This window comes from Podarcis raffonei, chromosome 13, assembly GCF_027172205.1.
Source record: "Podarcis raffonei isolate rPodRaf1 chromosome 13, rPodRaf1.pri, whole genome shotgun sequence".
NCBI classification, from domain to species: Eukaryota; Metazoa; Chordata; class Lepidosauria; order Squamata; family Lacertidae; genus Podarcis; species Podarcis raffonei.
The window spans coordinates 39,867,484-39,928,431 of NC_070614.1; the positions used below are offsets into that span (position 1 = coordinate 39,867,484).

Sequence of the window (60,948 nt, forward strand, 5' to 3'; positions counted from 1 at the left end):
AGTTCCTTACCAGAGAAGAATGACAAATTAAACTGTTGGACTATGCCGAAATGGCAAAACTGACCAGAAAGCTCAGGAACCAAGAAGAACAAAACTTGAACAAAGAATGGGGGGGAAATATAATTTATCTTGGAGAACACTGTAAGCAAATGAAAACTTTAGCAAGATTGCAATAACACTTGTAATGTAGCAAGTACTATGGAGAAAATGGAGTTACATAAAATATGGACTGCTGAAAAATATGCAGTTGAAAAGATTAACAATAGGACCCATAGAGGGGAAAGTGGGAAGTCCAGAGATTCGGAGGAATGTTTAGATGTGGATGGTTGTGTTGTTAAAATTTTATTACTTGTAAAATCAAATATTTTTTTAAAAAAACCCAAATACCATTGATGGAAGAATTCACCCTTATGCCGGCAGAGACCAACCTAAAGGGGGGACAGACCACATCTGCACAGCCTGGCAGCACCTCTCTCACCTGGGACCTTCTGCTTGCAAGGCATGGGCTCTGCCACCGAGCTCTTGGCCTTCCCACCTTCCCACCTTAGCTGGAGAGTTCCTGTTAGTCAGGGAAGAGTCCAGCCACAGGGACCCTGTGGTCCTGGGGGTGTTGCTGGCTTTCAGCTCCAAGGATAGTGGGGGCTGATAGGAGATGGAGTCCAGGCAGGGCCAGATGTAGGTTTGATGAGGCCCTAAGCTACTGAAGGTAATGGGGCCCTTTGTATGTCCAGCTGTCCTTGGTCAACAACAAATTGTCACTGTTTTTTGTGTTGAATATATGCTATATGGTAATTTATGGATCTAATGGGTATCTAACCAGTGATATTTTAGGGAGCAAGCTAGCAGGCGGGGACCATTACTTACACCAGGGGTCAGCAAACTTTTTCAGCAGGGGGCCGGTCCACTGTCCCTCAGACCTTGTGGGGGGCCGGACTGTATTTTGGAGGGAAAAAATGCCCCACAAATAACCCAGAGATGCATTTTACATAACAGCACATATTCTACTCATGTAAAAACACACTGATTCCCGGACCGTCCGCAGGCCATTTGAGATGGCGATTGGGCCGTATCCGGCCCCCGGGTCTTAGTTTGCCTACCCATGACTTACACCATAGGAGCCTACACAACACAAAACACTATTGCTGTATGTAGGTTTTATTTTATTTGTTCTTTGTCTTATATTTTGGAAATGTACATCCAGGTGTTTTTTTCCATTAAATTTTTTTGGGGACCCCAAGAGAGTGGGGCCCTAAGCTATAGCTTGTTTAGCTTATACATAAATCCGGCACTGAGTCCAGGAACACCTGGAAGCTAATTTCCCCCATCTTTGGAGTAGTCAGTACCGGTGCTGGTAAACATGCCCTCAGGCTAGCATCCTATGAAGGCATAACCTGGGGAGAGCTGTGGTTATTTAGCAGCAGCAGAGCAAAAGTTTTAATTCACATACCCCACCTCTACATTTTAAATGGCTCTTGGGCTTTCATCCAATTACGCTCTGGCTGTTCATATGCACTAAGTGAAGGGTATACCAAGTACTGGACTTGCCTGCTGGTTGTAGCCGCTCTTTGGCAGGCAGACATCCCCACCCCCACCTTGTCCTCTTTCACTGGGGAATTCCTGGATTGCACAACCATCTCGCCAGAGTCTCCTGCCTATTGAAATCCAGGGCATTTCTGCACTGTGGAAGTGAGATGTTATATGGCAACCTAAAATGTACACTTTTAGGACACCTAAAGCATAGATGTGTCTTTCCTGGGGGGCTGTTGGAGAAACTGTGCATGGCAAAGTCAGGATTTAAAACATGAGTTGGTGGGGGCACCTTTGGCACTAGTGGAACAGCCAGGAAAACGGCTTCCACTTTATTTTTAACAAAGAAATTTGCTTAATGTAAAACACATGTACCAGTTATTTCCTTTGGAATGCGGAGAGGCAAATATGCATCTCTGAACCCAGAAATGTGAGAGTTTCAAAGTTACATACATACTCTCCAACTTTGGTATTTTTAATTTTGAGAAAGTGACACCAACGTGTGATGAAGAAAGGAGAACTTTTGAGTGTTGAAAGCCAGGATGTTCTAACCAAGTGGATTCTTTTTCCCGATTTCCAGAGAATTTAGGAAGGCTGGAAACCACACACATACACACCCCGAACCTGCTCAGAGTTCCCAGAATCCAGCAGAGGAAAGTCTGAATGAATGAAGACGAGGGTGCCTCTTAAGCATGTACAGAATGTCTTTTCATCGCCACTCAGTAACCACAAGGCTCCTCTAGGGTGGCTTCTCTTAAATATCTCCTTCAATTTGTTTCCACTTGCGTTGGGGTAAAAACAAGAAGCAGCAGTCGTGCTTCTAACGAGAGTGGTTCCATTCGTTTAGCGACTGACTAAACCTCTCAGACCAGACAGTCCCGGAGACGGAGTTTTCCAAAGAACTCAGAAGCCCCAGTTATTTCCTTTAACCCAATACTATCCCCTCCCAACCTCCTTCCCCCTGCCGTTTCCTACAGGAGCTCTTTGTATTCATTCATTCTCTATGCACCGCTCCCCCCCTTTTTAAAAGTAACCTTATTAAAACAAACAACCGCCTAGAGCAGCGGTCATTTCAGAGCAGCTTTCGGCTTCTGACATATCCCCTTTGATCTAACGTCTATTTATTAGAAATATTTTTATACCGCCCTTCGATCATATTCCCCGGGCGGTTTCCAAAAGGAATAAAGCAAAGTGTACCTATTGAAAGAAAACCCCTAAGCATAATAAACTTAAAAGCCACAAAATCAAGGAGCAGCATGAAACAGGCTGTAGGGTTTGTTTTTGTGGGTTAAAGGAAAAACCAAAAACCTCAGCGGGACCCCCCTTCTGGGGAACCCAGGCGTCCCAGGGGAACCCAGGTCTCCCGCCTCCCAGTCCCCGGTTAAATCCAGGCGACTCGTTGCCCTGCCCAGAAAATCCACAATTTCTCGCTCTGAGCTTTTCCTGCTTTAACTTGCTAGACAGCCCCCCCCCCGCCTCCCTCGCCCCCTTCCCAGATCAAAGGATGGAACCCAGGAGTCCTGGCTCCTTGCCCGCCAATCCTGGCCTTCCGGATCTGCGTGGGCGTCTCTATAGTGAGCCGAGGAAAGTCTTTGGAGCTGAGTCACAGACAGACCAGCGGTTCAGTCGCTCCTTTTCCTCATCCTCGGAGGCAGGGAGAGCGGTCGAGAGATGCTGCTGCCTTTGGGAGCCGTCCTGGTGGGGCTTTTCCCCTTCCTGTGCCGGATAGCCTCGGGAGAGCCGGTTCCAGGTAAAGGGGTCTCCGGAAGCGGCGGGGTGGGATGGTTTGGAGTGGGGTCGTCTCACCCAGCCGCCTTCACAGCTATAAAGCCAAGGAGGTGAAACTTCTTCTCCCGGGCATGGAGATGGGGAGGCTGCACCGGTTGAACTTCCTCTGCCGCCTGCTAGTCCATCGAGCTTACTACTGTCTACACTGACAGTGTAGCGGCTCTCCGGCGTCCCAGCCCTACCTGAGAATACTGGATCTTTGACGACGGGGTGGGCTAGGGATGGGGGCTGTTGGGCTCCCCCCCCCCCGAGAACGCGAAATGGCAAAGCAGCCCAGGTTAGCAGATACGAAGCGGGCCAAGCGAGTATGTCAGCTTTCGAATCACACAGAACTCCGTTCAACAGCCCTGTGTCTAGACGTAGCGGCGTTGCCATCCCTTCCTCTGCGTGGGTGTAAAGCTGTCGCCCTCTCTTGTGCTGCTCTAACAGTTGCTCCCCAGGCAGAATTTCAACAGGTGCAACCTTATAAACCATTCGCGTCTGAGAGAGGGCTCGACCTGTTGAATGTTTGCCTGTAGCGGAGCTGCTAACGACACATAGCTGCGGGGACAGGGAAAGTGACGAGTCCAATGTTTGGAACGGATCCCCCCAGCCCGGCTTAATCCACAGCAGAGGCGATGGGGAGAGGGGGCGGGGTTTCGCCTAGGAAAGAGAAGGCCGTCTGCCCATGCCCAGAGGCGCTTTCGACACTCACGATTTCCGCGAGTTAATGACGCGGAGCCCCGCCCCCCGCGAAAATAAGATCAATGGCAGAAGCGAGTCTGGCCCGCGTTGGAATTTCCATGAGTTCGGTGCCACGCCCCCTCGGCCAGCGCCGCCTCCCCATTGGCTGCCTTGCGGGTGAAAGTTTCTTTTTGCCCGCGAGTCACAAGTGAGAAAACTGGGACAGGAGAGCAGGATCCGGGCAGCGGACAATTGGGGGCCTGGGGGGTGGGGAGAGAGAAATCTGACGTCCGCTGCATCAGGCGACCCACATGGTGACTCACCCACCGGCTCCGCCCCACCGTCTCTTTCGTTCCACTTCTGGGCCCGGCGCCATCTGTTTGCTCGCTTGCACGGGGCATATTTTATCAATGAAGTCACTTGAAAGGGGGGAGGGGGTCCTTGTCCTCCCCCGCGCCACAACTTCGCCACGTGATGCTCTCAGTCTTGACCCCCCGATGCTCTCCTGCTGCTGCTCGGGGCTGGTTCAGGTTTCGGGGCGAAACACGACACCCCTTTCCCTACTGACGTTACCCCTCTGGAAATAGACCCTCATGTCATGGGAGGGAGGGAGGGACAGGAGAGCCTCGTGTATGGATCTTTTTCTTCTTTTTCATTCAGCTGTTAAGCGTCTTCATGTTCTGACTTGTCGCTTGGTTGCTTTCATTCATTCAGCTTCTTCCTAATCGTCTTTCTCTCCCTGCCACCCCGGCTCGTTTTACAGCGCGCTCCTCCTAAGCCGCGATTTGCTCTGGAGTCCAGAGGCTGCAATGAGCCCAGCGGGCCTGGCTTCCAAAGAAGCCTGCTTGAGAATCCCAGCCCCCCCCCCAAAGCCCTTCATTTCTCCCTGGTTTGTGAGAGCCAGCCAACACGGATGTCACATCCACACAATCCATTTAAAGCACATTCATACCACTTTAACTCTCAGGGCCTCCCCCCACGGAACATAGAGCCAACTCCTAGGGGCTGAGGCCCTTTCGCCCCCCCCTAAAATATTTAAGGGGGCCATTCCCCCCCCCCCAGAAAGTTGATGGGCATTTCCATTCAAATGGTGTGTGTGTCGCATCATGTGATCAGTTATGTGGGGCAGGGCTTACCTGCCCCCTCCCCCCCATATTTTATTCAAGTTGGCACCTTTGCTGGGAACCATAGCTAAGGCTGTTTGGAATTGTAGCTCTCTGTATGTGGGTAAACTACAGTTCCCAGGATTCTTGTGCTGGGGGAGTCAAGACTCTTACAGTGGTATATACCTGGATGTGACTTACCAAAACACCTGTATGTACTAGCAACATTCATGTTTTTCAAGTTTGATGTTTCATTATGTTTTTATATATGATGTAAGCAACCCAGAGTGGCTGGGAAACCCAGCCATAATAATATAATATAATAATAATAATAGCCATAACAACAACAACAACCTTTCAACAACAACAACAACCTTTTCCTCTAAGTAGCTCAAGGTGGTGTATGTAACTCTCCCCATTTTATCCTCACAACAACCCTGTGAGAAAGTTTAGGCTGATACAGATGTCAGTGCCTCCACAGCCAAGAGACTCCTGCCTAAATCTTCCTTTTCTCCCCCCCCCCCCAGCTTCCGTGTGCCCAGGAGGCCAGTCTTGGAGCCCCGACCTGGAGAAATGCATGGACTGCTCTGTCTGCCAGCGTCAAAACAAGAATGACTTTTGCACCACATGTGAGTGGCTGACACCAACCCTTACCCACCATGCACTGGGGCAGGAACCTTGGGTTGCTCCAGCTGCGTTGACTTCTTATATCGACAAGCCATTTGTGAGAGTAGAACTGGGATTTTTTTGGGGGGTGGGATTGAGGGCAGGAAACCAGGAATGGTAGCTTTCCACCTGCAAGGGTGCACTGAACCCCTCTCTATTTCATGCCCCTCCTTCCATTGCCTTCACAACAGCCCTTTAAGCCAGGCTATAAGATAGTGATGGGCCTGGGTGTCACCCCTCCACCCGGCAAGCTTTATGGCTGAATGGAGATTCGAACCCAGGTCCTAATCTAACATTCTCTACTCACTACACCGCACTGACACTGAAGGCTGCAGGACTCTGTGCATGGTGGGTACAGAAAAGCTGGCATGAATCCAGGGAGAGGAGGACCAAATATCAAATGTACATAGAAAGAGATCTTCATCGAATTAAACAGAATTTGAAAAACATTATTTTTTCCCGTTTGGGGTTTTGTTTTGCTTCTCTTCTCCCTGCACCTCCCGCTCCTCCTAGCTGGCATAAGTGTGTGCTGAAATCTGGTCCCCAAAAAGCCTGTGGCTTGAAAAGAAAAAGATCAGCGACATCCCCCAGCCTGAATTCGAAGCTGAGATTTGCAACTTTTTATTTTTGGCACCATTTCGTTCCTCTTGCAGCCGTGGGTCAACCGACTGGCCTTGTGGGAAATGGTTCAGCAGGAAGGAAAAGGGGATGTTGTTGAAGACAAGTCTGGTTCAGATTGTTAAGAGACTCTCGTCTGAGGGGAGCCCCAGGAGGAAGTGCTGGGATCAGAAGCGGATCATGCTTTTGGGAAGCTCGGCTGAGTTTAACCCTTCCCTCTCTCTTCTCTCTGGCAGGCGGAGACCCTCAACTCCCAGACAACTTCAACATGTGGCTTATGGTGGGAGCATCTCTGGGCGCCTTAACTCTGGCGGTTTTGATAGGCGGCATCATAATCTACGCCCGCTGCCGACGGCGGGAGAAATTCACCAGTAAGTCGCTTCTTTCCCGTTATCTAACCCTAAACTGGAGTCTTTCCTGGGAGCATCTCAACAGCAGAGCCCTCCCTCCCCCCCCCCCACTTATTGCTAAACTTTGCCTTCTCTATTTCCAGCACCAATTGAAGAGACTGGAGGCCATTCAGCTCAGGAATCGCTGATACACTGAAGGTAAGAACGGATACTTCCAATCTGTAACCACAGCTCCATCCTACCCCGCTCGCTTCTGCCAGTTGATTAACTTAGCATCTTTCACTTAAAAAACAGAGCCAAGTTTATAGTCCTCAAGAGCTGTAGGGGGAAAGCTGGGTAATGTCTCCAGGCTTTTCCTCTTCCTCCATTCCCATAATCCCAAAACTGGGTTTGAGAAAATGACAACGTGCATTTGCAGGAGTATTTATTAAATTAGCAGGACTGATGGTTGCAGATAGGGTTTTCTTTAACAAGGCATAGACTCAGTTTTGGGGATCACAGAATCGTAGAGTTGGAAGAGATTCTGATGGTGATCTAGTTCAACGCTCTGCCATGCAGGAATCTGAACTGAAGCATCTATGACAGGTGGCCACCCAGCCTCTCAGCGTCCAGCTCTCCTGGGTGGTTGTTTCTCAAATCTCAACCCTTGGGGGGGTGTCTTTTTATTTGAGAAGTAAATAAATCCTGCCCTTTCTCAGGGCAGCGTAAATGGAACTCTCTGCTCTCTAACCCTCACAACAGCTCTGGGAAATAGGATATCCTGAAAGATGGTGTCTGGCCCAAAATCACCCAGTATGCTTTGGACCTGTGTCACTCTTAAGCCCACCTTCCCCAACCTGGATATGATGGGAGTCTTCTAGCCAGGATGGCTGAGCGGCCTAAGGCACTAGGTTCAAGTTGCAGCCTCTCGCCTGGAGGCACGGGTTTGAATCCTGCTTCTAACAATATGTATTTTTACATGGAAGCAGCACTCTGTCTACATCCCACTTTGTCTCCATGCCTTTGACATTCCTTTTTTTACATTCATTCTTTTCTCTCCCGCCCCACAGATCATCTTGGTCGACATTTCAAGCGCAAGAGAAGAGATCAATCCAGCCTCTTCATTACCTCTGACTTTTCCTGAAGAATCCGGACAGGACGTTTTCCTTTGACCCTGCGGGGGCCTTACACTTTTGCACACATGCCAACTCACTCACTCACTCACACTTGGGGGGGGGGCGCAACGTGGTGTGTGGGGAGGTCTTCCACCTTCTTAACCTTCTGTACATTTCGGGAAAGGAAAAGAAAAGTATTTGTTTTCCCCCTTTGGAACAGCACATCCATCTCCCTCTAAATTTTTCAGTGTTAGGGGAGGAGCAAAATGGGTGGGTGGGGGAAAATGTCTCTCTTTTTCCCTCCGCTGCCCCACGATCTTAATGCCCCATATTGGGGAGATGAAATTTCATGCTGGGGAGTCAGCTGCAGAGAGAGCTTTTCAGCTGCCAAGTCTTCCCAGCTAGGTCACTTTTTGCTAGGAAGGTCACGGCATCGCCTGTGCCGTTTCCCGCTGCGGAGCATCTTAGGGCTAACAATGAATGTGATTCTTAGATTATCTGTATATAGAGAAGTCTTATTTGGGTGCTAAGGCTCTCCAGGAGAGCAGCAGGGACTGTCTTTTCAACTGAGCCTCTTGCGCAGTGGCTGGGCCACGACGCAAGGAGCCACAAGACCCCCCACTACCCTCAGTTCTTCCTGTTTCTCCTCTGCCCTTGGTGCTCAAGCAGAGAGACACTGCTATTTATATCTCTAACGTTTAATTTTATGGGTGTGATTTTCAGGCACAGGGGAGGGGGTGGGGAACAGCATGTCGTTTCATGAACCAGAGTTTGTGGATTTAAATAAAAAATAGAATTAATTATCGATGAAACGAGGGGTGCTTTATTTCGGTTACGAAAGCGTGGCAGCAAGACTGAATACTCGACAGCGTTTTACGTGGGCAACTCCCCATTTACACTGTGTCACCCCAAACCCGGAAGTGGCACTTAAGGGAGCAAACCAAAATGGTGCAGAAACAGCGTCTAGCAATCCCACAAGCCTTTGCAAGTCTAATCCCAAGAGTGTTGCTGGATTCTTAAAGGGTTTCCAGAGGTTTAGAGGGTGTTTGCAGGCTTTTTCAATGGTATCCGCCATATACACGATTGCACTTAAACGTGTGATGCCTTGGAACGTAACCCCTGCGTAAATGGGAAGCTGTCTGAATTATTATTGTTTTTTGAATTCTCAGAGCATTATGTATATAATGAATGAGGAATCCTTACAGCAGAAGTGGGCGGTCTATGGCTCTCCACCTCCCATCAGTCCCAGCCAGTGAGGCCAATGAGTCAGGAATGACAAGAGATGTCATCTAGGAACACCTAGAGGGCCATTGGGTTCCCTGTCCCTTGCCGTATGACAGCACCGTCAGGAGGACTCTGCAGGCAGGGGGGCTGCAGGTCTGACTTGCCTGAATTGCCCCCATTCCTTGGACTAGGAGGGGAACCAGAAGGCAGCACAGCTCAACTGGCAAAGCCAGTTTTTGGGTCCTGAAGCTTGAGCTGCTATGGGGGCCCCTTCGCAACCAACAACGAGGTCTGAGTAACCCGTGTTACCTTCTTCAAGGGAGTTCCATGACAGATCACCACTACTGACTTCCAAACTTTGGGGTTGTTGAAATAGAGACAACAACAAAAACAATCTGTTTGAGTCGTGCGACTCAAATTGGGTCTACTAGACATCATTTTATGTCACTTTTGGGGTTCCCTCTGGGATTAGGGACCCTGAATCTTTAGCTTCATAAAAAAAAGGGAAAATACTTGCCCAGTAATGATGTATGGAAGTGAGAGCTGGACCATCAAGAAGGCTGATCGCCGAAGAATTGATGCTTTTGAATTATGGTGCTGGAGGAGACTCTTGAGAGTCCCATGGACTGCAAGAAGATCAAACCCATCCATTCTTAAGGAAATCAGCCCTGAGTGCTCACTGGAAGGACAGATCCTGAAGCTGAGGCTCCAGTACTTTGGCCACCTCATGAGAAGAGAAGACTCCCTGGAAAAGACCCTGATGTTGGGAAAGATGGAGGGCGCAAGGAGAAGGGGACAACAGAGGACGAGATGGTTGGACAGTGTTCTCGAAGCTACCAGCATGAGTTTGACCAAACTGCGGGAGGCAGTGGAAGACAGGAGTGCCTGGCGTGCTCTGGCCCATGCAGTCACGAAGAGTCGGACACGACTAAACGACTAAACAACAACAACATTCTCAAGAACTCATTTTCCCCAAAGAGTCCCTTCTTCCCTGTCATTCCCTGGCTGCCTCAAGCTGAGCTCTGGCCCTTTTCAAGCCTTGAGTGGTCCCAGATACTCAGTGCAGAATCAAATCACTTGAAATGACTGAAGCTTCCTTCCCTTTGGATGGGGAGGGAGGGCATGCTTGGGAATGCAGCTGTTTGGGTGGTTTCCTGTCTTCCTGTACATCCAGAGCTTAGCCTGAAGGCACTTTGATATAGCTCTCTCCTTAGGAACGGAGCAGGCCTCAACTTGGCCGCTGCTCAGATGGGAGACGGTGTGAGCTGCTGTCGGCACTTTGAAAGGCTGGGGCTGGATGTTGTAATTGCCTTTAATTAGCTTCCTCCGCAGACAAAGCACAGCGTCTAATGGATGACTACCTGCACTCATGGAAATTGTGCTTGCACCCCATTACCTTTCTGGGGCATATCTCACCCAGTGGTTTCTTACATGTGGCTGGGCCCCCTCCCAGCCCCCAGCTCTCATCACAGGACCTCTTCCAGGTTTCCCATCCCCCCTTGTGTACCTGGAAGGCTACAGTCTCCCAAGTGTACCTGCCTGTTCTTTTCAAAGGTCAACAGAGGCCTGCTCTGGGTAGCTGCACCTTTAAATGTCAGGCAGGTAATGGCAGCCAGCAGGGCCATGGTAGTGGTGGCACCTCATCTTTGGTGGCGCTTTCTTGCCCAGTAACATTGGCTCAGCAGCATCCGCAAGATTAGTGTTTGCACACCAGACAGCAACTTGTTCTGATTCCCTGAGCAGTGGTGTCTTTGCTCCAGTTGCTTCTTATTACAGCTTCTCCAATTATTACTATTATTATGAGGGTCTGTACACATGGTGGCTATCATACATACAAACCCTGCTTGCATATATAGGACTGCAGCCTCAGTTTAATTGTCTCCCGATGCTCATGTCTCAACTTGGTTGGTTAGAGTGTAGTGTTGATAACGCCAAGCTTGCAGGTTCGATCTCCGTATGGGACAGCTACATTGCAGGGGGTTGGACTAGATGACCCTCGGGGTCCCTTCCAACCATACAATTCTATTATTCTTATTTTTTTTACCACGCTGTGTCTCCTAATGCTCTGCTTTCACTTGTTCTTCCTTTATTCTGATGTTGGGATCACTTGGAAGACGGCCAAGTTGCGGCAGGGGGAGGCTGTGTAGATAAGGAAATGCTTATTAACCAAGCCACATAACCATTAAATGCTTCTGCAATCTCCCGTCTCTCCCCCGGCTCTTCTCTTCTTTAATTTTATTCTTCACTTCCCGATTTCTGTCCTTTAAAAGCCTTTGGCTGGGTCCTCCCCTCCTCCCCCATAATTTCCTTTCTCCTCTCCCCCCCCCTCTCCCTGTGACTCACCCTCTCCCTCCCTCTCTTTTCCTTGCACTTGCCCTTATGGCCTTGCTGGCTGCACATTCCTGTCCCCTTAGTTCATACCAGCCTGTCCGCTGACACCACCCAGTGAGTCATCTGAAGGTGGTGGGGCAGCTTGAGCCAGAGAGGGAGGGAGAACATGACTTGGGAGGGGGGCAGAGAAAGCTCTCAACACCTGAGCCTCCCTCCGACTGCAGAGATCAGTCCAAAGTCTGCTACAAAAACCCCTTCCATCAGTCTAGTTCCCCCCACACACAGAGATGTTTTCTGTGAAGCAGATCAAACCAACTCTATTTAAACTCTTAAGGTGTGTGAGATTTTTAAAAATAAAATAAAAATGAGGTGATGTTGATCCACTGAGAGAACGTCTGTTCTGTATTGTAAGAGAGCTTAATATAGCTCAGGGATCGACAAGTGTAACTTCATAGCAGCGGAGCTCAGAACTTCAGCAGCAAAGAACTTGAAGAGGCAAGAACAATTTAAAAAAGCAAAATCTTAAGAGTGTCTTAAAAAAGAAAATGAAGCTACAACTGGCCCCAGCTAGCCCTGGTCTCTCTGGGAATAAGAGGGGGGGGGACGTTGGTCACCGGTTACTTTAAAGCATCATGGGGTTCAAACACCTGAAATAGATGAAACTCATTTTTGTGGACCGGATAAAAAATATTGCTTAATTCTCAGCTCTTGGCCTGCTTATTGAGCATACATGATCCTAAGTTGTCTACAGGTTGGTGAGGCTATATTAGCGATTTTCATCCTGATTTGTTTTTGGGGAGGTTAAATGTCATTATCCCACATTTTCCAGTCTCTTTCCCCATGACTTTCCTTATTGCAAACTGTCAGGTCATTGCTGGGCAAAAACTCTCCATTGTAATGGTGCAACCTGAATTTGCCAGTGTGTGGTTGAATCTCACCCCAAAATAGCAGCAGTCTGAAAGTGCCCTTAGTAATGTGGGTAAAAGACCACTTTGATCGGGTTGAATTGTGGGGAATTTAAGAAGACAGGTAAAGGTAACAGACCCCTGGATGGTTAAGTCCAGTCAAAGGTGACCATGGGGTTGCTTTCAGGCAAGGGAGCCGGCGTTTGTCCACAGACAGCATGTGGCCGGGACACCATGATGGAAACCAGAGTGCATGGAAACACCATTTACCTTCCCGCCACAGTGGTACCTATTTATCTACTCACATTGGCATGCTTTTGAACTGCTAGGTTGGCAGGAGCTGGGACCGAGCGACGGGAGCTCACCTCGCAATGGGGATTCGAACTGCCGACCTTCCAATAGGCAAGCCCAAGAGGCTCAGTGGTTTAGACCACAGCTCCACCTGTGTCCCCACTGATGGATACAGAGTGGTTGAACAATCACTCTGTCTTTGTGGGGAACTTTAGGAATTGTAGCTCTGTGAGGGGAATACTGGTCTCCTCAAATCTCTCAGCACCCCTAACAAACTACAGTTGCCAGAATGGTTTAATGAGTGTTGAAAGTGGTATCTCAGTGTTTTAAATGTATGGGTGAATGCGGCCAAAGAGAGATGGTTCAGCATTCTCCAACATACAGTGGTACCTCGGGTTAAGTACTTAATTCGTTCTGGAGGTCCGTTCTTAACCTGAAACTGTTCTTAACCTGAAGCACTACTTTAGCTAATGGGGCCTCCAGTTGCCACTGCGCCGCCGGAGCACGATTTCTGTTCTCATCCTGAAGCAAAGTTCTTAACCCGAGGTACTATTTCTGGGTTAGCAGAGTCTGTAACCTGAAGCGTATGTACCACTGTACAGTCATACCTCGGGTTACAGATGCTTCAGGTTGCATTTTTTCGGGTTACAGATGCGCCAAAACCCGGAAGTACCAAAACGGGTTGCTTCCAGGTTTCAGCGGTCGTGAATGTGCAGAAGCGCTAAATCATGCTTTGCACATGCGCCGAAGCACCGAATCACAACCATCGCGTACGCAGACGCGGCGCTGCGGGTTGTGAACGCGCCCCCCCCACGGATCACGTTCGCAATCCGAGTGTCCACTGTACATCCAACTCCCAAAATTTCTGGGTTGAAGTGTCAAGTGTTCTGCTGCCCTCTGCCTGGGAAGTAAACCCTTTTCATGCATTATTTTGATTGAGGCAAAAATGTGGGGGCCAATCACCCCACGAGTGACATCCCTATCCAAATAGGGACAGATAGCTCCCAGTATTCAAGAAGATACTGTCCAACATCTAACCCCACTGTGTTTACAGATACGGGGATAATTCCCATGACTGGCTGATTACTAAAGGCGCTTCCAGACTGTCGCTATTTCTGGATGAGATTCAATCACATACCAAAAATTCAGGACAGGAGAGGGTTGTGAAATACCAAACACAAGTCTAACATGCAGCAACCATTGCAAGGAAGCATATACTATGCTAAAACACGGAAAGACACCACTACTACGAATAGGATTAATCAGGAAAACCTGGGAGCAATTGGAGAAAATAAAATTAACCATTGCGATGCACCTCTATAAAATTATCAGAGAAGAAATGTTGAAACAGGTGCCTGCAGTAAATTGCACTGAAAAATAACTGGGCATAATAGACACAGGGTTAAATCAAATACTGTCATTAAGAGTTTGCGTGTGGCAGGGCAAAGAAGATGAGTTTTTTAGAAGTGGTTTATGCATATTTACACATGTGCCTATGGTGGGAAAGTTTTGTATCTGTGTTTTGTCACATCGATAAAAGTTAAATAAATAAATAAAAATCAGGTTGATTTGGGGGCCTTGCATAACAAACCTGCTTCCCTCCCCGCCAAATTTGACTTTTAGTGGTAAAGAAATTGTTGGGGAAATGGACTGGAAATTGTGGGGGGAATTTGCTCCCAGCCTCTCTCCCAATAAATCAGAAGGAATTCTCAACAAACAGCCGGTGCGATCTAGTCTCTGTGCAAACAGCTCAGGATAAACACTCAATAAACAGACTGTCTGGAACAGGTTGAATCATCATAACTGTGAACTTACTCATCACCTTAAGCCAGCTGTCTTCCGCCTTTGCACCTCTTACCTCAACCAGCAAAATGGTACTCCACTTTTAAAAAAAGTATTTATTTCCATTTTAACTGTTTTTTTCTTCTCTCCCATTCCTTCTCTGCCCACCCCCCAAGTGGTGCAGTTGGTGCAACCCATCACTTAAAGATCAAGAAACCATCCTGTTACAGTGGTAGATACGCTTCAGGTTACATATGCTTCAGATTACAGACTCCGCTAACCCAGAAATAGTACCTCAGGTTAAGAACTTTGCTTCAGGATGAGAACAGAAATCATGCTCCGGCGGCGCAGCATCAGCAGGAGGCCCCATTAGCTAAAGTGGTGCTTCAGGTTAAGAACAATTGCAGGTTAAGAACGGACCTCCGGAACGAATTAAGTACTTAACCTGAGGTACCACTGTATTCGTACTAGAGGATGAGTCAAAGCATAAAGTTTGCAAACTTTTCCCAACCTTGTTTGCCTGGAGTCAGCTCCTACTTGCCAGCGACAAGTGGCCATTCTCAAGCCTGGATGAGTCTTTGGTCAACCTGCCCATGGTCCCTAACCATTGGCCATGCTTTCCCAGGCTGATGAGTCCAAACATCAGGATGGTACTAGAATGGAGGAAACCTAGCCTTGATTATTCATGTGCTGACCTTCCAGATTTTGTTGAACTCCAGCTCCCATTAGCCTCAGCTCATGTGATCAGTGGTGAGGGATGATGGGAGTTGTAGTCCATCAAACATCTAAATGGCCACTGTATTTGAGGAGAATGGTTTTGTCTCTGGCCACTTCCTGCCCTGCTAGATGTGTGTGCATGCATCTGTCTGTCTGTCCGTCTCTCTAATAGGATATATAATCTGTAGAAAGTGGGTTAAAAAAACCCAAAAACTTATAAGGAAGCATCAACAAAAGAAAAGCCCCCCCCCCCTTGAAATGAGACTATCCCTTCTGCCAGTTTAATGGTGAATTTTGGACACTGTGAAGAGGTAAAAGATTTGGATTATTATAAAAGATACAGGAGGAAATGATTAACAATAGGACCTACAAAGGGGAGGAGGGAAGTCCAGGAGGTTCTTTGGAATCTTGTTTCTATGTTGTATATTGGATATGTGACTACAAATTTTTAATCTGAAAAACCAAATAATTATATATATATATATGAGAGACTATCCCTTCTGCCGCCTCAGAACTCTGATCCCCTCATTCTGCTGGGGAAGCCCAGTCAGATGGGTGGGGTATAAATAATAATAAATAATAATAATAATAATAATAATAATAATAATAATAATTGTTATTATTATTTAGACCAAGGCTTAATATGGACTTAATAAGGTGGCAACAGAAAGTAAGACCCCGCTGATCATTACAATGGGCCTCACTTACGAATAAACACACACACACTCAGGGACTGTTGTGTAAGGGTTGCTATCCTCAAAGAACCATAGAACTGTAGAGTTGGAAGGGACTCCCTGGGGGTCATCTAGTCCAACCCCCTGCGATGCAGGAATCTCAACTAAAGCATCCGTGGCACATGGCCAAGCAGCCTCTGCTTAAAAACCTCCAAGGAAGGAGAAGAAACACGTGCATCAAATATGGGGAATCCTCTTCTTCTTCTTTCTTTTTTGCTACTTTTTTAAAGGACCATAATTTTAAATTGCATTTAAAAATCGGGAGAGGCAACCGCGAGAAGATTAAAGAGATGGAAATTGCAGAAGAGGAGGAGAAAGCTCAGACGGGGTAAACTCATGGGGAAGGAATGTGTGGGGCTGTGTGTGTGTGCGCTGGGAGATGGAGCTAGCCAGCCGGAACAACAGAATGAATCACAGATTGAAAGGAGGAGAGTCGGCAGGGAGTTGGACAGAACAAATGACTCTCCCTCCCTCTCTCTCACACACACAGAGGGAACCCAGGAGATCGGGCTGGGAGTCCACGTGTCCTGGTGTGCGTCCCTCCCTGCCTAGCCTATCGCCCCTTTTTGGGGAGGGGGGGCTGGTCCACTTTCCCCTCCCAGGCTGTCTCAGGAGTGCTCGTGGTCCCCTTCTCACTCAAGCCGGTCCCCGCGGTGCCACTTGCTAGTCAAAATAATTAATTTCAGACATTCCAGAGGAACTCGAGCCAAAAAGAAAGAAAAGGGAGCGAGGCTCCTTTGAAGAGGCGGATGAGTCAGGCAGTCCAGTTCCGGAGCGGAAGCAGGGTGGGGAGGTGGGCTTTTAATCCTGCAACGCTCCTGTGGCCTTAACTGTTGCCCTGCAGGCAGAAATTCAACAGGTGAAGCTTCCCCGCCCTTACAGCTAGTGCTAAGCTTGGTTCGGCAGTGCATTCGCCAACAAGCAAGCCTGTGTGTGTCTCTCAATTTCACCACGCCCCTGCCAGAAGCAACAAGGTAAAAGAAAAAAGGTAAAGGACCCCTGGATGGTTAAGTCCAGTCAAAGGCGACTCTGGGGTTGCGACGCTCATCTCGCTTTTCAGGCCAAGGGAGCCGGCGTTTGTCCACAGACAGCTTTCTGGGTCATGTGGCCAGCAGGACTAAACCGCTTCTGGCGCAACAGAACACCATGATGGAAGCCAGAGCGCATGAAAACACCGTTTACCTTCCCGCCGCAGTGGTACCTATTTATCTACTTGCACTGGCGTGCTTTCAAACTGCTAGGTTGGCAGAAACTGGGACAGAACAACAGGAGCTCACTATCGCGGGGATTTGAACTGCCGACCTTCTGATCGGCAAGCCCAAGAGGCTCGTGGTTTTAGACCACAGCGCCACCCGCATCCCTTTTTACCTTTACCTAGCAACAAAGACCTACATTGCAGGGCTGTTGTGAGAATCTGCTTGATGATATGACAAGCAGCGCCTAAAGGAAAAAACTAATAACAAGTGTTTCGTTGCTCTGATTTCATTTCTTGGAAGTTCAGAAAGCTACAAAGATTGCCCCTTTTATTTCCTGGCAGGGCACTTGCACCCTCAGGGAACTGCCTGAAAAAGGGAAATATTCAGCTAGTTAAGAGTTTCTTAGATCTGTGTCTCCATGCCAAGAGGAAAATATGCACATTTTGTTTTGCGTTTTGCCTGCTGCACAAAGGCTGGAGGCATGGGAGCCCCAGCAGAAAAAGTGGTGGCAACGATACTTTTCAGCAACTCCACTTTCACAAAAAAATAACCACACTTTTAAAAGCGCAGTTCTCTTTCAAGGGTAAAGAGGCAAAGGGAGAAGCCACAGAAAGATTGGTCTATTTTAAAAGAACACAGACTGCTACTCCCCAATGGCTTTCCCCCATAATTTAATTGCATTTTTGTAAACATGCCGCAGACCGCCTGGATGAAGCTAGGTTTGGGAATCCTTATACCACACACTGGTCAAAACCACCTGCTGGGGATGGGAGAGGTCAGGATCCGACCTACTGACCAGATTTTGTTTCATAACTATCTCTCTATGGTGCAGACTCTATGATTTCCCAGGGGACCTCTGTTCAAAGCCAAAACACTCTATGATTCCCCTCTCCCTGTCCTCCAGCGACGTCACAAAACATGCTTCTCTGTGTGGTTTAAAATGAGGAAATGCACATAAATAGTGTTCATGAGGTTGGCATTTTTTTTTCTTACAGACAACAGCTACAGACCAAGTCACTTTTCCTTCTGGCAAGATGCCAGTATTGGTGCATAAGAGGCAGAAATTCAACCGGTGAAATTATTTCCTTTACAACCTCTGGGAATGATTCTCCTGGGGCGAAGCAGCTCATGTTGACAACCCACGTGGTGCAGCCCAGATGACACCACATGTCGGACCCGAGTTCAGATTCTTGTTCCCGGACCAGCTCTAGATTTGAGGAGTCCCTGGGCAAAGCATCCTCTGGTGGTCCACCTCCTCTGTCGGTGGGGCCTAGCGGACTCATACATTTAGAGCTAATTTAAGGCACATTTCCTCCACCTCTTCCCAAAGAATTCTGGGAAATGTAATTAGCAACAGTTCCCAGCGCCCTTTGTAAACTACAGTTCCCAGGGTTCTTTGTGCTTTAACTTTATGGTGTGTTTCCACAGCCTCAGGCTGCCCCACCTCGCAGGCTCCTTGTGAGGATAAAAGAGCCTTGAGTTTTTTAAAGGAATGACAGGATAAAAATACTGCCAAATGTTGTTGTTTAGCCGTTTAGTCGTGTCCAACTCTTCGTGACCCCATGGACCAGAGCACGCCAGGCACTCCTGTCTTCCACTGCCTCCCGCAGTTTGGTCAAACTCATGCTGGCAGCTTCGAGAACACTGTCCAACCATCTCGTCCTCTGTCGTCCCCTTCTCCTTGTGCCCTCATCAGGGTCTTTTCCAGGGAGTCTTCTCTTCTCATGAGGTGGCCAAAGTATTGGAGCCTCAGCTTCAGGATCTGTCCTTCCAGTGAGCACTCAGGGCTGATTTCCTTCAGAGTGGAGAGGTTTGATCTTCTTGCAGTCCATGGGACTCTCAAGAGTCTCCTCCAGCACCACAATTCAAAAGCATCAATTCTTCAGCGATCAACCTTCTTTATGGTCCAGCTTTCACTTCCATACATCACTACTGGGAAAACCATAGCTTTTACTATACGGACCTTTGTTGGCAAGGTGATGTCTCTACTTTTTAAGATGCTGTCTAGGTTTGTCATTGATTTTGCCAAATATTACCTGTTAAAGTTCCAGTCTGGAGGGAATTGTGATCATTTCTACAACAGAAGATGGCTTATCTGTAAATCAACCCAGGTGATGTAAATCAGCTTGGGGGTTGTGGTGGTGGTAAAGTCACCATAAGGTCGTTTCAAGTTCTTAAAAGGCTGCTATTCAGATATTATGTCTGTGAAGTAGCTAATATAACTAATATAGACACAGGTTCTGCCACCCAGGTTATATGGCAGCTCTGCAGTGTCTGCTGCCACCTTGTGGCATTTCTGCGCCTCTGCAGAAAAGTGTCACTGAGATCTGTGTTGGGTTTAATGCTGTATATGCTGTCTTCTAGGGAGGGATGGTTACTAGACTGCAAATTCCACCTGCCAGAAGAGAGGCTAAGGTGCTGCTTCAGCTTCTCACAGGGCAAACCTGGGTGCAGCATGACCCCTCCCAGATGGGCAGATCAGGGAGACCTTTAATCTAATCATCCCTGATCCACACTCATTGGAGTCACTAAGTTTTTATAACTGAAAAACCACTGCCACTCAAATATTGTTAATTGATGTATCTAAGAAATGCTGTATGGCTTTCAAAAAACATCCCCTTCTGCATTCCCCCACCTCCTTTATTTTCTCTCCCCCCCCCCCTTTTAGGTTTTATTTTCTTGTTAATACTTAAATATCTATAGTATTATAATATCTCAATCAGAAATGTTTCGTAATTGTTTCTGAATTATCTAGATAAAAATGTATAAGTGTTATGCATTGTTATATATTGTTAAAAACTGAATTTTATAATATATTTTTTAAAGGACCAAATATTGCCATATTTGCTAAGTAGTAGAAAGGCTCTGGCTGTGAATGTTGATGTAAATGTACATGTGTCAGTTTATATGTAGAGATGCAAATTCAAGCCAACTCCCAGGCAGGGACTCCGACTTGACGCTGCTTACTCAGAGCTATGGGGTGCCAGCAGGAACATCTAGATCTCTGGATCTCGTAAACTGTGTGTGAATTGGGGGCGTTGCTCCACCCACAATTGATTGGCAAGAACAGCTGGTTGCATATATATTAAACCTCAAACAAACAAGCACCTGGGCAGCTGAGTCTTGCCTCTGCTGTGCTTTGCGGCAGGCCAAGCCTCCATGTAGGCAAGATTATTTAAGAAGAATAAAAAGTTCAAAAACAGGAAGAGGAAGGGCCTGGAGTCTCTAGCCCAAACATCCTGGAGTTTAGGGTGCTTGGTTCACCCCTTAACAATACACAGGCTGCTCTCAGCTGGTTGAGTTCTAGGACCTTTCCTGGGGTTTTCCTGGGTCCAGGATTGCCAAATTCCCTCCCCTTTTTATACCGACTTTGTTCAAACATGAAGCAACAAACTCTGTAATCATGAGCACTAAAGTGCAGCCCGCCAGGCTGCAGAATCGGGACCAGGAGCTGGGCTAGTTGCCAATCAAAGGCTGCCTTAGTTTCTTTCCCTTTTTAAAAACAGATTCTGTTTCTATATTTTTAACAGCAACCAGACCAGGGGCGTAGGGAGGGGGGGCGGGTCGCCCCAGGTGCCATCATGGAGGGGAGGGGTGACAAATTATCAAGAAACAATTACGGCCCTACTAGGGCGGTTCATAAAAAAACGTTTTTTAAAAAAATGCCTGCTCCGAAGGTCTTATCTTACTACACTAGGGATTATATACCTATAAATGAAATTTCATCATATTGGTTAATACTTTGACCCTCCTCCATGAAAATAGCTGTTTACTTGGCCGTTTTCCTATGTCGTGAAGGCTGAAATTTCAATTCAGTGGAGTAGGGTTAAGATATTAACTGATATGCATGAAATTTCAGATATACTATATAACCCCTAGTTTAGTAAGATAAGACCTTTGGAGCAGGCATTTTTTTAAAAAAAACTTTTTTATGAACCACCCTACTGCCCTACCCTCCACTGGGCTTCCCGGGTCCTGGAAAGTTGGCCTATGTGAAGAAAATGAGACTAGGCCAAGTAGATTAGGCCTTGTCTTGCCTTCGCCCTGCCCCCTGCATGCAGCAAATTTTTCTTGATTTTACTGCTATGGTGTTTTGTTGTTGTTGTTGTTGTTTTTTTGGTAAACCACTTTGCAGGTTTTTTAGAATAAATTTTATTAAATAAATAAACAATAAATAAAATAAAATAACACAAGCCCAAACACAATCCATCCTGTAGATTTAAGTATCTGTCTATAATCGCCTACTTGTTACCAGAAGCCCAGAATCCACATTCCTTTGTAAGAAAATATGAAATAACGTAAAACCATTTCTGCAGGCAAAAAATATTTTTTAAAAATCAATGTGTGTGGGGGGGGGGGGTGACAAGAAATTTTCCGTACCAGGTACCACCTGACCTTCCTACGCCTCTGAACCAGACCCAGAGACATTTCACGGATGAAGACTGTGCTTGTTTTGTCTTTATAGATTTGGAGGAGAGATGCCAGATGTTGGTGCCAGTTTTCAAATCCTCGCCCCCTGGCTCTCTGGAAAAGGACCTGTTCAGTAGTTAAGAAGGGCTTAAGTGCATTTTTGCATGCCCTGAAAAACTTCCAGCAGCTGGTTTTGTGCTGCCCCAAACTGCTGTTAAAAGCACACGAACAGGCCAGACCATTTTGTTTTTCTTGGTAACCTTAGATTCGGCAAATTTCATTGCAAATTATTCCTTCTGTTTCCAAAGTTCAGAGATGAGTGCCATTATTTATGTTGCCTTTACAGTATTGCTATTTAAGTTGCATGCATGGAAATCTTAAGCCTATTTTCTAATATGCCACGGCAATAGATTTTGTTTTTAACCCTAGTCAGCAAAGAAATGTCTATATCTTTATTTGTTGCAAGAGTTTTTAAAAATAATGTTGAAGCCTTTGATTACATTTCTGTTCTGATTTCTGGAATCCACCTTCGCTCTCTGAACATCGAACAGGTAGGAGGAAATATTAGATCACAATAGAGGAACTGTTTGGTAGCCCAGGTGCCTACAAGCAGGTAAAACGAAACTCCCTGAGTAAGATAACTTGGTGCCAAACCAATAGGAACCACTTTTCTCAAAGAGAAGGTTGTATTTTCTGCAAGAGTGGCAGGTTTCAAGAACTTGTAATGCCTTCTTGGCATTAATGTAGCAGAGGCACAAGGAGGGGTCCACCTGAACAAGGTAATTTGCTGGAGTTTTGCTGGAGAAACGAGTATTGCTGTAAGTAGGCTCACCAAAGCGACAAATTGCAAGGCTGAAGTTATACATAATGCAGCATCTCTCAATATTTTTCGAGGGAAAAAATATGGGATAAATAAATATCTCTTTTTTAATGGCTACGGAAGCAAGGGGGAGGAAGCAAGGGTGTTTAAAAAAACAACAGTAACAGCGAAAGTCAATACAGCTCTACTCAAAAATAAGCCCCATTAACATCAGTGGGACTTGCTCCCAGGTAAGGATTGCAGCCTAAAGAACCTAGGTGCTTTTTTTAAAAAAGTGTGTTTTAATACATTGTCGTTAACATGGCGTTTTATTCTTTAGCTTCAGATGATTTTTTTTTCTTTGAAAACTCTTCTGACATTTGCATCTAAAATAGAAGTTAGATACACCCAAGGCTGTATTCAGAGCTTAGTCATCCAAAAGCAGAGAATTTGATTCTAAAAGAATAGTGTGGCTTGAGAACATTAAGAAGAAAAAAAAACACCTTGGAGGATCGTATTTGCTATTTTCAATACTATTCTTGGAGTGAATGATTCCCTCTTTCAATGGCTTCCACTTCACCCCCTCCCCTAAAATAAAAAATCTGGATTTGACTTGCATAAATTTTATATTCCCTGCCACAGATTCTCACAGGCTCCTATTGCCATGAGAAGAGGTGACAGCCCAGTCATTTTGCTATCTGATTAAGAAATTGATAAGCCCATGTGAGCTGTAACCTTGTCTCTTGTAAACCTCCAGACCTTCCCCTTTTCAGCTTCCAAGATGCCAGTATTCATTATCCTGAGCCTCCTCCTCCGTGATGTTGTATCTGGTAGTCCAGGTAAGGTCACAAAAGGGGCTAGCTGTTACTGCATTTTGCATCTGGAGAATTAAAAGAAATGTTGTGATAATTTGCAAGGAGGAGCAGCAGAGAGAGAGAGAGAGAGAGAGAGAGAGAGAGAGAGAGAGAGAGAGAGAGAGAGAGAGAGAGAGAGAGTTGGCTGCAAGGGAATATGCATTGGAAGGCTGCACTAAGCTGTGTATATGCCTTTAAATCTCATTTGAAGCCCATTCTTTCCCTCAAAGAATTCTGGGCCCTGTAGTTCATCCCTCACAGCAATGCAATTCCAAGCAACCCTTAACAAACTACAGGACCCAGAATTCTTTGAGGGAAGGAATGGGCTTCCAAGGGATAGCATGCACACAGCTTAAAAGAAGCAACAGCCGGTGCCGCTAGGCTGGAAAAGATTCAGAAAACGGCAAGCAAAATGATCCAGGGGATGAAGTGAAAGGTTGTAACTTCTGGAACTTTTGAGTTTAGAGAAAAGGGTCAATAATGGATTAAATCAACCTGCCTTTTAATTTGTTAACCTGTTGCTCACCCCCCTTTGTGGATCCAGCCCAGGCAAGTTCCTCGTCTTACTCCGGAGAATATGGCGGCAGCAGTGGGGAACATTTTGACCAGTCCAGGAATCAGCTGGATGGTCCCATAACAGCTCTGAGAATACAGGCAAACAACAAGTATATACTGAGGTTTGTATGTCTTTTGGGGTGCTACCTGCGTGTGGCAGATTCAGCAAGGTTAGCAGAGGGGGTCGTCAGTGACTGGGGAGCCACAATGTCACTGAAAACAGTGGCGCACGTTTCTTAGTAGATAGCATCAGGGCTCATCTGTATACAGTGGTACTTCGGGTTACAGACGCTTCAGGTTACAGACTCCACTAACCCAGAAATAGTACCTCGGGTTAAGAACTTTGCTTCAGGATGAGAACAGAAATTGCACGGCAGCAGCGGGAGGCCCCATTAGCTAAAGTGGTACCTCAGGTTAAGAACAGTTTCAGGTTAAGAACAGACCTCCAGAATGAAGTACTTAACCCGAGGTACCACTGTATACAGCAAATAATGAATGAATGAATGAATGAATGAATGAATGAATGAATGGCTGGATAAGGGTGGATAAACCCACATGTGGATAAACCCACAGGATATACAACAGCTTTTGGCAAATATTTATATCTGACCCAGGCTCAGTTCTTTGGGTTGTTGGTTGGTGATAGGGCAAAGGCTTTACAGGAAGAGGAGTAGTTCTTGTCACTAGATTTGGGTTGGGCAGAGGACCCAAGCCACAAAGAACAGGAATGGGGAATTTGATCCAGCCAAGTTTTACAGGGAGGTGGGGGCTACCGACTTGTCAATCGCTTGATATCACAATGATGTCAGGGGACCTGTTTCAACTCACCTGGAAGATCAGTTGATTATCAGGATTCTCATAGCTCCCTGAAGCGCAGGGGGTACTGCATCTGGCCAGTGGGCGGGACACTTATCTCCTCTACCTCCTTGTGGGGGGCCACTGAGCTGTCAATCACCTGGCATCAGATCACAGTGACATCAGGTGACCCATTCACCTGGTTGTCAGGATTCAAAGTGCCACACACAGACTTATGCAAGCCCCAGGCTCTCATCTAGTGGAACTGGGCCCAGAAATTCCTGTGCGATTTCCCTGCTGACTTAGAACTGATGATGTACAAATTGCCTGATATGGTGGTGAAACCTGGGTGGTAATTAAAAGTGGTTGTCCTTTGGTTTCTGAGATGCAGCTGTTAAAAACTGTCCCTCAGAAGGTGGCAGCCTTCACTGACCACAATCCATCCCTTGTCACTGCAGCATCCAGGTTCGCTACGGCGGCCTGTGGTCCAGGATTGAAGGGAACCCCTCGGGGAGCCAATCTGTGATGCCGCTGTTTCCTGGAGAAGGCATCGTGCAAGTCTTGGGCCGCTTCGGAAGCTTTGTGGAGTATATTGCCTTCCGCACCAACCTCGGCCGTGTCTTTGACTACGGGGCTGGCTCCAGTTTGGGGGTCGCCTTCGACGCTGAGCCTTTGTTCCCAAACACCGTCCTGCGCTACATCAGCGGCCGCTCAGGGCCTTTGGTCAGCGCTGTCGGGTTCCACTGGGACAAAGAAGAAGGAATTGGAGGGTGGGATCAATCCACTGGCTCTCCACACACCAAGAATAACAGCCCATAGGACAGAACTCTGATCCATCTGCCTTCAACATCTCCTTGGGTATCAATAAAAGCAGCCAAGGGATTATGGGAGAAGGTAAAGCTGGAAGTCAAGAGAATTGGAAGTGAAGTGGCAGGGAGTTTCATGCTATATCCTATCTATATAAATGCATAGAACACATCAACCAAAAAGGAAGAAGGAAAAAGAGGCACCACAATACATATGGTATTTCTCCCTTCTTATAACAGGACTATATTATTCAACATTAGTATCCTATCCATTATGGAGCATATTGTGGTAAATAACGGTCCCTGTTTTTCATCTCATCCCATTGTGTCCATGCATTGATAGCGGTTGCCAGTCATGTTCCTTATCAGCTACATACACAATAAAACATTGCCAACGCTTGTAGAACGTGTCCTTTGTTTTAACGGTTTTACTTAAAGTCTGGATTTGCTAGGATGGTTCATGTTTCGTATTACACCGGTCCTGAAAGATCTCCATTGGCTCCCGGTACGTTTCCAACCACAATCTCAAGTGTTGGTGTTGAACTTTGAAGCCCTAAACAGCCCTGTATACCTGAAGGAGCATCTCCAAGCTCATGCGGGGGGGGGGGAGGTAACTGAACATGATTGACAGGGAAGACCAGAGCCCAGGTGGGATGAGGGCAAGGGGCAAAAAAAGTGTCTCACTTGCCAGCCAGCCACGGGTGGGTTTCTCCTCCCATTTTGTGAGGGGGTGTAGTGCTCCATGCCTGCAGCAGGAACATCCCCTGCCCCCCACTTCCAGATCTTTGACATCAGCTGGGAGGGCGTCCCACAGGGCAGGAGCAACTACAGTGAAGGTCCTCTGCCTGGTTCCCTGCGACTTCACATCTTGCCATGAGGGAACCACCAGAAGGCCGTCAGTGGGCGATGGGGGATGGGCAGAATGATGATGGAGCTGTTGTGTGCCACACAACCTGCCCTCTGCCCCCTAAGCTGAGCCTGCTGCCCTCAGGCATGCTGTCCCCTTGCCAGTCTGGAATGGGCCAGGGAAAGGGAAGAGGGAAAGAATCAACTCATCTGTCACCTCAGGCAGCAAAATGGGTAGAAAATCCACTGGCATGGTGCCTGGTTCCTATGTTAGAGAATTGCTTCCAGCCAGGAAATTCTGGTGTGGCTTCTAACTCTTCCCACTTGTCATTTCCCCTCCCAGGAAGGAAAATGAGTGGGAGCGCCCAGCACAGTTTATGGCTTGGCTCGGCTAATAATATCTGCATAAAATGTTTATCAGGGGAAGACGAGGAGGAGGAGGGGAGATCTCTGTTCACTTTCACTTTGCAGGAAAGTTTAAAAGCTGGTTTTTGCGTCCCACCCTCTTCCCATCTCTGACGCAGCCAGGAGCAAAAGTCTCTGTGAATGAACAGACCTCGGCAGGAAGGGAAAGTGAAAGCTGAGAGGGGAGGGGAGGCAGGCGATACAACAGGAGGAGGAGGATTTCAGAGTGATCCACCATGGCAATGAGCGGGGAGGGGGATCCTCCCGGGGAACGAGAGGCGATCCTGCAGCAGTTCTACGCCGACAGGGTCTTACTGTCCGGGGACAAAGGCTGGAGGGTCGGGAAGAATTTCTTCGTGGTAAAAAGCACGGTGGAGAAGATGGTGAAATGGGCCTATGAATCCAGCACCGGGCTCTACCCCAACGACCCCATCCCGGTCGGCAGCCACAGGGAAGGGCTGCACCTTCAAGTGGAAGGGAGTTCCAACGGTTTCGACTTCCTCATCCCCGCGAGGTATAACCCCAAGCTGGCGCTCGCAAGTGGGGGCATCGCCAAGGAGCCTGGCAGCTATGAAAAGAAGCTGCCCACCTACATATTCCGCGAGCAAGGGCTGCCCGTGTTTCGCTGGGGCACCAAAGTCCTTGTGGACCTCGAGGCTTTCGGGGAGCTGTACGTGGAAGTCCACTGCCACCGGCAAGCGGAGCGCCTGGCGGATGAGGACGACGAGGAAGACCTGGATTTCTTAGATGAGTGCAAGGTAGATTTCGACAGAGTGGCATCATCACCATTGTCATTTTGATGATGATGATTCTACTTCAAAAAAGTCTTTAAAGCAGTTTAGGACGTTATAAAAGTATCACACATAAGTACAAAAAAAAGTGAACTAAAAATAAGCATTTTGAAGTGGTACAAAACAATTAAGTAAAATCCTCCTGAATATCAATATGAACTAGAACTACTATCATACATTATCATTAACTTGGTGGAACTTCTGAGACCTGAATGTTCAGAGCACATTTTAAGTCAGTTTTCTGATTTGATTGTTTAACTTGATTTATTTGTATTGTGCCTTTTATACTGTGAAACCACCTAAAGACGGGCAGAACAATCCAAGCTATGGGAAGCTGGTAAAATTCCCACTGTCTTAAATGATGCCAGCTTAAGTTAGGCTGGTGTAGTCTGAGGTTGTGCTTTATGCTGGCGTGAGCACAGCCAGGGAGTGTGGGTTTTACACTGGTGTAGCCCCCAGCTCAGCTAAGACCCGCTAAATCCACACCTCCTGGTGGATCTGGGGTTACCTTTTTCCAACCCAAGGGGATGCAAAATCCAGTGACCCGCTTTGTTTTCTCTTTGTCCAGGAGAGCCTCAGCCACCACCACCTGGACCCTGTCCAAATCTTGGAGGACTTTCACCGACATATAGAAATCGCTTTGGACCCAGGTACAGCCATGTCAGTGCAGGTGGCGTGCTAACATTTCCTTTGGTCTGAGGGTTGCTTGAGAGAGGGACAAATTGAACTCCTAAACTTGTAGTCAGTCTCACACACACACCCTCCCCCCGTTATAGCATGCTATTCTGTAAACCTCACAATCCGATTCCTCAGATACCTGGACTTACAGGTGCTTTTCCTCTAAGGAGACCTGGCAGCCATCCTAAAGAAATTCAGGTTGCCGCCTTTGTTCTGAACAGGTACCCTATATTTATGCAACAGGAGGAAATTCAACAGGCTTAATATCACATCACCACGCTGAGAAAAGCTGCACCTGTTATAATGAATTTCCACTTGTCATGTAATTAAAAGCAGAACAATCCTTTTTAGGAAACATTGGAGTAGGGGTTTGGGAGCCTGAATGTCAGGCCATTCGCAATTCTCCATTAACTTATTTTCTCGAACTTTTCTTTCCTGCCTTCCCAGAGTGCACCCATCCCCGGCAAAATGGTAAGTCCAAAAACATGTAGAAATTATTTTCCCATTGGGAGAAGCCATTTGCAAGGGGGGGGGGGTTGGATTTGGCCTACGGTTGCTTATTTCCAAATATATAATTGAACTTAGCAGCATTCCTTGAATTTCCCCCTTGACCATTAGATCCTGTTTTCCGGCAAAAACTCTTCCGCTCCCGCGTACCCAAGATAGACAACTGGATGAGACGTGAGTCTATTTTTTGAGATGTATGTTTATTGCAGATTCCCTCAAATGTAAAAATATCAGAGTGAGTTCTGTCCTTGCCAACACTTTCCTTCAATAATTAACCAGTCAGATATGAATAGATTTTAAAATTGCATTGGAAGAGCTCTGTGGACAGAGTATGACCTCTTCTGGAGTGGAGGCAGGTAACCACATCACAGACCTGCCACCTATCCTTCTGTATAAGGGACAGACTTTATACTTAAATACAGTGGTGCCCCGCAAGACGAATGCCTCGCAAGACGGAAAACCCACCAGACGAAAGGGTTTTCAGTTTTGGAGGTGCTTCGCAAAACAAATTTCCTATAGGCTTGCTTCGCAAGACAAAAATGTCTTGCGAGTTCCTGCGGGGTTCCCCCCCCCCTTTTCCCCAAGCCGCTTATCAGCTGATCCGCTAAGCCGCTTATCAGCTGATCCGCTAAGCCGCTAATAGCGCTAAGCCGCCAATGGGCTTGTTTTGCAAGACGAAAAAACCGCAAGACGAAGAGACTCACGGAACGGATTCTTTTCGTCTTGCGAGGCACCACTGTAAAAATATTTCTGATCACCTAGCCTTTTAGATTCTTGGGAGAGTAACAGGACTGGCTTGCTATTATTTATGTTTGCTTGTGTTTCTATTACTGTTGTAATGCCATGACTGGTTTACCATTAAGATTTATAGGCTGCACACTGCTGTAGGTATTCCCAAAACCCTCAAGAAAGGCATTGAAGAAATGAAAAATGCAATAACTTTATTGTTCCTTCCCCTTGATTCCTGGGGGCAATCATGCTTTGTCTGTGCCCTATGCAGAGAACATCACACTGGAGGCCCTGAATTTGGAGAGTCCTGCCATCCAGTTGGTTTTCCTTGAAGGGACGGAAACTGTCCCAGTGAAGCTGGTCCCTGCCATCCAGGGAGCCTTCAAGCTCTCCAACCAGTGGCTGAGAGAAGACCTGGCCCACCTTTCCGACTGGTGGGATGGGGACCTGGCCAACGAAAAGAAAAGCTTTCTCCGGAAAGCAGCCGTCGTTCAGGAAGTTGGACCAGAGCTGATAGCCAAGGGAGGATTTTGGAGGTAAAAAAAAGTAAACAAACTTAGCAGCCGAGAGGGAGCAAAAGGTTACTCTCTGGTGGGAAAGCAGCGCTTGGCATGCATTCAGAAACAGGCAACTTTTTCAGTAGTCAAAAGTTGACCTTTTGGCTCAATTTTTATTTCTGAAGTTTAATAAAAGGGGTTTCCCTCCGCCAAAAAAAGGCCTTTTATCTTAAGGCAAGATATGTTACGCTTCCACTGAAATATCAAACCTTTATTTTTAATACCATCTCATTTCTGCCTCCTGCAGTAACAATAGGAGCTAAGAGGACTATTAAGAGTTCATCCAACTAAGGAACTGTTTTCTTTTCCATAAACACTGTGTTCTAATGGAGCCAATCTCTCTCTGGGCCCAGGCTCTCTTTCAGCCATGCCGAGACTGTCATTCTTGAGGACGTTGACGCTGATGGCGGGCAGAGGGCGGCAGCTTTGAGACTGCTTAAGTTTGTCAACGTGACAAAATGGACGCCAGAGTACGGCAAAATCTTGACTTCCTACCATCTCAAGGTGAATCTCCTAATTAAATGCTGCACCGACTGGTGAGGTAAAATAACCGAAATGCAAGCAGTGCTATCTGTCGCCAGGCCAGTGTTTTCCATCCCCTCAGGGGCCTCTTTCACACACTTGGAACCTGATATCAAGGCCCTTATATTTGCTTCTAGTCAGAATGGAGGAAAACGTAGCCAAGGAGTCAGCAATATGATGCGCTCCACATTCCTTTTTCCCAACTTCCTGAAGCACACCAGAACTGCCCATGCTGTTGAACCTCTAAGAGCCACAAATACCTAACATTTCCCTCCTCTCTTCCTCTTGCAGACCATTTTGCTGTGGTGCTGTGAAATCTACCCGCAGAAGGAACAGTGGGAGACTCTACTGTCCTCCCTGGAAGCCCTCCTGAGGCTCCTACGCCACACCCTCGCCAAGAGAAACCTCCCGCACTACTTCCTGCGGCCCGTCAACCTCTTCAGCAGGCGCTACAAATCCAGCAGCTCCACCTATGGCCCCCTAGCCTTGGAGGTCGAAGCGATGCTGGGCGATCCTGTGGGATACCTTCTGCCGGATCCTGAATGGCAGGACCACTGTGCCACTGGAGAGTTTGAGGAGAAGATGGCGGCTCTCCGGGAGTTTAAAGAAAATCACCGGGAAGATCTGAAGGAGCTGAAGAGGATGCAGGAGGAGCATATGTATGAGGAGGTGGAGATATCCGAAGCTTAAAGGCCGAGTCCTGTGTGAAGGACTAGAAATCCAGAAAAGCATTGGTCCACGCAGCATGGAACTGGCCATTCTGCCATAGCTTTCCCACAATTCCAGATTCCAGGCCTCATGACCACAGAGGTAAAAAACTGAACAGCATTTGGGCAAAGTCAAACGAAAGATCACAGAAAGGTGCCATACAGGGAGGACATCTGAACTGCTCCTTGACATTTCTGCCCACTTGCTCCCATCAGCTCCGTATGAGTCACTGTGGTGTGATGGCTCGCCAGGATGAGGAACCGATAGCCTTCCATATGCTGTGGGACTAAAACTTCCAGCACTCCAGGCCAGCACTGCCAATGGTCAGGGATGATGGGAGTTGTAGTCCACCTGGCTGGAGGGCCCTTGAATCCCTGTCCCCAGGCTTGAGTGCTGGACTGGAGAGACCCAAGTTCGAGTTCTGCCACAAAGCTGAACATTATGTCAGCCATCGCCTCTCGGATTCACCTACCTTACACAAGATTTTTGAGAGAACAAGAAGGGAACTCCGTATGCTTCCTCAAATGAAGGATAGGACAAAGACATAGCAACAAACATTCCGAGGGCATCCATATTTCAGTCTAAAAAAAATTGTTTTAATGCATTTAACTCGAAATAGATTTAACAGCTTTTTGCCTGTGATGTAAGGTTTATCCTGACTGTGGAATTGGGGGTTTCTAGTTACAATAAACACAGTTCCCAATTCCTTTCATTTTCCCCCCCACAACTTTAAAACCCATGAAGTTCATGCCCAAGCAGGTCCAGGGGTTTCTTTTTCCTTAGTGAAGAGTCTCCTTTTCCCAACTGACAGTCCAGCTACCTGTGGCTCACTCATCCCTGAACGCAGCAGCCTGTCGAGTGGCGCTGCCTGTCCTGCCCAGGCACTCCTTGAACAGCACCAGTTTATGGAAACGGAATCGTCTGAGCCTTAAGAGAAGGTGAGGGAAAAGGCCCGGTAACCAAAGTTGGTGAAGACGTCGATGCGATGGCTGCTTCCGGCAGCTGTCAGCACCTGATGGCGAAGAGGAAGGGAAGATGAGAGGAAAGAGGTTTATCAGTTATGGGGCGGCGGAAGGCCCACCCACTGCCCCACCCGCTCTGCTTCTAACCTTGCCCACCCCTTCTCTCTTGCTTTGCTCCCCACCATCACCAGCCACGGAAACAAAGCCATTGTTCTGCCCAGCAGAAAACAGCAAGTACTCAAGCCCAGGGATGAGGAACCTCAGGGGCAGGGACCACATCCAGTCCTCCAGGTCTCTGATCCTTGGGATTCTCCCCGGGCCACACACCTTCTTCCCAGGCCATGCCCTCAGTGGTCATGCTTTGCACTCTTCCTTGAGTGATTTATTTTATTTTATTATTTTGCCTGGCTGGGATGTGTCCTTGAACTCTGACAATGCCTCTTGTTTGCCTGGAGGGGAGTGTGAGTGCATGTAGGAATTAGCCTAGGGTACTAAGGTAAGGTTTACATTCCTTGCCCCCCACCCCAACTTTTTGTCTCTGGTCCTGTCCCTGCATATGACCCTCCAAATGTTGCTTAGAAGGGACCCCTGGATTGCAAAATGTTCCTACCCCAGTCCTAATAAAAGACCATCTTCTCCCACATGCCTCTGCCTACCCCCAGTCAGATCTCTGATGGAGGCTGAGGAATGCAGAACTGGCAAGTATGCAGGGCAGGGCCTTCTGGGTTGTGGCACCCAGACTGGAGAACTCCCTCTCTTATGGAGCACATATGACTCCCTTTCTGTTGCTATTTCAACACCTCGGTTCAACCTCCTAGGTTCAATGGGCCTATGGCCCACCCCCTTATTATTGTATGGTTCTCCAGTGTGGTTTTCATTTCTGTGCCACAGATATCGCTTCAGGTTTGGGGTTGATTTTTTTTTTTACATACTTTTCCCAAGATAATTTGCCGTTTACTCATAGCTGTGTTTTAAATTTGGTTTGTCGGCTGCCTTGAGATTCCCACTTTATAGGGATATAGTTGTTTTAATTTACCGGGGGCGAGGGTCCCACAAACTCGCCATTTGGCGGTCCAGACCTCTGGGTTTCTACAAACTGAAGCCCAAATTCACTACTTCTGCAGGTCCAACCTCTCATTCACCAAGCCCCCTTGCTCCTTGGAAGCTTGGCACATTCTTATTTCAGCCCCTCCCCCACGTCCTGCCCCTTCCAAGCAGAATTCCAGCCCAGGCCAGACACCCTCCTGCCGCCCAGGAGCTTACCTTGTGCTCTGGCGAGTGTTCGTTGATGGAAAGAGAGTGGATGCAACGTGGGATGCAAGGGATTTGAGCCTTCACTTCCCCACTGATCTGTAAATGGTTAATGGTGGGGCTGTGGCCAGCCGAGAGAATCTGCGGAAGACAGATCATCAGGGCGGGGAAACAGGGTGCTGAGTGAAAGGGTGGGTTGAATAGCTGTCAACCTTCCTTTTTTTTGCAGGAAATTCCCTTATTCCAGAGCCATTTCCCGCTGCTATCCCGGATTGTTAGATATCCCGTAGACTGTCCCCGGGACAGCTGAGGCTGCTGGTCCCTTATTTTCGAGGATGCTGATCCCTTATTTTCAAATCTGAAAGTTGACAGCTATGGTGGGTGGCAATGAAACCATTTTTATGAAGAATAAAAAATTTGGCGCAAAAGGGAAGAGCAAAGGAAGGGGAAATAAGACTGGTTGGATGAAGGAATAAGAACAAAGGAGCAGGGGGAAGAAATGCAGGAATCAAGGGAATGAGGAAGCCAGCGAGATGGGAGGCTATGTGTCCCCCAACCCCCAGGGGGAATGACTCACCAAGTCCTGGTAGAACATGACTTGCTGCTGACACTGGGGCACGGGGAATATCGTGGTAGGTGTGACGGACCGCAGGTGCCACAGAGTGAGCGCTGGGCCTCCACCACACACCTGTGGAAGGAGAAACAGCAAAAAGGTTGGAGACCTGAGGGGAGGGATCTTGAACTGGGAAGTCAGGGCCCTCCATACTAGGGCCAGGGACTGGTCTAAGGTGCAGCCACCATACAAACCTAAGGGAAAGGTTAATAAATGGGTCCTTCAAATGCATGTTAAAGGGGCGCCCCAGATCTGAAAAAGTGGAAGACGGCTGCCTTAGGGAACCCACAACCTGCCGATGACAAAAGCTCTCTGCAAGAGCAGTTTTGCTCACCCAGTACACCAAACACTTGTCCATTGCAAATGTCAACAGGCCCCCTGGCTTCCAAGGCCAGTTTCAGAAAATATGGGCAGAACAGGGAGCTCCAAAGAAGGGAAGCCAACGTCTCTGGACATCCCATGCGACATCCGAGAACAGCAAGGCTCAGTGAACAACCTCCTCCTTCCCTCCCAGACTGCTGCACCCCAGCTCAATACATCTTGGGATATTTAAGCTGTTCTCTTTCTGCAGCCAAGAGTCAATGAACTCACCATCCAGTCGGACTCGGTTGCCAGGCAACGGATCCACTTCCCGTTCTGCGGCCTGTTGCATTCCTAAGGGAGTTGAGGGGAGCATTAGGGGAAGGTGGCCGAAGGAAGCAATGGTTAAGTGGTGAAGCTGGTTATCGAAAATGAGTAAGGGCTCCATTTCCTCAAAGGTTTCTCTTCAATAAAATATGAGATCGCAAGTGTGATGTTGTCTCCTGTTAATATAGGTTCCTAGTTTTTATTAGGGGTTGTTGTTTTGAGGAGTTGCAAACACTTTGATAATAACAGCAGCTTAGTTTGCATATTTTTCTCTACTTTGTAAATTATTTTTAAAATTTCTGGATAGATGGAGAATGGAAGAATGGGGAGGGATAGGAAGGCACTGTGTTCCCTGGGGCAGAGGGAAATGGGATAAAACCGCAATACCTCATAAGGTTATCTAAAAGGGTTTAATCCTGGATGGTGATTTGGAAATGGGCTATTAATCTTTCTCACTGCTGCTAAGATCAGTATAGTGGTCAATTAGACCACTATTTATCTGAGTGGTTTCATAAAACGTGGAATATAATAGCTCCATTATCTAAACTGACATATTACAGGAGAATGCATAAATAACAACAGTCAACCTAATCTATGGAACAACAGTTTGTTTATGATGTTTTGGAATGACAAACGTCAGGAAAATATCCAGTCATATACTTAATTTTGCTTTATTATAACTAATATTTTATTGTTTGTTTTCCTTTATGATTATTGTTTGATGCCTTCTTACATTAAAAATAAAGTTGTTGATGATGATGATTACATTACCTCATATTTATGTACTTCAATTGATTGAACCTGACCTCCAGTACGTAAATCTGCAAAGAGAGAGAAATAAAGTCCATGGTTTGTCTAGTCAACTGTAGCTCAGTGGCAGATCATCTCTTTGCATTCAGAAAGACCCTGGTTCAATCCTCAGCATCTCTACTAAGGGGTGGGAGGGACCCCACCTGAAACCCCTGCCATTAACCATAGACAACATGTTGCTAGATGGACCACAGGCCTCAGTATAGGCAGCTTCCTATGTTGCATATACACCATCCCAGTCCTAGAAAACAAGCCAAAGGGGGTGTCAGCAACTGATCATCTAAAGAGATTGGAAGAAAATGGAGCAGTGGGATCCCTGTGGCATTGGCTCGTCCCCAAACATTCTGAAGATATTCTCTGAATCACCTTTAAGTAAGTGACATCCGCCCTGCTTTTCAAGAAACTGCTAAGAGCAAACAAATATGGAATCTAAGATATAATCCAAGAGTTAAAACAAACCTTACGACCATTAGCCATATAACAGAGAACAGAAGTTTAAAAGGCACAGATTGATACCCAAAGATGGCTTACATCCACAGCATACATTTAAAGCAGGATGATACCACTTTTAACAGTCACGGAGAATCCTGCGAACTGTGGTTTGCTCAGAGTGCTGACTTCACATAGCTACAGTTTCCTGCACTGTTGACCAACTACAGTTCACAGGGTTTTTTATATCTGTTAAAGGTATCATAGCGCTTTAAATGTATGGTGTGGATGTTGCCCGAGTCATATTCAAATCAGCGAACATAAGTAACCAAGACGCCTGTTTCAGGACTGCGGGGTCACCACCACTGAGAAGGCCCTACCCTGACAGGGTTCAGATTTGGCTTCCTTCAGAGATGGGACATGCAGATGGGATCTGCCCAACTGATTTTAAAGCACGGGGCAGGGATTATATGGGGAGACGATCTCTCAGAGAAACAGCAGGCGGCAAGGAGGCTGCAGATCCTCACCCCAAAGGCGCACGGTGCCATCCTCACTCCCTGACAGGCACTCTCTGAGCTGGTCTCGAAGGGCCAGGCAGTGGATATAATCGGTGTGGCCTTGATATTCATGCTGTGACAGAGAGAGACGAAACAGAGTATGACTTGCAGTGGATGGAGGTAGGACACATTCTGGAGGCTGCAGAGATATGCTACAGAATAACTGAGAAATTATATTATGATACTCTATTGCTGTTGCAGAACAACACAGAATCCTGAAAAGCTATTTTTATTAAGTTTTCAATAACCATAAACAAGGGGAAAAGCCTTGGAGTTTGGAAATTGAGAATCTGACAGATTAAGAGGATTTATTTCCAGTTTATAATAACAATTTTGGGATACTCTAATGCAGAGAAGCCCCTGTAGGAGATGAGAAGGAGTTGCCTTAAATAAACCTCTTCTCTCCCGGCATTTCATCAGCCCCATGATGCTAGAGGCACGACTCACCGTGAAGGCGCCAGATTCCAGATCCATCATGTGAATGGAACAGTCTCCCCCAGCCATTAGAAGACTATTATCCTGAAGGAGGAAGGGGGAGAAGCAGCAAGAATGAGGCCGAGGCAGATGAGTGAACCATGCCAAACCCTCCCCATATTGCACTGCGCCTGTACCTTGAGGTTCAGCTGAAGGCTGTTGATTTCTGGCACCTCCAAGCTGCTCCTGAGCAGAAAAGCAAAGAGAGAATTTTTGCCATCTGTACATGCATAAAGAGGAAGGAAAGATGGCAATGGTGAAAGGGGGAAATCAAAGTTATACCCATAAGGCGGCCTCCTGCTCCAGGCTTCTTTGCAACCCTACGGCAGAAGGCAGAAGAAGGTTAAGAGGAACACAGTCAAAAGGAAGTCGGGAGAAACGTGGGAGGGGAACCGATGAGCCAGCCGCCCTTACCTTCTTCACAATCTCACTCCAGTTCCAGGCCTTGACTTCCCCATTGCCAGCACTGAGCAGCTGCCGGTCTGTGGAAACCAGGGCATAGACGGGACCTTCGTGAGCTGTGGGAAGAAGCAGCACCTGAAATGGATGGATTTTGGCATGGCAGTGGTGAAGTGCATTCTGGGAAATCCCCAGCTTGCCACCCTGAAGTTCCAGAGTTTAACTTTGCCAGGAACGCATTTTATTTCAATCTCATTTGCAGAGGGCTTGCAAGCCCGTGGCCAGATTCAAAGGGGCCTTGGGGGCAAGGACAGTCCTGGGAGAGCCCCCTCCCTTGGTTAGCTTACCAATCAGCAGGGGCAGGACTGTGAGAAGGAGAGGCCACTGTGACCACTTGGCCCACTGCTCCCCTCAGTGAAGGGCCCTTAAAATTAAAGGAGTCGTGTTAGGTATGTCAACACGGCAAATCATCACACAGGCACCCAGCTAAGGTGGGGAGAGGGTCTCCAAATTGGCACTTTAGAGGGATGGCAGGGGCAGGCGGTGGCACTGAATAATGGCACTGATGCACAGGCCCCTCCAGGTGTATCCTGCAATGCATCATTGGCACAATAATAGCATGTTGGTGGTGGATTTATACAATCATCCACACATCATTCTGCTTTATTAGTTCTTCTGTGATGCCTCCCCAATGATATTGTATAAAAGGCCTCAGCCCAGTATTCCTGAAGGAGCGTCTCCACCCCCATCGTTCAGCCCGGACACTGAGGTCCAGCTCCGAGGGCCGTCTGGCAGTTCCCTCCCTGCGAGAAGTGAGGTTACAGGGAACCAGGCAGCAGGCCTTCTCGGTAGTGGTGCCTACCCTGTGGAACGCCCTCCCTTCAGATGTCAAGGAAATAAAACAACTATCTGACTTTTAGAAAAAATCTGAAGGCAGCCTTGTTTAGGAAAAAAATTAAAGTTTGATGGTTTATTGTGTTTTTTAATATTCTGTTGGAAGCCACCCAGAGTGGCTGGGGAAACCTAGCCAGATGGGTGGGGTATAAATAATCAATTATTATTACATTGGTACCTCGTGTTACATACGCTTCAGGTTACATACACTTCAGATTACAGACTCCGCTAACCCAGAAATAGTACCTCGGGTTAAGAACTTTGCTTCAGGATGAGAACAGAAATTGTGCAGCGGCGGCACAGCAGCAGCAGGAGGCCCCATTAGCTAAAGTGGTGCTTCAGGTTAAGAACAGTTTCAGGTTAAGAACGGACCTCCGGAATGAATTAAGTACTCAACCCGAGGTACCACTGTATAATAATAATAATAATAATAATAATAATAATAATAATAATAATAATAAATTTTATTTATATCCCGCCCTCCCCTGCCAAAGCCGGGCTCAGGGCGGCTAACAACAATAAAACAATACAAAAGTACAACACAAACAACACTCTAAAATCATTCATTATAAAATTAATTAAATTCAAGCCACTGGCCACCATTGGGCCAGAGCTCCGCGAAGATTGCCGAGGGAGGGAGTCAGGCTGTGCCCTGGCCAAAGGCCTGGCGGAACAGCTCTGTCTTGCAGGCCCTGCGGAAAGATGTCAAGTCCCGCAGGGCCCTAGTCTCTTGTGACAGAGTGTTCCACCAGGTCGGAGCCACAGTCGAAAAAGCCCTGGCTCTAGTTGAGGCCAGCCTAACTTCTCTGTGGCCTGGGACCTTCAAGATGTTTTTATTTGAAGACCGTAAGTTTCTCTGTGGGGCATACCAGGAGAGGCGGTCCCGTAGGTACGAGGGTCCTAGGCCGTATAGGGCTTTAAAGGTTAAAACCAGCACCTTAAACCTGATCCTGTACTCCACCGGGAGCCAGTGGAGTTGATATAGCACCGGATGAATGTGATCTCGCAGCGAAGACCCCGTAAGGAGTCTCGCCGCAGCATTCTGCACCCGTTGGAGTTTCTGGGTCAGTCTTAAGGGCAGCCCCACGTAGAGCGAGTTACAATAATCCAGTCTGGAGGTGACCGTCGCGTGGATCACAGTGGCTAGGTCAGGGCGAGAGAGGTAAGGAGCCAACTGCTTAGCTTGGCGGAGATGGAAATTATTATTATATAATTATTATTATTATTATTATTATTATTATTATTATTGAAAGCAGGACTGCGAATAACCGTCCTGATACCATCATAAGACAAACAATCATGAATGCACAATAAATATGACACATGGAGAGGCCCTATGTAAGGGCCCAAAGGCTGGGGGCTTTTTTTGGGTGGAGGGTGGAGCCACCCAGCCCAGTGCTTCTCATCTCAAGGCCAGGCCATTTAGTTAGTTATTTATTAAATGATGCCAGCATTAGCCACAGCAGGCTCTCCTGGAGCCCAGCCAATGCTGCATTCTGACGCTGGGCCTGGGGATCTGCTTGATGGGAACTCCTGGCATTGCCACAAACGGCCAACCGTAATAAACAAGCAGGTTGGCATGGGAATGGATGCTCAATGCATCTTGGGAGTTCCTGGACTCCTTGCAGTTGTTGTTATTTGTTTATATCCCATTAGCCTTCCCGAAGGAGCCCAGGGCAGCAACAACAGGCAACATAACGATAAAAGCAACTTAAAAACAATTCCAGTAGAGGCTGTACTTTTCACCTACCTACAAAGGACACCACTGGCTTCTTGCTCTCCTCCTTAGCCTCTGAACTCAGTGCTGCAGAAAGGCTGGAGAGGAAGAAACACAGAGGTGTGAGAAAATGCAGAGATAATTGCTCCCTCTCCCAATAGAGGACAGTCTTTGTTAAGAGGCCCCAGATTACCTGAAGATGGCAATCTCTCCATAGTTGTTCCCAGCTGCCAAGTACTTGCCACATGGTGAGACACTCTGGGAGTAGACAGTCATGTGCAAGAGTTCCAGGGATCGCTGAACATCCATCTGGCAAGAGGAAGAAGCAGGAGAAGTCAAGGCAGCAAGTGCTGCCTGGATGGACACTGGTTCTTGCTTTGCTAAGAAATACTGTTTTATTTGCCCAGGCATGTCCCACCCCAAGCCCTGATTGCACTACAGTATAAGCAGATTCCGTCCTTGGCAAAACAAAATCCCACCTATGTAGTTGATTTACCTGCTGCGGAGCTTGACCAAGTTCAATTTTTTGTAAAGCCCAATTCTGCTAATTCCTGCAATATACCAAAGCGTAGATCTAGGCAGCCTGGCCTTGGATGTCAATAGGTAAGATGGGAACAATATCTCTCCTGTATGACACACTGGTCTCACCAGCATCCCAGTGCAGTACATGGAACCACAGAACAGGCTGCCATGTTACATGCTCCCCATGTCCAATGAACCTCACCCAGGGGTGTGACAAATGATCCCAAAGCATGTGGGGTTTCCAGCAAGGCAAAATAGGATACATCAGGAGTAGGGAACCTGTGGCCCACCAGATTGGGGGGGGGGCGGATTCCAGCTCCCATCAGCTCCAGTGAGTATGGCCAACAATTGGGGTGATGGGAGTTGTATTCCAGAAATATCAGCAGGGCCACCAGTTCCCTAACCCCACAATACATGCTGCAAATAATCTGGCTCCCTCGACAAAAGGAGATGTAAACACTGCATCTAATGTGAGTTTTTAAAATGCCCCGTGCGTCAACATAACGCTTTTGTTTTGCTACTGCATGTTGAATTTGGACACGATTTATATTTTGATGGTAAGCTGCCTTGGTTTTGAGTTTTAATTTTGCTGCAATACTTATATGTTTTTTCTATCAAGCTACCTTGAGTTTGATTTTATAAGAAAAGCAGCTTAACAGAAATGCAGAGTTCCCTTTAAAATAAAATTAAAAAACCACTTGATAATGCTGAGCGCGGAGCAAAAAGAGGAGCCGCATTGCAGCAAACGTTGGTCCAGGCAAAGCGCACACTCTATGCACACTGTCCGAGGAGTAAGCCCATTGAACACAGTGGGACTTACTTCTGAGTAAGCACGCAAACGACCGCGATGTTAAATTGCTCATGCAAACCCGCCCCGGTCAATGAGAGCCAGACGCGCCCGCGCTCCATTCATTCGGCGCAGAAGCGACGCGCTTTCCTTTATCCTTCACTTAACGTGGCCAATGCCGAAGCCGGACACTAGGGGGCGCGCATGAGCCCTTGAGACATTGTCTCGTCTCTATGATTAAGAAGAGCCGGAGCGACGAAAAAGCGCAAGGCACGACGGGATTCGGAGGCTCCGCGGTCAAAGCAACATGGACCGAGAGTGTAAAAAGGAACTACGTTTCCCGGCACACTTCGCGCGAGTATCAGAGTGTTTCCCCCCTCCTCGCTCGTCACGTGAAGACGAAATTTGGTCGCTGGTTTACACCCTGCTGGTTCCCCAGGCTGCTGTAGAAGCGCCGCCGTTGTGAAGAGCAGCGTGAGGAACAGACTTCCGAACGGTAAGAGGCATATATTTTTTAATCCCCTGCCGCTATATTAACGGCGCATGCGCAGACGCTATCTCCAGACCCGCATTTTAACCCGCCTCCCCCTCGCGCGTGCCTGTCTGCACCGACCGTTACTGGCGTCACGTTCCTTCCACCGCACAGCGGCAGCCGCACGTGCCTCAGAGAATCAAGGGGCGCCCAGCCCCACCTTGAATATAACCACGCCCTTTCCTGTGGAGTGGACACGCCCACCAGGTTGTGGCGAGCGCAAAGCATCTTGGGATTCCGTTATTTCGGTTAGCCCTGTAGCAAGGCATCATGGGAGCGTCTTTAAATGGCTGCCTGTGAGCGCAAAGGCTGCTGGGATTCCCAAACCTTGGCAGGGAGAGCTAAGCGCTAGTCGGGTCAAGGCAAACTTCCTTTATCCTGAAGTGGCCTTAAGGATCACGGGAGAGGGACCTGTGATCTCATGAGCCTCTAGGACAAAAAGGGGCAGTTGCAGATTTATCACTAACACATTAGCAACCTCAAAATCAAAAACACACATAACACTTTTCAGGATGGTAGAGCTGAATCCTACACAACAATCAGGTTAAGGTTACCAGGTTTTTTGCAATGAATCCGGGGACACTTTTCAACTTCCTGCTAAATAGATGGAATTTGTTGGGACTGATTTGTAAATGCAGGGACTGTCCCCCGGAAACAGGGACATCTGGTAACCTTACATCAGGTATTACTTTGAACAGACACACTGTTCTAGATTTATGCACAACTTCCAAGAGTTATCCAATGTAAACACCACCACTATCTGATGGAAACACTTTGCTTAATTAAGGTGTTGGAAACCTAAAGAGCATCTGCAGAGACCCCTCTGATAAAGACCTTACCTGATAAGAAACAGGAAGGAGCTTTGTATGTGGGACTCAGCCTTACGTCTCAAAATGAGCAGCTGGAAAAGCGCCTGAAGACAACAGGTGCAATATCTAAGGCAGTGGCTTTTCAAAGGAATTTATGCATGCATGCACCACCCCTTTTCCCCGGCAGAGACTTGAGGCGGCTTACAGACAAAATAGGAACAAATAGAATTAAACAGTATGCAAAGGGCCCACTTAATAAAAAGATCACATGAGACCAGCTTCCTTGCTCATATCAATTGCCCCCTAAAGTGCACAGCTTCAGAGGATCATCGGCTATGCTCAGTCATATACAGGGGAAGGGGAAGGCTCTTCAGGCCTGGTCAGTGTTCTGCCTGAACCAAGTATAAACCCTAGGATGCTCTCTCAAATCCTTTCTAACACACAACGACACACTTCCATCAATATACTAGCTCCGCTTTGCATCAGGCTGAAGGCACCAGAACAATCCTTTAAAAATAGGCAGCTTTTTCACAGGTTAGTGTGATTCAACAGCTCCCTTGCACTAACAGTATTTCAGGGCAGGATTAGTGCTACAGAGGAGAGTCTTAGTTTAACTCCCTTTATGTTTTACCTCACAGATGGATCAGACAACTGGCCAGCAATCGCCAACAATTATTCCATCCAGCCCATCCACGTGCTGCTCCTTCTTGGCTGGGAGCAGGGGTTGGAGCCACACCATGCCCTCCGGCAGGCAGCGGCACACAGCACGCAGAATGCCATGGATAAGGCAAAGCCAGGACTTGGTGAACTTAAGTAAAATACAGCAGTCCCGGTAAGCATGTGCACAATGAGGCTTTTTGCTTGCATGAAGAGGAAAGGATACATTTTGAGGATGGGCTGAGGGAGAGAAAAGTGGATTTTGATAGCGCCCACCTCTCTGGCATTTATTCACAGGCAAAAAGGTGACCGACCTGCTGGAAGCTTTAAAAAACATGCCAGAGAAGGAAAATGCAGTCATTTTGTTGGGCTTTTTATTTTGCAGCTTAGTTCTGAAGGAAAGAGGCAAAAGGGCAGACAGTGGGCTACAGTCATAAACTTTCAGGGAACTTAATTGATTACAGGACTTTATATATTCTGAAGGCACTTTACAATACAGTTCACACACAATTTAGGTAAAATAACTGTAACAAGACAGTGAAACTCAGCAGTGTAAAACATTTAAAATGTATTTACTTGCCAGCAAAATAACAAAGTAGGCACTAGGCAAGCCTCTCTGGGGGAGGTATTTCACTCCTGCTGCCTCATACCTTGTCTCAGATGGCAGGTACACTTGTAGAAGATTATTGGCTAAATATCTTAAGGTATAAATAGAAGTACGCAGTCCTTCAAGCATTCTGGTTCTGTAAAGGGCCTTAAAGCTGTAGCTAGGTGATCTTGTGCCCCTGGCAGAACCGTCCAGATTGCGCCCCCTAGCCATGGACAAATTAGCTCCTCTTTCCACCTCTCCTCCAACCCCGCCCCCAACCAATTCAATTCACACTCCTATTTAAAACCTTTTATTTATAGACCTATTTATGTACATATTTTTAGCCAATGTTGCTCCCCCTCCTTGCCTGCGCCCCTGGCTGGGCCCCACCTCACCACTCCCTAGCAATGGCCCTGGGTGGGTGTGGGTGGGGAGAAGAGAAAAAACCTAATTCAGTGCTGTGGGGAAGGAAGGAGGGGTCCTGCAAATCCATGGACTTTGGGGTCTGCAAAGAGGAAGAAGCACAGCTTTTATAATTATGGTAAAAGAGTAGGCCAGTGGGAGAAGAGCAACTAGCGTGGGGAGATCTTTGAGTCTCGAGTACAACTGTAGCTTTTTGTTTTAGGTGCCGGTCAACATCCTTCGCTTTCAAACGCCATCTGGAGCATAGAGATCAGTAAGTGTGACATAAGATGAGGAGTAATGGCTGGTGCATGAAGCGATTGGGGCTAGAAACTTCCATATTCATATTCCACTTTCTTCTTCCATATACAGGTTACAATTGCATCATGTTTTTTTCTTAAAAGCTTTTTTTTTTTTTTTTGCTGATTAAATATATTCCATTGTAGTTTTCTGAGAACAATGAATAAACTATTGAACATGCAATTTTCATTGTGTGCTTTTTGTATCCGACACTAAAAATGCCAAATGAACTTTTAATGTGCTGCAGTGCATGATGGGCCATGCTGAAGGGCAGAGTGGGGAAAGTGAGCTTGGCATGAATTGGTACAGGACAGGATTGGTGTCACTGGACCCTGGACTCCTTGCCATTGCTCTCTGTGCCCCAACAGGGAACCCAGTTCCAAACACTTCCTCTCAGAGGACAAGATGGCTGCCCGCTTCAACTCTCTTAGCCTGGACAATGACCATGTCTACAGCTCCAACGGTTTCCCTCTCTACGATGAAGATCCCAAGTGGCAGGAGGCATATGCACGCCTGAAAGAACTGCAGCAGAGGTACTGGGGACCACTGCTTTGTGAGGGGGCAGTCAGAGAAGCAGAATAACAAGGCTTCATTGTGTGAGATTTTCTCTCTCTTAGGCTGTCCCAAGATGGAGCAAGTGAAGAAGCTAGTTCAGACGAGGATGAGCACAACAGTGTACTTGTGGATGGAGAATTCATTATGGCAGATTGCCCCATACTGGCACATCCATCCTTCCTACAAGAGCCCATTGGAGGAGTCAGCCTTGTGCCTGAAGAGGTGTTTCTTTCTCTGTAAGTATAGCATAAGACTTGGGAAGAGGAACACTAGAAAGCAAAATCATTTGCATCAGTAACTAGCATCCTCCCTCATTCTTACAGGAATCCTTGTACAGAAGTGGTCCTTTGGAGCCCTCCTAGTAACTCAGGCTTTCACAGTATCCGGACATTGATGGCTATCCCATCTTCCCTCAGCTCTCCTGCACAGCCTCAGCAAGAAGCAGCGGCAATACAAGAGGAAATGGAAATATGAGCTTTCACCCATCTTGGTCTAAAGCCAAAACTCTTTTTTTCCGGTTGGCCTGTCAGACTTTCAACAAATGACATCATTATCCAGCATCAACACATTTGATTGCAATTTTTTTTACAGCAACATAGGAACACCCATCATTTTTCAACCCACTGCAATAATCTGATCCTCTCCCCTCTACTAGATGTAAAAATGTGTGTGTTGTCGTTTCTGGTGTGTGTGCATATTGCTATTTTCTTTTCCAATAGGAAAGATGCCAGTACTTAGGAAAAAGTGCAACTGTGGTGTCTCAAGGTGCTATGACTCAGAATGTTAATATTGCTTTTTAGAAGCAGTTTCAAAATGAGCTTTCTGAACTTCTCCTTTTTATTTTATCAGAGAGCTGATATCCCACCCTACCAAAAAAAATGTTTGTGTGAAGATCAACTAACATTTTCTCTTTCCTTGCGGGAGCAGCATCTTGACCTTTTACTTCCAGAGAGCTAAAAACAAGATGTTATTCCAGAGGGTATCAACAGATGGAAATATGACAAAAAAATCCCTCTTGGCACCAAAGGATGGGTAGCCACATTTTGGAGAAATAAAAGAATAAGAGGTGGTTTCATATCTAAATTTCTTTATTGAACAGTGGTGTCTCCTTGACAGGTTTAATGCCATTAGCAGTGGGTTAACACAAGATGTTTTAATTATGTACATAATTCATTTTTGTGTATATAAAATAATTCATGAAGCAGACGTATTGCACAGTCAGAAGGTCCCCATATTTAAAGACAGAGGTGGGAGGGCAGATACAATTTCAACCCTGTTGTACCCACCATTTTGGAGTTGTGGGGTGGAGACCCACCTCCCAGATCCAAACAATGTTTCATATTCCAAGTTTGGCATATACACACCTTCTGATTAGTTCCTCAGTTTCAGGAGGGAGGCTGGGCTGACAGGATGGTACCCCAATTGCTAATACAAGGCAGGGAGGTTTCAAAGAGACCTTTCCAACCCCAACCTTGTTTTGAATATGAATATACATGACAATTTGCTCTGAGACAGGAGAGGGGTTATGGGGAAGAGATGAACAATCCTGTTCCAAACCCAGGTAGGAGAGGTTTGCATCCTGGATTTTAACCCAGGCCTCAGGACAGTATTCTGACCACATTTCTTAGCAAACGCAAGCCAAGAAGAAAATTGGGGCAATCCCCACTATTGCTAGGTGAAGTATTGTGAATTGAGGCACTGGATTCCCCCAGTTTCATCCTATCCCTCATTAGTCACAGGTACAGCTGTATTGTCCTCCCCCCTTAAAAAGAAATACACATCTTTCTCCCGCAACACACACACACGTATCACAGTGACCCAACAATGGATACTCGAGCTGCACTGCGCCATGGCAACACAGGGTGGGAATGGAGGGTAGAGGAAGACGATAAGTAAAATACATGAGAAGAGAGTTTATAGGCAACACTGCAGAGGTTATTTTTGTTTTCTGGAAGTAGAGAATGCCCCTCATCCTCCTATTCATCACCTTTATGCAATTTGTTTCAGCATTGTTTTTAATGCTCTTCAATGTTCCCCCGCCTCTATCCCCAACGCAAGAAGGGATTTCAGCGCCAGTATATAGATTTTTCCATTCCAGCAACTCAACCTCTCCAAGGGTTGTGGGGAGGGGAGTGCCATTCCAGTGCTGTGGGCATTCATTCACACAGACGCCCGTGCCCTCCCGCCAGGATTCCAGGCCCCCCCTTCCCCCACCACACATGCACACATAACGGCAGCTATTTTTAACCACCCACCCAGCCCTTCCACAGTCCAGTCAGTCATTCTCAGGATTTTGGGGCGGGGAGGAAGAGGAGAACATGGGGGCTGTCCCTTCAGCAGCATTTCTTGACGGAGGGTTTCTTTTTGGGCTTGTTGATTTTGACAACCTCATTCTGCTGCTGGAGCCGTGCCAGATTTTCCTGTTTAGTCCGGAGCACCATGGCTGTGATGGCATTGAACATCTGTAGCGGAGGAAAAATACAGAGTGATGGGCCTGCCTTTCCCTACCAACAACGCGTGCGCACACACCCATTAGGCACAGAGGCATTTCTCTAATAGGGAGTGGCTCCACAGGCCAAATCCTGTGGCTCCACAGGCCAAATCCTTATCAGGATCTACCTCGCAGGATAAAGTTGATGGGTGGCTGAGAGAGCACCTACCTGTCGATCACATTATTGTGCCTCGTGACTGACATGCAGCAGGGGCACCCACCAGTCAAAACCCCTTTTGCAAGCCTCTTCTCCCACACGCTCAAAATTGGAACAAGCTCTGGAGCTGAAAGGGGAGCAAAGAGGCTTGCAAAGGCTTTTTGCAAACCTCTCTTCTCTTTCAAGTCCCCAAGATCAGGAACTTAATAAGGAAGAGGCCCACCCCACTTCCCATTTAAGGTTCCGATATTTAATTCACTGATGACTTAAAATTAAATCCTGCCGACTAGGCTACGCAGTCCTGTTCACAACCAATGCAGGATTAAACCCTATCCTCCTACCCACCAGTTGACCTCACTAAGGGGCAAGGGGGCGTGGTTTGGGGAGCCAAATTGGTTCCCCATCCCTGCTCTATAGGTACTGTGTGTTTTCATTCTTCCCGTCTCCACCCTCACCCACCCACCTCTTCCACATTGAGGTTTTCCTTGGCGCTGGTTTCAAAGAGGCGGACTCCCATTTGCTCACTGAACCGCCGGGCGTCAGCTGTCTCCACTTGCTTCCGCGATGGGTCCTCGCATTTGTTACCCACTGATGACAATTTGGGGGAAAGGAAGGAGGAGGAATCAGAAGCGGAATCAAATGCAACAAAGAGGGATCCAACAGCCTTAATTATTACCAGAGGAAATACTGTAAGAGTACCAGCGGTGTAGACAAAAAGAGTACGTCAAATTCCCAAACCAGAGTATTCAAAGGAAAATTGCCCCATAAGCTACCAAGCTGAGGCAGTACAACCGCTCAACAGAAACCAGATTGTCAGGTTAGATCAGAGAGCCATTTATTGCACCAATTTAAGTTGTTAGGAACAACTTTCCCTAGAAAAAGCTTTAAAGCCACCTGTGACCTTAGCTCAGTTGTACAGCACATGCTTCCCACATGGAAAGTCCAAGGTCAAGCCCTGGTACCTTAAGGTTTTCTCTTTTTTAAAAGGATCAGGAAGGAGGTTATGGGGGAAAAAATTATCTGCCCAAGACCCTGCTACCCATTAAGTGCACATGGTCTGAACCCCACTCCAAGCAACTGCACACAGGATGCAGTTCTTCCCTTCTCCCGGCATGAAGGAACACAGTGCACCACCAGCCAGGTGACTTAGGGCTGCTTGAAGGCTATACCCCCTGCTGCCTCCCAGAAAGAACACTGGGGGCGGGGAGACCATCCTTAGGCTGCGCCAGCATTTGCTTTGATCTCCATTCCTTTCTCTTTTGTATCATGTCTATTTGCTTGTGAGCCTGCGGGCAGAGCATCTTGCCTCTTAATATATGTGCAACACTTAGAAAATGTTAGGTAATTTCTAACATTTCTAAAGGGGGTTAAATCATCACCTCCACAGCCTGTCCCATCCACAAATGAAGCCACAGTAGTCCAGAAAGAACTTCCACTGATGGCTCAGAAGTGCATATTTGCCAGTGCCGTAGCGTGGGTTGTCAGCACCCGGGGCAAGGCAAGTAATTTGCGCCCCCTAACCCGTGGATTTGCGCCCCCTAACCCTAACCCCCAGATGTTGCGCCCGGCCCCCCCTGCACCCCCCACGCTACGCCACTGATATTTGCTCCTATATTAACCAGAATGCACTATGTGTGATTCTAGCCTAAACCTCAGGGCTTAGGTTTCCTGTTCCCCAAACCCACTGGTCCATCCCAAAGTTAAAATACAAGTCATACTTATCTGGGGTATTAATGCATCCACCTGACCTGACCTGGCATGAATAAGAGCACTGCATCTTGGGAAAATCTTTTGGCCTTCAGCTTAGATAACTAGGTTTCAGTATACTGTGAACACATGTCCGTTAAACACTAGACGACTGAATGTGGGAAGCTAGGATTTCAACTCTGATTCGCTCACCCAAGATCTTGCAGACGCTGTCACAGTTCTGCCCAATCTCGTGCAGCCAACGCTTGACATTAACAAAAGACTCCGCGTTCGTCACATCATAGACGATGATGACACCATGCGTGTTACGGTAATACCTGTCACAGCAGAAAGAGAGACCATAAAATGGGTTCCCTATCCTGGAATAAACCTCTGCACCTCTCCCAGAAAACATGAAAAAAGGGTTATTTGCTCTGAAACCAGAAATCCCAAACTTTCCACATCTTTTCATTGTGGATTTTATCCCACCTGTTAACTAAGTTTCAAGGCAGCGTGCTCCCCATATACATGCATCAGAGCCAATCCACATTCTCAAAGAGTTCAAAATAACCTCCACCCTCCATCCTGCCCCTAGAATACCCAGGCATACCCCACATCTGTGCCATGCTTACGTGGAAGTGATGGTTCGGAACCGTTCCTGTCCAGCAGTGTCCCAGATCTGCAGTTTCACTCGCTCTCCATTTATCACTAGCGTCCGAATCTTGAAATCTACCCCAATGGTTGTGATATAGCTGCCTGGGAGAGACATGCGGAAGGGAAAAATTAGAGCAGGAGGTCAGAGGACAGGAGGAGAAAAATACTGGCACGGAGATTTAACAAAACTAGAAATTTTCCAGTGGGAAATCACCCCCCCCCCAAAAAAAAAAAATTATATGGGGAACTACAGATAACAGGAAGATAAAAATATGTACAACACAGAGATAGAAACAGGTGACCATAAAACAGGCAACTCATAATTCTTGGAGTCAAAGGGCACTTACACTGTGGTGGCTGAAACACCAAAGGACATTGCAGTCATCACAGTGGATAAAACTGGGATGAGATGCAGGTTGGGTCTAGGAGATAATCCCACCTTTAGCCACAGATTCACAGGGTGGCTTTGGGCAAGTGTCTCATCTTCATCTGAATACCTGCAGTGAGGACTCTGCTCTACTCAAGCAGACTCTCTGCGTGGTTTAAGACTGCAGGAAGATCTGGGTTCTACATTACATGGGGAGCCTTTTCCAGTAGCCCCTTCTGCCGACATTCAGCCCCCCAACACATGGGAGAGGGGCTGCATGAATGGGAACATGCAAGAGGCAGTGGGAGCAATGGGCTCGTCCCTGCTCTCCCTTTCATAAGACCTGAGGAAGGGGTTGAAATAATGAGAGAATATGGCCGCTGTTGCAATATGCTTGATAGGTTGGCAGTCTTGGCTCCTACCTGATCTCTGTGTTGAGAACAGCTCTTCATTTATCCCATTCTCTTCCAAAGCGCTCAAGGCGGCATATGTGGCTCCAGCGTTAGAAACTCAGATCTATAAGCTAGGTGCCAAATGGCTGCTTAAACCAGGGTTACAGTCGCAAAAATGGAGTGCCTAAGTTGCCATTTTGGGGGCAGACAGTTCAAAAGTCCTATTTTTCAATATTACTTTTTGGCTCCTGAAATTCATTATGATGGTGCAGATAAAAATAGAACAGATAGAATTCTACAGGACATGTTGCTGGTGTGTGAAAACAGTCAATATCCAAGGATCCCTAGTCATGCACCTCCAGATGGTGGAGACATCAGGTGCCATCCTGGCGCCAGGGCATCTTCACTTGGTCGCAAGTGGCCGATAGCCAGGCACAAAATGTGCCTGGCAAATTTCAAACACTCTGCGGTTCTCTTCCTCCCCATTTTATTCACCCAAGAACCCTGAAAGGTAGGTTAGGCTGAGACTGTGACTGGCCCACAGTGACCCAGTGAGTTTCATAGCTGAGCAGGGATTCGAACCCTGGTCGCTCTTGGGTCCGAGTCCCACACCGGCTATCTAATGAGTGAGAACAAAGGGCAGCACTTACCAGAGAAGGTGTTGTCCGCAAAGCGAAGTAGAAGACTGCTTTTCCCCACCCCTGGACAGGAAAAGAAAAAAAGAAACAGGTTGCACAAACTTTATATAGGATGGATCTTTAACATCCTCCCAGCTTTGTTTTCAACGGCCTCTGATGCAAACATAATCACCTCAGCAAAGGTTGCCAGCTCCCCACCCAAAGCAAACACACCTAACCAGCATATTTGCTCAAGACGGCCACTCCCACCCAAAGCTATTGTATCCCATTCAAGGGCAGAGAGCAGCAAGGGATTATGGGGGGTGGGGAGGCATGAGGACTCTGGATTAGCTCACATGACTTCGGGGAACACAATCTGCATTGGGGGGAGGTGGGGCAGAGAGAGAAAATGGGATATATACAAGTGAATTTATTTGTGGGGAGTCACTGAGCACACTGCACCATTCATAAATGGGATATGGAGTGGGAGGGAGTGCTCCGAGGAGGAAATTGGATGACAGGGAGGCGTCTCTCAAGGCTGCAGTTGTAGCCGTGTCAATATTACCTCATGCGGCATAACTGGGCAGAGCCACCTCCACAGGTGTCCACGTGACAAACCCAACCCTTCTAATGCATGATGTCACCTGCTGACATGACCCCGAAAGAGTAGTAGAAGAAGAAGAGTTTGGATTTGATATCCCGCTTTATCATTGCCCTAAGGAGTCTCAAAGTGGCTAACATTCTCCTTTCCCTTCCTCCCCCACAACAAACACTCTGTGAGGTGAGTGGGGCTGAGAGACTTCAGAGAAGTGTGACTAGCCCAAGCAGCTGCATGTGGAGGAGCGGGGAAGCGAACCCGGTTCCCCAGATTACGAGTCCACCGCTCTTAACCACTACACCACACTGGCTTGTCCACTCAGCTTTGCAAGCCCACTCCGCCGCCACCCTTTCTTCAGCAGAGTCACAGCAATACTTTAAAGCTCCTGATGCACGCCGGCCTCCCTGCAAAGCGGTTGCAAATTCAACAGGCCCCCTTCGTACAGAGAGTGACGCCTTTGGGCCCTCGAGGAGATACAGAGGCCTCCCTGTGCCACTCCAAAATGGAAGGACGCCCTCGCGGTTGCCATTTTGCTACGCGCAAAGGCCGGGTGGCGCCAACAGCAGGCAGTAAGGGAAGAAAGAATCCCAAGTACCAGAAATTTATTCCAGGCCCAAAGTGTTTGGGGGGAAGGAATCCTTCCTCAGGGCACCATAAATATACAAACAATACATATAAGAAATGGGATAGCAAGTCCAAAATATAATACGTAACACTTATGTGTGTTCAGGTGCCGTTATCAGAGTTCTCGACCGCGCAGTTTTCCTCGCGTTTGAGCAAATGCAAATCAAATCCCTATGCAGAGTTTCCTCATGAAACATTATTATCAATTAAATTTACTTAACTCCCCCCCCCCACAAAAGCAGCTGAAAGCGACTTACAAAGCAGAACACGGTGGCTGAGCAAGGGGAGAGCCAGAACAACCAAACCGAAGTCAGACCTGGCATGCATGCATGCATGCGCGCATGCATGCGCGCACACACACACACACACCCTACACAGTTTGGCATTCATATGTTCAGCTGAATGCCTGAAGAGACCTCCATTCACACAATCACATACAGAATATATGACAGACAAAAGTTTTCAATCTAACCCTTGTAAAAAGAAAAAGATAGTGGAGGAATTGAAGGTATGTAAACAAAACGTATAACAAAACCTTTTTGAAAGCAGAAAACATACAAATGAGCCAACTCCTAAATATTGAGAACTACCAAAAATTCCCATTAGTGAGGCTCAAAAGTAACCAACAAACCCAATATCAAACCATTTGTATCAGCTGGAACTCATTATTATACAGTATTTTGTACAGTACTTAATAGCCGATGTCCTGTGTTATGTTACTCATATATTTACAGCGCTCCTGAGGAAGGTTTCTGTTTTTGTTTTTTACAAAATACATCAGACCTGGAGTAAATCTTATTTCTAGCACCTGGTGTTCTGTCTTTTTTCTTTTCTTTTTTTGGCCTGCCATTACTGCATAACAAATAACTTTTAAACTATTTTGTGCCTGGTTACATGTTACACATTTTTATATAGAAAATATATATCCCTACCTTTGTTTCTCTCATACAAATACACATTGTGTCTTACAAAGCAACTCAGTGCTTTCTCTTCTCTTTCCTGAATCTTCCAACATTAGTTTCACTGAATGTCCACATATTCTAATGTGGAGAGACTGAGAAAAACATTTGTCTATCCTTTTTCTTCATGCTATGCATAATTTCGTCAACTTCTGTCAACTCTTACGCACTGTTTCTCTAAACCAAAAAGTCTGAAATGCTGCAACCTTTATTTGTTGGAGAGTTGTTCTATTCCGCCCCCCCCGCCCCATCATTTTGACTGCCCTTTTCTGAACCTTTCTAATCCAGATTAAAAGGGGGGAAATACGGACTGGCGTTTTGATGTATGGATGCTGCAATGAGGAGCACTGATCCCACAAGGAGCACCTGCCTAGAAACAGCCCAAGAACCCTAAACTCTGCACCAACCATTAGGGAATGCCCAAAACCAAAAGGTCCCAATTCTTTTTTTACAAAAAGATCTTCATGAGATGAAAATATCAGGTCACATCCACACCATTCATTTAAACTCTTACACCATAACAGTCATGGCTTCCCCCAGAGACCTACAATTCAGAGCACCCTTAAACTACAGTTCCCAGGATCCTCCATGACTGTCAAAGTGGTATAAGAGAGCTTTAAAAGTATTGTCCCACTGAATGCACCTCTAAAGATGAAACAGAGAAGATCTGGAGATAATTATTATTTGTACCCTGCCCATCTGGCTGAGTTTCCCCAGCTACTCTGGGCGGCTTCCAACAAAGATTAAAAAATACATTAAAATGTCACACATTAAAAACTTCCCTGAACAGGGCTGCCTTCAGATGTCTTCTAAAAGTCTGGTAGTTGTTGTTCTCTTTGACATCTGGTGGGAGGGCGTTCCACAGGGCGGGTGCCACTACCGAGAAGGCCCTCTGCCTGGTTCCCTGTAACTTGGCTTCTTGCAGTGAGGGAACCGCCAGAATGCCCTTGGCACTGGACCTCAGTGTCCGGGCAGAACGATGGGGGTGGAGACGCTTCTTCAGGTATACTGGACTGAGGCCATTTAGGACTTTAAAGGTATCCCTATATTAACCCATAAACAGGCTTGTATGGGAGGATACGGCCTTTTAAGCCTTTTAAGGCTTCCATGGTGGGCTTGTTATACTGCCATCCCTGCACCTAGGGTTTTACAAAGAAACACAAAACAGGAAGTCTCTGCCCAGAGAAGCTTAAAATTTGCAACTTGGCAAAGAAGTGGCCACAGAGAAAGGAGGAGGAGATGGAGGTGAGCAAGGGAAGAATGCGTAGTTAACCCAGGGTTAGCATCAGTAGATGATGGCGATCACTTGGGAAGCATCACTGAGTGGCAAACTTGGCTGGTGGGTGTCGACAGGGCTGTAGCCAAAACAAGGCCATTTAAAAAATGATATATCAGCAGGTACAGGAGAATTCAAAAGTTTGCAGAAGTACCAAAATTAGAACACCAGCCATCTAGGGGGAAACACCTACAAAGGCAATCCAATAGGGACAGAGCATGCTCAGTGCTCCCACTGACTATGTGTAGAAGGGAATGGAAACTGGGGCAGGAGGAGGGGGAGAGAGAAGTAGCTACCAGTTGTGTGTCTCCAAAGGCAGGCTCCAAAGGTTCCCCAGAGAAAGCTGGAGGGGATCAGAGCCACTGCTCAGCATCTATGCACATGTATTCTCATCACCTTCAGAGGAGGATTTTCCTAGGGATTTGGAGCAGGAGAAGATGGGAAACAACGAAGCTGTACTACCCCCCTCTTTCATCCTTCCCCACATGTCTCCAAGCGATTCTCAAAGATGCTCATGATCAAACCAAAGCAGGCTTACTTTTCATGCAATTTGTGTAATAAGAGTAGCCAGGCTCTTGCTAGAGGCAAAAAGTTGCGTATTCCACCTGACCCCCCCCTTGGTGGTTGTCCATCAATATTGACATCACCAGGTGGGGTAGAAAATTACCTATTAGTAATTTCTGTCCCCGGAAAAGTGTCGTTAATTAAAATCATTGTTTCATTGAAAAAGAAAAAAAGTAGGAGCCTAAGGAATGGGGTAGAACGCCAGTCCAAGGCAGCTTCCGTGTTGTGAATAGCTCTCTGCAGGTGAGCCCCATGGCTTTTGTTTACTAAACCAGATTGCAATTTGGAACTTCCGGGAAAAATCCAGAACATTTTCCAGAGATTGGAATTTTAGTTCTCTGGTTCCATCAGGATACCTCAGAAGTACCACGCATACATGGGAACACTCCTGGCTGGTGAATCCCTTTCCCCCTTTCTGATCGAATCAGCCTTCTGCCTGCCAGCCCTGGTCAGCTGGGAAAGCTCTAACTACCTTCAGGTATTTCATTACATCAGCAGGTGCACGCAAGAGACATAAAGGCCTCAAGAATGCAGGTGCCACACTAACCCCTTTTAACCCTATTTCAGAGCCCCAGAATTTCACCTGATTTCCGAATTTATTCTGTGGGGAGAAGCCCCCTCCCAAGCAACCAGACCTGCCAGTTGTACAGCCAGATGCTATGGCTAGTAAATTATGTCTGCCTTAACGAACCAGTAGACAGAGGTGCTGGTTTAATTCCAAGTCACTTCTACCTCCTGATTTATTGCCACGTGTGACTGTAAGCAGGCTGGGGCAGGGAATCGTGCAAATCCTTTTTCCCCTCTGCACAACAAACTGCTACAACAACAGGATTCCTTCCAGAGCTGCCACCTCCTTGCTTCTTCCCTTCAACTGCTTTGGGCTTTTGATGCATTTTAAATCTCAGCACGCACTTGGAATTTGGGAAGCCCTAGGCTCAACCCTGAAACACACAGGGCTGGGAAGGGCTCCCGCCTGAAACCCCAAAAAGCCACTGCCAGCCAGTGCAACCAATACTGACTGAGAGCCAGCACTGCTCAGAGGCAGGGAAAGGCAGCTTCCCACATGCGTATTCACATCCAGTCTGGAACTGCATGAAAAATGAAACAAAGATAAAAATCAAACGAGACAAGGCCTCGCGGCAGGAAGCAATAGAGGACTTTAAATGCCAAGAAGCTGCACAGGAATGATTGGCGGAGCTCTTTGTGTGCAACCTGAAGGAGAGAAGGCTGGGGAGGCGAGATCAGAAGGGGGAAGCTGCTTTCCTACCAGCGAGAAGAGAATTGCATCCACCCCTTTGCAGGAAAACCACCACAGCAAGGAGACAGGCCTGGCTCCAGCCATCAGAGAACAGCTGCAAGGAGCTGGCTTCTCTTTCCCCAACCCGGTGCCTCAGAAAGAGCTCTGTTCCAGCTATCAGTGGACCTGTGACTGCAGAGGCAAAGGGGGAGGGCCCTCTCCACCTCACCCCATTCAAGGAACAAGGACTGCCGGGTCAGTTGCACAACTCCTTTCCAAGCAAAGAACAGCGCCAATGGGGGGGGGGGAATCAGCCAAGCCCCAGCCTGATCGTAATTCATCTCTTCGCTCACTGTCAAACTGATCCCCTTCCTCTTCCACCTTTTTCTTCCACTTCCCTCACCAAAGTCTTGTAACCCCGAGGACAGGGCTTGTCTCTCATTTTCATCTGTGTACAAAACACCCACAAGCAACCTCGTGTGTTGAATTTGAGTGACAGCAAGCCACTTGGGGAACTAGAAATATAGATATTATTTGCTAGTAGCCGTTTCCATTTCTGTGGAAGAAGTCGGCATTCACAAGACCGCCTCAAAAAATGTGATATGAGACACACAGGACTCGGTAGCAAAGTTTATGAGTTTTGGTTCCAATTATTTTTTTGGAACTGATGGCAGGAGATCAGGGCTCAAAAACACTGCAGGGGAACTGCAATGGGTTGAACAGAATGGTTTGCCACATTTTTTTGGAGGGGATTTAAAAAGTAAGGTAACATTTCTCAGAAGTCAGTCCCATGAATCACGTTGGGCTTACTCCTAGATATGTAGGTGTAGCACTGAAGTCTAAAAGACCTTTCTTAACCATGTTGTGTATGCATTTGGTGAATAGGTACTGCTTTAAAACCATGGTTGGCTAACCCGAGGGCCTTCATATGTTGCTGGACTACAACTCCCATCATTCCTGACCATTGGCCATGAAAGCTCTGGCTTATGGGAGATGGAGTCCAACCATATCTGGGGAGGACACAGGCTTCCCACCCCCATTTTAAACAATGGCTTAGCAACTAGGAGCCCTCCCCTCCCTCCCTGCACCAAGCTACTAAGGGTTGTATCCAGTCGTATACTAAGAGTATGGAAAGACTAACTGAGGTCCATTCTTTTAATGGGGGTGTATTCCAACTTGGGCTGCAATAGCTCAGTTGACAGAGCGTGAGACTCTTAATCTCGGGGTTGTGGGTTCAAGCCCCACATTGGGTGAAAGATTCCTGCATTGTAGGGGGTTGGACTATATGACCCTTGTGGTCCCTTCCAATTCTATGAGTCTATCATTTAAAAGGCTGTGATGCCACTTTAAACAGCCATGGCTTCCCCCAGAGAATTCTGGGATCTGTAGTTTAAGGCTGCTGAGAGTTGTTAGGAGACCTTTTATTCCCCTCCCCCAAATTAAAATTCCCAGAGTTCCTTGGGAAGAGGCATTGCCTGTTAAACCACTCTGAGAATCGTACCCCCCAGGGAATAGAGCAGGCATCCCCAACCTGCGGCCCTCCAGATGTTTTGGCCTACAACTCCCATGATCGCTAGCTAACAGGACCAGTGGTCAAGGATGATGGGAATTGTAGTCCAAAACATCTGGAGGGCTGGAGGTTGGGGATGCCTGGAATAGAGGGTCTCTGTTACGCATGCCGAGAGAGAGTTGTTAGGAGGCCCCCTATTCCCCTCCCAGGGCTATAATTCTCAGGAGTGCTTTAATGCCTCTTCCCATGGAACTCTGGGACTTGTAACTCTCAGCATGCTTAACAAACTACCACTCCCAGAATTCTCTGGGGGAAGCCATAACTGTTTAAAGTGGTATCACAGTGCTTTCAATGTATGAATGTGCCCAAGTTGGAAGTCTTAAGAAAGATGCAAAGAGAGCAAGTTGCTGACCAGGGCCTGAATTATAGCAGGCTAAATTTGAATGAATGTGAAGAGTATTGGAAACATACCCAGGTATATGGAATGACTTAGTCAGGAGCATTCTGGGAAGCCATTTTGAGAAGCATAATTCTTGGTTAGCTTTAGTATAAGTACTAGAATTTCCTCCTACCAAGTAGCAGCTCAGGCAAACTCATACACCTTGTTTTTCTCCCCCCCCCCGAAAAAAACTATGTGTGAATGTTTCTAGGTGGTAACCCTCACAGGCTGGCGCAACTAGGCCCCAAAGGATGCTGGGAATCCTAGAAATTAGCACAAGGAAGACTCGTGGAAAAAACTGCTTCTGCACGCTTGCCATGCAGCCAGAATAAGCTCTTGGTACACTGTGAGTAAGCTTCCCACAAGATAAGTCTCCACGGGATTATGGGATGCTAAAACAGTGAGAGAAGGCAATATAAAGCCAGATACTAACGGGGTAAAGTTACAAGGCAAGAGAGTGCTATCAGTCCTATCACAGTTACTTCCAAATTCATTAAAAAGTAACCTTTTTATTACCTTGTGCACATTTATATTGCATGAGGATGTTTGCAGGTATGAAAGAGAAACAAGGAAAGAGCTGTGGGAATAACAACAAAAAACAAGAGTACAAAGGGGAAGAATGACAAGGAATAGGTTTAAGTGGGGGCGGAGGGGATGCTGAACCGATAACCAATTGGAATATATGAAACAAGGTGGAAGACCAAAGGAGGGAAAAGATGCAAGAAACCAAGGCTATTTAAAAAATCAGATAAGGAGAAAGGTGTTAAGAGTGTGGAATGAAAACTGAAAAGAATGAGATGAGTTTAGAGAGAGGAGCATAGTTAAAGAGGAATGAAAAAGACAGCAGGAGACAGAACAGCCAAATATAATAAGATGAAAAAGTGGGTTTGGGGGGAAGAGAAAATGGAAGACTTGGGGAACAAGGGGGAAAGAGCCAATGCTTACCAGAGTCCCCAATGATGAGTAGTTTGAACAAGTGGTCATAATCCTTGGCAGCCATTCATGTGCTGGGTCAGCTCCTCCTCCTATGTCTTTCACGCTCCCTGCAGGGATTCTCCACTCACTCCCACACTTTCCAGTGGGAAATTTGTTCTGCCTCAATGCCCCATTGCAGTTAATCAGGACACGGTGTTGAGCATGCCAGTCTCTTTTCCTCCCGTGTCCAGAAGATCCTGAAAAACTTCCAAATGCAAGATCAGGCCGATTTGACAACGCAGTTGTTTCCTCGGAAATGAGAAAGTTTAAGGCTGTCTTTCTGCCAAAAGTCCCTCCAGGGTTGTTTTTTTCTGGAGCGCAGATGTTACAAACTTCTCGTTCCAGAGCTTTGCTTCCTTAAAGTCAAATGACAAAAAGGAACCCGCTGGAGCCTGCCAAGAGAGTTTCTTCCTATGTCAACAATCTGTAGAATGCAGTGTCGAAAGCGTATCCGCCGTTTTTGGATTTTTAAAAGAGAGGGCAGTCCACAGATGTAGCACAGATCCACAGTTTATTAAGACCTCAGGCTTCCTCTGATGGGATGGGACAGAGCAAAAAGATTAGGAAGGTGAAAAAAGCATCAGGAAATGGCAGAATATATATATATATTTCCAAAGGAGCTGTTTTTCCCACATTCAGAAGCGGGGTGCCAAAGGGTGTTGCAGTTTACAAAGAGCTTAACGCTGAGGTCTCCAAAGGAAGTAAGTAATTCAGAACTTTCAGAAAAAAATACAGGCCAGAAGATTTATTCCAAAAGGTGGCTTTTAAAATTAAAAAAAAAGGAAACCCAGAGGGGAAAACACGAATCCTCAGACCAAAATTTGTGGTTCTGCCAAAAAAAGGAAAAAGGAATGAACTGATTAAGGACCAGAGAAATTATTAAAAAATATATATATCCAGAAAAGAAGGGGAATTTAGGTCCTTCCAAAAGCCTTCCTGTATCCAAAAATAAATGGTAAAACAGAGGGGTGACAACCAAACATTGACCGATACTTTCAATTGGGGTGGGGAAGAAGAGAGAGGTGGTTAGTGAAATAAGAGAAAGGGGTGGGGGGGGGAACGAGGGTCAAATAAAGCAGGGAGTTTCGCCCCCACCTAAGGGATCTAAGCCAATCGGAAGGACCTTAAAGTTTCTCTCCAAATGACCTGGCAGCCTTTTCTTTTCCTAACATTCGCTGGGGCGGGGTAGAGAGGAGGAGAGCCACGAAAACAGGCGAGAGGAAAGGAGGGAGAGGGAGAGATGTGCCGGGTCTGGAAGCACGAGGAAACCCCGGATCTCGGGAATCAATGAAGGATCGGGGGAAGGGGAGGCTCAGGTTGGGCAAGGGGCGCGGGGCGCATCTGCAAGGGGAGGGAGGCCAGGCGGGTCTCGCGGCTGTCGCCCTCCGTCCCTCTCCCGGCCGGACGCTGGGCTGGAATCAGATGACCGCGGAGCTAGCAGGCGGCCGCTTCCTTCCTGCCTCTCCCCTCCTGCTGCTGCCGCCGCCGCTTCCTCCGCCTCCTTCCCAGGCGCAGCAGCCGCCGCCTCTCGCGCCCGCTCGGGCCGATGGAACGCCAGGGCGCGA

The 60,948-nt window shown here is 47.1% G+C and overlaps 6 protein-coding genes across 10 annotated transcripts; 4 read left to right on the forward strand and 2 right to left on the reverse strand.

Moving 5' to 3' along the window:
* The first annotated feature begins 3,112 nt into the window (after positions 1 to 3,112).
* TNFRSF12A (TNF receptor superfamily member 12A) lies at positions 3,113 to 8,614 on the forward strand. The gene is made up of 5 exons (XM_053363658.1): positions 3,113 to 3,277; positions 5,609 to 5,710; positions 6,602 to 6,736; positions 6,859 to 6,913; positions 7,765 to 8,614. The coding sequence occupies exons 1-4, from the start codon at positions 3,199 to 3,201 to the stop codon at positions 6,909 to 6,911; spliced, it is 369 nt and encodes a 122-aa protein (XP_053219633.1). The 5' UTR covers positions 3,113 to 3,198; the 3' UTR covers positions 6,912 to 6,913; positions 7,765 to 8,614.
* Positions 8,615 to 21,671: 13,057 nt separating this feature from the next.
* Positions 21,672 to 25,608, forward strand: LOC128400918 (zymogen granule membrane protein 16-like). Its single transcript, XM_053363629.1, has 4 exons — positions 21,672 to 21,950; positions 22,956 to 23,037; positions 23,597 to 23,729; positions 24,861 to 25,608. The coding sequence occupies exons 1-4, from the start codon at positions 21,840 to 21,842 to the stop codon at positions 25,219 to 25,221; spliced, it is 687 nt and encodes a 228-aa protein (XP_053219604.1). The 5' UTR covers positions 21,672 to 21,839; the 3' UTR covers positions 25,222 to 25,608.
* An 888-nt stretch (positions 25,609 to 26,496) lies between these two features.
* On the forward strand, positions 26,497 to 30,933 carry LOC128398901 (uncharacterized). Its single transcript, XM_053360165.1, has 7 exons — positions 26,497 to 27,217; positions 27,819 to 27,900; positions 28,376 to 28,399; positions 28,547 to 28,609; positions 29,436 to 29,700; positions 30,075 to 30,225; positions 30,535 to 30,933. The coding sequence occupies exons 1-7, from the start codon at positions 26,696 to 26,698 to the stop codon at positions 30,931 to 30,933; spliced, it is 1,506 nt and encodes a 501-aa protein (XP_053216140.1). The 5' UTR covers positions 26,497 to 26,695.
* Positions 30,934 to 31,525: 592 nt separating this feature from the next.
* Positions 31,526 to 41,726, reverse strand: THOC6 (THO complex subunit 6). Of its 2 annotated transcripts, none has more exons than XM_053363571.1 (13): positions 41,607 to 41,726; positions 39,878 to 39,993; positions 39,718 to 39,782; positions 37,089 to 37,192; positions 36,957 to 36,994; positions 36,812 to 36,860; positions 36,648 to 36,719; positions 36,171 to 36,273; positions 35,176 to 35,225; positions 34,369 to 34,431; positions 33,742 to 33,852; positions 33,177 to 33,305; positions 31,526 to 31,963 (listed from the first exon to the last, which is right to left on the reverse strand). In XM_053363571.1, exons 2-13 carry the CDS (start codon positions 39,991 to 39,993, stop codon positions 31,880 to 31,882), a joined length of 984 nt encoding a protein of 327 aa, XP_053219546.1. In that variant the 5' UTR covers positions 41,607 to 41,726; the 3' UTR covers positions 31,526 to 31,879. The 2 variants fall into 2 exon arrangements, with proteins under 2 accessions (XP_053219546.1, XP_053219547.1); XM_053363572.1 differs by lacking the exon at positions 41,607 to 41,726 and adding an exon at positions 41,027 to 41,126.
* HCFC1R1 (host cell factor C1 regulator 1) lies at positions 41,277 to 45,914 on the forward strand. 4 transcript variants are annotated; one of them, XM_053363626.1, is made up of 6 exons: positions 41,277 to 41,489; positions 42,973 to 43,166; positions 44,206 to 44,256; positions 44,651 to 44,815; positions 44,900 to 45,059; positions 45,161 to 45,914. In XM_053363626.1, exons 2-6 carry the CDS (start codon positions 42,973 to 42,975, stop codon positions 45,197 to 45,199), a joined length of 609 nt encoding a protein of 202 aa, XP_053219601.1. In that variant the 5' UTR covers positions 41,277 to 41,489; the 3' UTR covers positions 45,200 to 45,914. The 4 variants fall into 4 exon arrangements, with proteins under 4 accessions (XP_053219601.1, XP_053219600.1, XP_053219598.1 ...); XM_053363623.1 differs by having other exon boundaries at positions 41,285 to 41,489; positions 44,900 to 45,073; XM_053363624.1 differs by lacking the exon at positions 41,277 to 41,489 and adding an exon at positions 41,783 to 42,868 and having other exon boundaries at positions 44,900 to 45,073.
* Positions 45,908 to 60,597, reverse strand: LOC128400923 (ras-related protein Rab-35-like). Its single transcript, XM_053363641.1, has 6 exons — positions 59,354 to 60,597; positions 51,235 to 51,285; positions 49,804 to 49,927; positions 49,385 to 49,509; positions 47,949 to 48,073; positions 45,908 to 47,299 (listed from the first exon to the last, which is right to left on the reverse strand). The coding sequence occupies exons 1-6, from the start codon at positions 59,406 to 59,408 to the stop codon at positions 47,171 to 47,173; spliced, it is 609 nt and encodes a 202-aa protein (XP_053219616.1). The 5' UTR covers positions 59,409 to 60,597; the 3' UTR covers positions 45,908 to 47,170.
* Positions 60,598 to 60,948: the final 351 nt, after the last annotated feature.

What these genes read in the sequence shown, in the direction of transcription:
- LOC128398901 (XM_053360165.1), top strand. Translation starts at nt 26,696, where the DNA reads ATGGCAATGAGCGGGGAGGGGGATCCTCCCGGGGAACGAGAGGCGATC. An exon ending in AGAAATCGCTTTGGACCCAG is followed by an intron (nt 27,901 to 28,375) that starts GTACAGCCATGT and finishes CTGCCTTCCCAG; the next exon opens with AGTGCACCCATCCCCGGCAA. An exon ending in CACCCATCCCCGGCAAAATG is followed by an intron (nt 28,400 to 28,546) that starts GTAAGTCCAAAA and finishes CTTGACCATTAG; the next exon opens with ATCCTGTTTTCCGGCAAAAA.
- HCFC1R1 (XM_053363623.1), top strand. Translation starts at nt 42,973, where the DNA reads ATGGATCAGACAACTGGCCAGCAATCGCCAACAATTATTCCATCCAGC. An exon ending in CATCTGGAGCATAGAGATCA is followed by an intron (nt 44,257 to 44,650) that starts GTAAGTGTGACA and finishes GTGCCCCAACAG; the next exon opens with GGAACCCAGTTCCAAACACT. An exon ending in CTGAAAGAACTGCAGCAGAG is followed by an intron (nt 44,816 to 44,899) that starts GTACTGGGGACC and finishes TCTCTCTCTTAG; the next exon opens with GCTGTCCCAAGATGGAGCAA.
- LOC128400918 (XM_053363629.1), top strand. Translation starts at nt 21,840, where the DNA reads ATGTCTATATCTTTATTTGTTGCAAGAGTTTTTAAAAATAATGTTGAA. An exon ending in GCTCTCTGAACATCGAACAG is followed by an intron (nt 21,951 to 22,955) that starts GTAGGAGGAAAT and finishes GTAAACCTCCAG; the next exon opens with ACCTTCCCCTTTTCAGCTTC. An exon ending in AACAACAAGTATATACTGAG is followed by an intron (nt 23,730 to 24,860) that starts GTTTGTATGTCT and finishes TTGTCACTGCAG; the next exon opens with CATCCAGGTTCGCTACGGCG.
- LOC128400923 (XM_053363641.1), bottom strand. Translation starts at nt 59,408, where the DNA reads ATGGCTGCCAAGGATTATGACCACTTGTTCAAACTACTCATCATTGGG. An exon ending in CAGCGTCTGCAAGATCTTGG is followed by an intron (nt 48,074 to 49,384) that starts GTGAGCGAATCA and finishes AATTGTCATCAG; the next exon opens with TGGGTAACAAATGCGAGGAC. An exon ending in AAAACCTCAATGTGGAAGAG is followed by an intron (nt 47,300 to 47,948) that starts GTGGGTGGGTGA and finishes CCTCCGCTACAG; the next exon opens with ATGTTCAATGCCATCACAGC.
- THOC6 (XM_053363571.1), bottom strand. Translation starts at nt 39,993, where the DNA reads ATGGATGTTCAGCGATCCCTGGAACTCTTGCACATGACTGTCTACTCC. An exon ending in GGAGAGATTGCCATCTTCAG is followed by an intron (nt 39,783 to 39,877) that starts GTAATCTGGGGC and finishes CTTCCTCTCCAG; the next exon opens with CCTTTCTGCAGCACTGAGTT. An exon ending in TCATGTTCTACCAGGACTTG is followed by an intron (nt 33,306 to 33,741) that starts GTGAGTCATTCC and finishes TGTCTTCCGCAG; the next exon opens with ATTCTCTCGGCTGGCCACAG.
- TNFRSF12A (XM_053363658.1), top strand. Translation starts at nt 3,199, where the DNA reads ATGCTGCTGCCTTTGGGAGCCGTCCTGGTGGGGCTTTTCCCCTTCCTG. An exon ending in CTCGGGAGAGCCGGTTCCAG is followed by an intron (nt 3,278 to 5,608) that starts GTAAAGGGGTCT and finishes CCCCCCCCCCAG; the next exon opens with CTTCCGTGTGCCCAGGAGGC. An exon ending in GAATGACTTTTGCACCACAT is followed by an intron (nt 5,711 to 6,601) that starts GTGAGTGGCTGA and finishes TCTCTCTGGCAG; the next exon opens with GCGGAGACCCTCAACTCCCA.